This window comes from Salvia splendens, chromosome 6, assembly GCF_004379255.2.
Source record: "Salvia splendens isolate huo1 chromosome 6, SspV2, whole genome shotgun sequence".
Lineage (NCBI taxonomy): Eukaryota > Viridiplantae > Streptophyta > Magnoliopsida > Lamiales > Lamiaceae > Salvia > Salvia splendens.
Genome location: NC_056037.1, coordinates 30,219,340 through 30,291,428, shown reverse-complemented (window position 1 = coordinate 30,291,428; position 72,089 = coordinate 30,219,340). Strand labels below are relative to the sequence as shown.

The 72,089-nt window shown below is 38.5% G+C and overlaps 2 protein-coding genes across 2 annotated transcripts; one reads left to right on the top strand and one right to left on the bottom strand.

Annotated features, from left to right (window-relative positions):
• Window positions 1-13,300: 13,300 nt before the first annotated feature.
• LOC121809088 lies at window positions 13,301-14,637 on the bottom strand. Its single transcript, XM_042209636.1, has 5 exons — window positions 14,509-14,637; window positions 14,230-14,406; window positions 13,935-14,108; window positions 13,759-13,865; window positions 13,301-13,694 (listed from the first exon to the last, which is right to left on the bottom strand). The coding sequence occupies exons 1-5, from the start codon at window positions 14,635-14,637 to the stop codon at window positions 13,301-13,303; spliced, it is 981 nt and encodes a 326-aa protein (XP_042065570.1).
• A 24,022-nt stretch (window positions 14,638-38,659) lies between these two features.
• Window positions 38,660-39,124, top strand: LOC121809087 (dirigent protein 2-like). Its single transcript, XM_042209635.1, has one exon. The coding sequence runs from the start codon at window positions 38,660-38,662 to the stop codon at window positions 39,122-39,124; it is 465 nt and encodes a 154-aa protein (XP_042065569.1).
• Window positions 39,125-72,089: the final 32,965 nt, after the last annotated feature.

Below are 72,089 nucleotides of genomic sequence, written 5' to 3'. Positions count from 1 at the left end.
ATCTGCCATTTCTCCAAGCTTTAAAGCTTCCCATCTTCAGTACGTTTATCAAAGAGTTCATCGCCGGGAAGACCAAACCCAGCGGTAAAATTGTGATTGGGGAAACCGTATCGGCAGTGATTCAGAAGAGAAGAATGCCCTCAAATCATACTGATCCAGGTATGTTCACTCTCACCATTTCAATTGGAAACATTAAGGTCGAGCATGCTATGTGTGATCTAGGTGCGTCAATAAATGTTTTGCCGCTTTCGCTTTATAAGAAACTGGAATGAGTAAGAATAGTTGATGCGAAGGTGGTAATTCAACTAGCTAATAGGTCATGCATCAGTTCTAAGGGCGTGTTGGAAAATGTAATAGTCAAAGTGCATGATTTTCTGTACCCTGCTGATTTCCATGTTATTAAAATGAGTGAGTACCAGTCGGCTGAGTCAAGCGAAGTGCTTTTAGGAAGACCATTTTTGCGCACCGCTAAGACAATCATTGATGTGTTTGATGGAACCATTTGTTTAGATTATCATGGAGAGAAGTTTACTTTTAACATTGATGAGACTATGAAGAAACCACTGGATATAGAAAATATGCATGCTATAGATGTGATTAACCCCCTGGTCCAAGAATTTCTTGAGACAGAATTAATGCATGAACAAGTGAAGATTTCAGAATTGAGTCATTCCATCGACAAGGAAGTGGCCAAATGGTGTGAGGCAGTTAACACACTGGGAATGACAGATGAAGAGTTAACCAAAGCAATTTTGGAATTCTGTGAAGATCCTGAATTTGCCAGGTCTAAGGGACCAGCTTGTGTAGCTAAGGTGGATAATTTGCTTGAATCTGAGGGATTAATCGCCAAGGAAGGAAAAAAGAATCCATTGCCTTAAGAGACAAGCTCAGTTAAAAAGGAGTTGAAGACGCTGCCCCCAGGCCTCAGATATGCTTATTTGGAAGAGAACGAAACGTTCCCAGTTATCGTCAACAGCAGTCTGACCAGGGAGCAGGAAGATGAACTACTAGAAGTGCTCAGAAAGAATAAGACAGCCATAGGATGGACTCTATCCGACCTGGTGGGAATAAGCCTTGACCTCTGCATGCATCACATTCGCTTGGAGGAAGTAGCAAAACCCCACCGAGACCCTCAGAGGAAGTTGAACCCGAATATGAGGGAAGAAGTCCTGAAGGAAGTGCTCAAGCTGCTGTCGTTAGGAATCATATAATCCATTCCCGACAGTAAATGGGTAAGCCCAGTCCATATGGTACCAAAGAAGTCGGGAATCCAAGTGGTGACAAATGAGAAAAATGAGTTGGTACCCACAAGATTGGTAACCGTTTGGCGGATGTGCATAGATTACTGAAAATTGAATGAGGCCACGCGGAAGGACCATTTTCCGTTACCGTTCATAGATCAAATGTTGGAAAGATTGGCAGGCAAGAAGTTTTTCTGTTTTCTGGACGGATATAGTGGATACTTTCAGATTTACGTTAATCCAGAAGATCAGGAAAAAATGACTTTCACATGCCCGTTTGGGACATACGCATATAGAAAGGATGCCCTTTGGATTGTGCAATGCGCCAGACACTTTTCAGAGGTGCATGATGAGTATTTTCTCAGACCTGTTGGAGGAATGTATCGAAATCTTTATAGATGACTTCACGGTCTACGGGAATTCTTTTGAAGCCTGCCTCGCCAATTTGGATCTGGTGCTACAAAGATGCAGAGAGAGGAATCTGGTGCTGAATTTTGAAAAATGCCACTTTATGGTGCATGAGGGGATTGTTCTGGGACATGTTGTCTTGGAAAAGGGTATTCAGGTGGATAAGACAAAGGTGGACGTGATCTCAAGGCTTCCATACCCTACAAATAAGAAGGAGATTAGGGGATTTCTGGGCCATGCTGGATTCTACCGGAGGTTCATTAAAGACTTTGCAAAAATCACACAGCCACTTACCCGCCTCCTGCAGAATGACGTAGACTTCAACTTTGACGAGGCATGTCAAGGGGCCTTCCAACTTCTGAAAGAAAGGCTTGTATCAGCCCCTATTATCAGAGCTCCTGACTAGAATTATCCTTTTGAGGTAATGTGTGACGCCAGTGACTTTGTTGTTGGAGCAGTCCTAGGTCAAAGAATTGAAGGGAAGAACTACGTGATTTTCTACCATCAAAGACCCTGAATCAAGCCCAGAAAAATTATGACACCACGGAAAAAGAAATGCTAGCTGTCGTTTACTCCTTGGAGAAGTTCCGACCATACTTGCTGGGGTCGAGGGTAATTGTGTTCACCGACCATGCAGCGATAAAGTATTTACTGGCGAAAAAGGAGTCCAAACCACTACTGATCCGATGGGTGTTATTACTTCAAGTGTTCGACTGGGAAGTAAAAGACAAGAAGGGCACCGAGAACAGGGTAGCTGACCACCTCAGCAGAATTTTCCAAGGGGAAAATGAAGAAGCTATATCAGATGCGTTCCCAGAGGAACATCTATACTTTACAGGGGAACCTTCAAGCATCATCCGTTGGGATAAGGTGATGGCCGCAACTGGAGGCGGAGTTTCTGACAAAGGGAAGTACCCGCTGAATGTGGAACCATGGTTCGCTGACCTAGCAAATTACTTAGTCACGGGGGAATTGCCCAGTGCTCCAGAGATTTCCCGGGCCCAGAGGATGAAAATTAGAAGCGAGGCCAAGTACTATTTTTGGGATGATCCGTACCTATGGAGAAAAGAGATCCCGAGGCTAAGTCAGCCCAAGGCCAGGAAGGATACAGCAACACCAACACCCTAGAAGCCAGGTCCCCGCAGGGGCCAGGGACTGAAATGAATCAACACCCCCAGTAACCAAGTAAATTTTAATTTCTATTTTTAGCTTTTAGTTCTTTTTAGCTTTAGTTTTTTTTAGTATGCATGCTAGGATGTTCGTTTTTTTATATATGCTTCCTTCCACTTAGGCCATGGCTTGGCCTAAGTGTGAGAAGTTTATGTGCCTAGCATGTGTTGTTTTCTGCTTTCTTGTGTTTTTGTTCACACTTAGACCATGCCTTGGCCAAAGTGTGAGAAGTTGTTTTGTACATGCTTTGTTGTGTTTTTGTCTTCTTACACTTAGCCCAATGCTCGGTCTAAGTGTGAGAAGTTTGTGCTTTGTGCTTTTTGTGTCTTTTCTGTTTATGCCGCCACTACTCACCCTGCTTTCCACTTCATGAGGATTGCTTGGGGACAAGCATAAATGAAGTGGGATGGGGGAAGCAGTTAGTACAATTAGTGTCTTGTACATATTCTGTTAGGTCTAAGAGTCAGTAGAAGTTTTTTTTAGGTTCTATGTTTGCATAACTGGTATAATAAATAGCAAAAGCCCCTTAGGGAGAGTAATTGAAGAGAGGATACATGCTAATTTGTGAATCCCGTTTTCCTTAATCAATCTAAGTTAGTTGGAAGAAGTAAGAACGATAAAAACGCATGAATTTAAGCTTACTATGAAGCCCTCTTAAAGGTGAGTTATAAGCCTAGAGTATAACACTTTCTACTAAACACAATAAAAAGAATAGAGTGGCTGCCATTGATGCTAAGAGAAAAGTGACACAGATAGTAAGGACTAAAGGCAATAGGGATAACCATTTTGAGCTTAATTCTTTCGAATCTGCTGAACCTGCCTCATTGGAAAGGCACCCCCTAGTGAACTCTTTGGGCCGGGACTAAACTAAATCCCTTTTTTTTGAACCATTAGCCTTCATGCCATGTGAACAAGGGGGTAAGGATTGAGTAGCTCGATGGTAGGGGTATAAGAGAGATTGAGAAACAAAGGAAAAAAGAGAAAAAGTTAGAAATAATAAACGGGCAAGGAAAGTTGTAACTTGACCCGAGAAAAAAATTAGAAATGCAAAAAATAGGAGGAACAGTTGTTACCTGACCCAAGACAAAAATACGAAAAAAAACAAAAAAGAGAAAAGAGAAGGGCAAAAGAATTTTATGGCCCAGTGAAAAAAGTAGGAAAAATAAGGCTAATTAGCCAGGGGAACATCTCCAATATGCTGGGAAAGATAAAACCATACACGGGGAGGTTGTTACCAAGTTTGTCCCTAAGTTCACATGTCCGCATCATGTTTTCACTTATACTTTTTGAACTTAGACCCATTAGGATTCTCACCAATATACACTGTAATCCCCTAGCCCCATTACAACCCAATGAAAGACCTTAAGGAACTATTATGTGGCATCGATCTTAAGGCATCAATGGTATGGCAGATTAAAGAGCGAATGATCCTTACGTCCCTGGTGAGGAATGAGTGATCGTGTGAATCTAACAGAGGCAAAATTTTAGGCTATCTTGACGAACTGACAACTTGATTAGATAGACGAGGGGAGGAGGAAGAATCTGAGGCTGTAAATGCTTGGATTGACCTTAAACTAGTGGGGATGGCTGCTAGAAAAAAATACCAGTTTATGCGCTTATGTGTTTTCTTTTCTTTGTTTTGTGATTTCTCTGTGTTTGTGTCTAGGTCTAAGAGTTTTAATTTTTTAGGATGGTTCCAAGGGGAGGATGCATTGAAACTTGCCTTATCTCTTTTTTCTTGTCTTTCATACTTGAGTATGGTTTAAGTGTGAGCAGTTTGATAAGGCTCGTTCCATGCATCTATTTTATACATAAATTCTGTGTTTTCTACGGTGCTAACATGCATTTATAAGTCCAGGTGCGTGAATTATCTGCCAGGCTCAAGAACGAAGAACAGTTACCAGGGCAGAGGAAAGAAGAGAAAAAGTGAAGAAAAAGGAGCGAAATCCTCGAGGGCACAATCATCAAAACAAGAAGACCGTTGCCCTAGGGATCAGAGACACGCCTATAAATACCACGAAGATTGCGTAAAAAATTGAGGAGTTAGAAATTTTCCTTGGTTATTTCGGGTCGCTCTAGATTCACTCACTTAAGCTCACGCACTTGGTTCAATGGGAAATCTGGGTAGTTAGTTGGTGTTTGTTTTGATCTTTTGGAAGGTGTAATACCACTCCGAGAAGGAGTGAAGAAACAATTTATTTTCTGCACGTACTCTTATCTCGCCGATTTCCTTGCCAGAAATTGGGCGATTGTTTGTGACTCGTTTACAGTTTTTGGTTAATCCAGTTCCGTTTTCAGTTCTCGTTTGATTCTGTTGTTTGCTGCTCTTATTTACTGTGTTGGATGCTTTTCGCAATTGGTTTGTTGATCGGAGTTGAGATCGGAGTTGATCTATTGAATTGAGGTTGAAGCGGAGTTGGAATGATGTTGAAAGTTGTGGATCTGGTGTGTTTGGTGATGGTTCTGGTAGATTTAGCTTAGATTTATGTTAATTGTTCAAATCTAATGTACGTGTGTTAGGATCTGCATGGAAAACTCTATTGCTTCTTATTCACTTAGTCTAGTAGATTAGATCTGATAGCTGGTAGTTTAATTGAAGTGTTTATCGTTCAATCTGAAGTATGCTCTGTTTTCATGTTCTGTCCTGTTTATCTTCGTGCTTGTGTGTTGGAGAGGATGAAGTCGATCGGTAGTTACAGTCGAGACGCTTTAGTTTATTAATTGCAGCTTTCTGTTAGTAGCCAAATAGAGAAATCTGATCTTGTCGTTTACTTTGTGTGATGTGTGTCTAACTGTTTTTGGAAACTCTTTTACTTGACCTAGGAATTTTGTGAATACTCTTGAGTTGCTTTTGGATACGAAACATGCATGCATTTATGTTTTACGTACCTTCAGTTCTCCAGATTTGGTAGTTAGAATAGACTAGATTTCAATTCCCAGGCCTAGTAGTTAAAACCTAATCCTCGTGTTGCGTGGCAGCAGCAAACCGTCCAAAAGTTCTCTCAATGCATTCTAATGCTTCCATCCTCGTGGATTCGATCCCGACTTCCCTATACTAGCCAATAGTGTAGAGGGTTGAGGTTTTGAAGCGGGATTTGCTGTGACAACGACTGCATTCTGAAAGTTCACGATCTCCTAGACCCTGTGCTCTAGCGAACCCTCTGGACCTAAGAATTTGCATTAAAGAAAGAGCTCTTAAAACACACATCATATCATCAAATCCCCACGATTCACATAGATAATCTTGTTGTGTGATCTGCTCGTGTATCTGGCTTGGACTTACGTCTGTAGCCGAAAATTCATGGAGAATTTAGGCTTGAGAGTGAGACCTTGTGTTATCGTGACTACTTGAGGGTGTTCTTCATGAACTATTGGCCGATGTTGTTGAGTAGTGAGTCTAGTGACAGAGTTAGGTTTACTTTGTTGTTTTCCGGAGAAAGATTTGTAGTATCTCTATCTTAACCACATGCTATCTTCGATAAAAGTATGTACTAGCTCAGATATATGATTGTTCAAGATATATATGAGCATTAATATCTAATGCTATTTTTTCATATGTACTCTAATATTTTAGATCTTGTAATTTATTTCATAGATCTAATGATTGATTTTCTTGTTACATAGTAGTGTTGGTTTTCTGGATTACAAAAGATAAACAATAGCCGGACGTAATACAACCCAAAAGAAGGAATAAAGAAAAATAAACTGAAATGAAATTACAATGAAGAAAATAAAACAATGAACAGTAAAATAGTGGAAAAAAGCCGAGTTAAGGAGGTCTCTTTCCGCAAGACGAGATACGCCCTGGTAGCGCTCTCGGATTGGCGTGTCGTCCCCAAAGATAAAACGATTTACGTCTCTAATGAAGCAGCACCGCAATCAACAGAGCTTTGGTGAACTGGATGGAGAAGAGGGCAGAGCTTCGATAAAAGAACAATGCAAGAGAGAGAGAGAACTTATGATGCAAAATGCTTTGGATTTTGTGTGTACAGAATGCAAGTGTATGCATCACTATTTATAGCCAATGTGGAGGATATGGAGTCAAATCTGCCATTAAGGCTAACTTGTAACGGTCGGCGGTTACAAACGTTACAGACGTTATAAACGTCAATCATGGAGCATGAACCTGGACGGATGTACCTAGACACCTCTCACGTAGTTGTTCAATCCAGAAATGTATCTGGATGACCTGATCAATGTGCGCGCATTCTACAAAGCTTTCTCCGTGTGCTAATTTTTCACATTGTTTTGTCTACGTGTCCAAAATAGATAAATTAATTAATTAATTACATATCTCCATATATCGTGACATATCTCAATATATTATTTCTCACTCATCGGCAAATCGGTTTAGAGAAAGTGAATATATGACAATCATCTACTCGGAGCGTAGATCGATTATAAATTGTTTTATTATTTCAAAATTAAATAATCCGTCACTTGTACGACCCGGTCCAATTGCGTTGATCGGACTACGATTCCTACAATCCCCCACGTGAGTGGAAATAACAAATGCAATATGCATGCAAACACAAGTTCAACCCTCGGGAGGTATATAAACATAAGGATAGGTAGTTGTTGGCTTTGAACCATCCATAGCCAACACAATCGGATACACAAGCGGCTTAGTAGCGCGATGCTTTGAACTATTTCTCCACGTCGTGCACCGAGACAATGGTGTTAACACTTAAAATACGTCAACCTCATCCGTTCTCACGTTTTGTGTCCTTTGCGGCCTTGGACACCACTTTGGATTCATAAGTGTGTTATTTGAAGCGACCACACTTCACACTTACATAGGTGATTCCTAATCGAGTATCTTGCTCTACTCGGTCTCTTTGAGAACTCAATCTACTCGAGATCCTTAGGAGTCATTAAAAGTCATAGACTTAGCCTCACCACTAGGCAAGTTTTTCAACACTCTATTGCTCTCTAGGGAATAGATTTAGATGAGTGTTTCACACGAACTCTCATAGCTTAGTTTTCCCATTGAACCAAGTTCTTAGGATCTCCAGTCATCATGGTTGGGTTACCACTATGACAATTATTTAGTCAGTGGATTTCAAACCCATTCCCTCTAGCAACTTATTCATCTGATCACGGTTTAACCCTTTGGTTAGCGGATCATCTAGATTATCTATTGACTTCACATAGTCAATTGTAATCATCCTTGTTGTGATCAAATGTCGCACGGTATTATGTCATTGACGTATATGTCGAGACTTACCGTTATAGAAGCCATTGTTTACCCTTCCAATAGCAGTTTGGCTATCACAGTGGATCAACACTAGTGGAACTGGCTTTATATAGAGCTATGAATTCCGATTCTATGGTTGATCGGGCTATACATGTCTGTTTCGTGGTTTCCACGAGACAGCACAACCCCAATAGTAAAGACGTATCCACTTGTTGAAAGTGAGTCTTTGTTGTCGGATATCCAATTTGCATCACAGTACCTTTCAAGTACCGGGGGATATCTCGAGAAGTGTAGCCCATGATTTTGAGTATGTTTTAAGTATCTCAAAACCCTTACTAGAGCTCGTCAATGCTCTCTGCTTGGATTGCTCGTGTAACGACTTAACTTGTTCACGACACAAGCTATGTCAGGTCGAGTGCAATTAGTCAAGTACATGATACACCACCCGATGACCCGTGTATACTCTTTTTGTGTAACGGGCTCGCCTTTGTTCTTGCTCAAGTGAACGTCGAGTTCAATAGGAGTCTTAACCGGCGCGCCATCATAGGCATTGAATTTCTTCAATATTTTCTCAACATAATGTGATTGTGTTAAAATGATTCCGTCAAATGTTCTTAAAATCTTCATTCCAAGAATTACATCGGCTAGACCCATGTCTTTCATGTTAAAATTTCTTTTTAACATGAACTTTGTATCGTTAATCACTTAAGTGTTACTACCCAAGATTAACATATCATCAACATATAGACACACTATAACATGACCGTTATTAGTGCTCTTAATGTAGACACATTTGTCGCATTCGTTGATTTTAAACCCATTTGATAACATCACATTATCAAACTTCAAGTGTCATTGCAACGACGCTTGTTTCAATCCATATAGGGATTTTACGAGTTTGCATACCTTTTTCTCTTGTCCTGGTACTACAAACCCTTCGGGTTGTTCTATATAGATTTCATCTTCTAATTCACCATTTAGAAATGTAGTCTTTATATCTATTTGATGAACCTCAAGATTGTGCAGTGCAGCAATCGCGAGAAGTACTTGGATGGATGCGATCCTCGTTACAGGTGAATAGGTATCGAAGAAGTCGCGTCCTTCCTTTTGTTTAAAACCCTTTACTACCAATCGGGCCTTATATTTATTAACTGTTCCATCGGCCTTAAATTTCCTTTTAAGGACCCATTTACATCCTAAAGGTTTCGCACCTTCAGGTAGATCAACCAACACCCAAGTGTGGTTTAGCAAAATTGAATCAATTTCACTTTGAACAGCTTCTCTCCAATGTAAACCGTCTGGGCCATCAAAAGCTACATTTATTGATGTTGGTTCTTCATCCAACATAAAAGCAATGTAGTCAGGACCAAATATTTTTGGTGTTCTGACCATACTACCACGTCTTATTACTATATCATTTGGATCGGGCCTTGCACGCTTGGGCGATTCAGGTTCTTCACCCACTGATTTAGAACTAGTGGCTTTCTCTTCAATTCTCGTCTCAGAATTAGTTGCGACCTCTTCTTTGTCTTTGCAAGGAAATGTATTTTCAAGAAATACGGCATTCCTTGACTCGATTGTTGTTCCTACAGATATAGTCGGTATTTCAGACTTGTGAACAACATATCGATATGCACTACTGTTAAGTGCATATCCAATGAAGATACAATCAACTGTTTTGGGGCCAATTGTAACTTCTTTGGGCGGGGGAACCATCACCTTTGCCAAACACCCCCACACTTTGAGGTATTTGTAGGATGGTTTCCTTCATTTCCACAACTCATAAAGAGTGATGTCTTTTTCTTTGAGTAGGATTTTGTTTAGGATATAGTTGGCTGTCAAGATAGCCTCCCCCACATGTTATGGAGCAATCCTGAACTAAGTAGCAGCGCATTCATCATCTCTTTTAGAGTTTGATTTTTGAGTTCTGCAACACCATTAGATTGTGGTGAGTATGGAGCAGTTGTTTGATGAATTATACCACTTACATTGCATAACTCCTCAAACGTGGCTACATATTCGCCTCCTCTATCACTTCGAATCATTTTGATTTTACAACCAAGTTGATTCTCAACTTCCTTCTTATAATTTTTAAACGATTCAATTGCTTCATCTTTACTTCTGAAAAGATAAATGTAGCAATACCTTGTGCAATCATCTGTAAAAGTGATAAAGTACTTTTTACCACCTCTTGTTTGCACAAGCTTTAAGTCACATACATCCGTGTGAATTAATTTAAAGGGTTTTGTGCTCCGTTCAACCGAGTGAAACGGTAATTTAGTCATTTTAGCTTCAAGACATATTTCACATTTGTCTTGGGTATCTACTTCATTAGCCTTTAGTAAATCTAAATTTACTAATCTTCTAAAGGCTTTTGAATTTACATGTCCCAATCTACAATGCCACAAATTTGAACACTCAGTCAAGTAAGAGGAAGTAGATACTTTATTATTATTAGCCAACGGCTTTGGGACAAGGCGTGTAGCCACACTAAGCTTGAAAAGTCCATCGGTTACATAACCTTTTCCGAGTGAATTTCCAAACTTGTACAATGCAAACCTATTAGACTCAAATACAAGTTTAAACCCTGATTAACTAGTATTGATCCTGACACTAGGTTCTTGCGGATGTCCGGGACGTGCAGCACATCCTTCAAAGTGATTGAGACCCTGGATGTCATCATGAGAATCACATGTCCAATGACAAGGACTTCAGACGATGCTTGATTCCCCATGTTGATCTTCCTCCCTTCAACAGCAGTGTAGGAGGCAAACTTGATTTTGTCGGAGCAGACATGAGCAGTAGCGCCGATGTCAATGTACCAGCCACCCTTGTTATCAACAAGGTTCACTTCTTCGGTGACCACAACAAAGAGGTCACTTTCATCCCAGTCCTTGAATTCCTTCTCAACAACGTGGGCAGCCGGCTTTTTCTTCTTGTTGCGGCAGTCTTTGGCAAAGTGGTCAGGTTTGCCACAATTGTAGCAATCGTCTTCAAACTTCTTTGTAGGCTACTTTTGCTTCCCTTTTTCCTTTTTGAATTGGGCGAGGGCGTTTGTTGGAGGGACTGCTCCGCTCCAACAGGTTGGCTTTTGCTTCAAGTGGGCTAAAGCCCTTAGCCTTTTGATCGCTTTTGCGCACATCAGCTTTAATGCGCAGTTTCACGATCAAGTCTTCGAGAGTCATCCTTTTTCGCTTGTGTTTGAGGTAGCTCTTGTAGTCCTTCCAACTAGGAGGAAGCTTCTCAATGATTGTGCACCTTGTGAAGTTGTTGGGCAAAGTCATCCCTTCAGCCACAAGTGCGTGGATGAGCATTTGAAACTCTTGAACTTGTTCCATGACGGGTCGAGAGTCGACCATTTTGTAGTCCAAAAATTTGGCTACTACAAAATTCTTAGTACTTGCATTGTCGATACTATACTTCTTTTCTAGGCTTTCCCACATCTCTTTTAATGTGGTTACAACGGAGTATACATTGTACAAACTATCATATAAAACACTTAGAATGAAATTTTTTACAAAGATAATCTCATTTTCGCCAAGCTTCATAGTCTGTCATGACCTCGATCCTTGTCTCTTGATCACTTGGCCCAGGCGGCTTCTCTTCCATGAGGAAATTGACGACGCCCAATGTCGTTAAGTAGAACAACATCTTTTGGTGCCATCTTTTGAAGTCAGATCCTCCAAATTTTGGTGGCTTCTCTGCAGATGGCATCATTCTTGGTGCCAAAGGTGCCGCACTTGGTCCATGAAAGGAACCAATCCCGTTGCCCCCGAAGGAGCCAACAACTTGATTAGGCATAGAGCCCCTCCCATTCATGTTGGGCATAGAGCCCGCCATGGTCGTACCGGACCCTAAGGAACCAGCACCCGTGTTGAACCCGAAGGCCCCAACACTCGATCCAATAAAGGATCCGATGGAACCTCTAAAAGGAGAACGTAAACCCCAATGAGGATGTTGATGAAGAGGTAGTTAACCCGGGGTTGGGAATCATCGTCGAAATCGGCTACGTGTTGACCGGTGCAGTGGTCGACATGGTGGATGGAGTTGCGGAGCCGGTGGTGGTAGCGGTAGTGTTAAATTCAGTAGACATCTCCTAGCTAAGGTTTTTAGGTTTCGAAAGTTTTAGTTTTAGTTAAGTCCAAATTCCTTTAAAGGCAAGTTATATCTCGTCTTGCGATTGTTGGTTTTCTGGATTATAAGAGATAAACACTAGACGGGCGTAATACAACCCAAAAGAAGGAATAAAGAAAAATAAACTGAAATGAAATGATAACGAAGAAAATGAAACAATGAACTGTAAAATAGTGGAAAAAAGCCGAGTCGAGGAGACCTTTTTCCGCAAGACGAGATACGCCCTTGTAGTGCTCTCGGATTGGCGTATCGTCCCCAAAGATAAAACGGCTTACATCTTTGATGAAGCAGCACCGCAATCAACAGAGCTCCGGCGAATTGGATGGAGGAGAGGACAGAGCTTCGACAGAAGAACAATGCAAGAGAGGGAGAGAACTTATGATGCAAAATGCTTTGGATTTTGTGTGTAGAGAATGCAAGTGTATGCATCACTATTTATAGCCAATGTGGAGGATATGGAGTCAAATTTGCCATTAAGGCTAACTTGTAACGGTCGGCGGTTACAAACGTCAATCATGGAGCATGAACCTGGACGGATGTACCTAGACACCTCTCACGTAGTTGTTCATTCCAGAAATGTATCTGGACGACCTGATCAATGTGCACGCATTCTACGAAGCTTTCTCCGTGTGCTAATTTGCCACATTGTTTTGTCTACGTCCAAAATAGATAAATAAATAAATAAATTAATTAATTACATATCTCCATATATCGTGACATACTTCAATATATTATTTCTCACTCACCTGGAATCGGTTTAGAAAAAATGAATATACGACAATCATCTACTCGGAGCGTAGATCGATTATAAATTATTTAATTATTTCAAAATTAAATAATCTGTCACTTGTACGACCCGGTCCAATTGCGTTGACCGGACTACGATTCCAACAAGTAGTACTATTATTGTATATTCTTTGCGAGTACTCTTTCTATAAAATGTTGATCACCTTATTTGTAATATACATTAAGAGGTCTCGATTTAGTGAGTCTGATCTTTACAATATCGCATGTTAAAACTCAATAACAGTAGTAATAAAGATATGATAAAACAAAGAAAATTATTATCATAAAAGAGAGGGGAAGACTAGGCATGGCAGATGAATATACAGTTACATTCAGCCCTAGAAATCCCCAACGACCCTTTCGGTCAAAAAAAGTGGCTGGGGGTGGGATTGTAACCGGGAAGGAAGTAGGGAGGGTGTGAGTATATAGTAGTGAAGTGCTGTTGCTCCATTAGTAGAGGATCATCGCTTACGTTAGAGTAGTGCTGATGTGGAGCCATCATCCACTGCGCCTGTGGATTATTATAGTGAGGCAAGCCCTCATAGTTGGAGGATGCACCCCTAACACTTTGCTGATCATATTCATAGTTGTTTAAACCGAGAGAGAGCTGCGAAATGGCGAACATGGTTGGGTCGAAATAAGGGGACTCGTGGCTCGGGAATGGCTTCTCGCTCAGTGCACGAAGACGCGGATCGCATTGCAATAGCTTCTCGTAGTGTCTGTCCAACAGCCCGGGCGGGAAACTCACATAGTGCCTCCTATGTTTAACAATTTTTTGAGATTGAAAAACCATGAAATAACTTAAATGCAACTATATAATACCTCCAAACGGGGGCTTGGCCTCCGGTGAAATCAGAGGCCTGCTGCCAAAGGGTGTGCTTCCGTGGCTGGGGATTGACCTCGCGGTAGAACAATGGCGGTTGGTTCAGCTGCGAAGAAACAACCAATGCGTTGTAAAATCGAGAAACAAAAGAGAGTTAAAAAGAGAGAAAATAAACCTCGATTTCAAGAGTGGCGGGGAGGTTGTGGGGTGTGATGGCCCTCATAGCGGAGATATGAGACCACTGGATTTCGATCTTGCTCTTCAGAGCTCCATCCAGCACCTCCCACACCAGTTTTCGTTTCGCGTAATATATCTTGGCAGTGAGATCTCCTTCATGCCTAGTCATCCTCTGCATGCCCATTTCAGTCAGGTAGTTTGGTAAGATACATAACTCATCTATTTTGTCTTATATGACGAGAAGTGATCTGTTCTTATCATGTTTTGTTTATTTATCTTCATAACGTACGTACCTGCCATGATCCGATCCTGATGTAAAGTGCGGGGAAATTGGAAGCTTTTAGCTTCTCGGGAGATCCCAAATCATCCGATTTTCGGGCTTTGGACAAACTCGTCTCCAGCAGGTTCAGGAAAGATGGTGTTTTGCTTAGTGTCAATCCAAGAGGGCTTGACATCTCTTCATCTCCTTCCTACGCAAAATACATAACTAATTCATTCAAATCTTGCATATATGTATTATTACAAACACAAATTAAGTGTAAGGAGACATGGTGAGTGAAGAGAGAATTAACCTGGTAATCAGACTCCAGAGAGAGTCTTATCGTCTTAACACCGCTGGAATCTTCTTCGTAGATGCTTTGATTTGCAAGTTGAAATGCTTGACATGTGCAAGAGCCTTGTTCGTAAACATTCTCACCCATTGTTTCTTCTTCTTTGCTTGTGTTATGGACACAGATATTGGCTATATATAGGAAAAATAGGCTGACGCTGACGTGGAGGATTGAGAAACACCTAAAATTTTAGAGAGAATGAAATTACTAATGAAAGAGAGTCTTTTTTTGGCGGCAAGGAAAAATAAATTAGAGATTTTGCTGCCATCTTATTATTATTATTATTGACTATGTTTATTTCAAGATTGGCCTGTTGTCATAAACTTTTGAGTACTTTATTTCTTCTCAACTCACTTTAGATTTATGAGGATTCTCATGGATTTCATTACTAGATCTTAACAGAAATGTATAAAATATTTTAATTAATGGGATGCAAATCATGCAATGTTACTTTATTGAATTTCTACATCAGCTAATTAATTTGGATTAGCTTTTATAATAGAGGAATGCTGAGTAACTGCATAATAACTCCTTTTTTTCTTTCAGTTTAATCAGGCTCGGAGAATATCTGTAGTCGCTTTCATTCCATGTATTCAAGATAAGATGCAAGATTGTTTAATATATATTATTATTATTATATTTTTTGTTAGTGCTTTTGATTTAAGTCTGCTAAATGCTGCATGCCAACTACTACATCATATTGCTGGTATTTTAAAAATAAATAAAATAAATAAACGCTATGTCGTAGATTTAAAAAGAATTATTTGCAACTCTGTATGGATCTCACCCAAATTTAAAACAAAATTATTACTGCTATGTATCAATAAAAAGCAATAACAGAATTTAACGGTTGTGATCAAGTGATATGAGAATCGTTCATCCTTAACTAAATGGTCAAGAGATTAATTTCTATCTCACTCTTTGAGGTGCCTACAAATCAGTATGAGGATAGTCACCGGGTCCACGTCCGCCGGTGGACCCTTGGTAATAACCAAAAAGAAAGAAGCAATTGTTAGGTTCGGCGGTGCACACCCGAACTATTGTCCGCTTCGATTTAATCCCTCGCAATTTTTACTCTTGACGTACTCCCCAAAAGGCTTCATTCTAATGGAGTTCGACAACCCATATAATATGCTTGCAACTTTTACTCATTCTCCGATATGGGATATAGTTTGCACCCTATTAAAAGTGTTGAATAATTGGTGGACTCTCATTTGGGCTGGTCTTTTCTTTGGCCCATGTGATGTTGAATTGGGCTTGGACCAAAACTTATGCCTCCCACTCCAGATGCAGCCACGTGTACTCCCACCCGGATCAAGGCTCGTAGCCGTTGGATTGTGGTGTGTGCTTGTTATGTGAGAGGTGAGTCTTTTGGTTTCCTCATTCCTTCATACACACACTCTTTCTCTTTCTCTCGAAGCTCTCAGAAACTCTCTATTCTTCTCTCTTTCTACTTCCTTCTCCAACGGTTCGCCGGCGATTTCTTTGTGATTTCTCACGGTTGGAAGTGTAGTAGACCTTGCTACAGTAGCAGAGAAGGCAACTACTTCGGTTGCTGAAGTGTTGGTGAAACTAGGGTTTTGGTGTGTGAGTGTTTCTGTGTGAGTTCGTTCTCGAAGGGTTTAGATCTGGTGTTTTGTAGTCGGTTTGAGCTAGAATCTGGAGTGTGAGGTTAATCACTGGTTGATTCTACTGTGCTCCTTGTGGATCTGAGTTCTTGAGAATAGGCTTGTGCTATCGGCGAGTGTCTGAGCCGAAGCATCGACTTCTTCTGCATTCATTACTTGCATCTTGTGTTTACTCGTGTAACTGTGTTAGATCCGAGAGGATCTATTCCTTGTGGTACTGATTTGTTTGTCAAGTGTGCAGGTAGAAGAAGCTGGAGATAGAAAAGGATCTTAGTCTTGTGTAATAGATAGATCCATATTCTATATTCTGTATATATTCAAGTTCTTTGTAACCTTGAATTGTAATATCAGTCACGTGGTTGGAGTTTGACTGAGCTCCCTAACTAAGAACAAAGAGGTCTTGGTAAATAGTGAATCCGATCTACGTCTGATCCCTACAAAAAAGCATTCTCCGATTTTTATATTTTTTCATTCCATAGATCAATATTTTTTTCATAAATATAACTGGTTACATTTTAGGAAGCCGTTCGAATTGGTATGTCTACTTGATTGGTGGTGGGTATTTGTGATTGGTGTTGGTTCGTTTGTCTTCTTTTGGCATCGTATTTTGATGTGATGTCGTTCATTCTATCGATGTTGTAGATTATTTTAGGTGGTTTGTGTGCTAATTTGCTTAGTCTTTTCGTTTGATTGTATTTGTTGTTGTCTCTAAATTGAAGTTGTGGGAATGTTGTGTCCGAACATATTTTTTGTCAGAATTATTTTTATTCTGTTTTGTTTTGTTTTGTTTTATTTATCTTATAAGTTTTGTTCCACCAAATGGGGCAAGTGAATTGAATTAGAACACTTTTTTAACATGAAAAAAATGGTTACCTTATCATCATACCGTGCACTAATATTATATCATTAGAAATGAGAACAAAGATCCTCATTGATTAGGTGTGAAACATAAACACAAAAAGTAATTCTAATTGGATTGTGGACATAAATAAATAAATCATGCAGTATTATATAAAAATAAAGCACGTGGAGACTTTGATAGAAAGTGTTGGATGCCAAATCTTCAAACGGGTAAAGACTGCGCCTTGATGGCTTTTGTAATTGCATGCGCCAAAGTGATCACTCACACACACAACACGCACATGTATCTAATAATGGTGGTGTTGATTTATTGTAGTTTTATCCAATGAAAGAAACAAGGGAAACTGTCACACTATTTGACTAAGATTGATGCTTATAATTAATTTGGGAGAGTGACCAATCATTACTTTTATTATGATTGTGAGATATAGACGATATAGTTGGTCCTCATTTCTTGTATTGGTCATCACGTTTCAAATTGGAAATCAATGTCGACCCATGAATACTTTGTTATTTTATACTATGCCAATTACATTGTTATTATATTATACCATAAAAAATACTCAATGTCGTATATATATAGTCTATATAATTACCTTAGTTACCAAAGAAAATTTTTATATACGTACTAGATACAGTATGTTCTAAAATTTGAATCCGTGACTTTGAACTCAAATTCTTACATGGCTTCCCCAAACAAAATATTTTGATAAAATAAAATATAGAACAATATCAAGTAGTGTTAAAAGAAAGGAGTAAGCATTTTTGGTTCTCCAATCATAGTTATGCCCTTTTTATGGTTGGTGGAAGTGTAACAAGCGAATTGGACCCATATATTAAAGAGTACCTAGATCATCACAAAAATTCCTTTTCCATTGATGTTTTTTTTTTTAATTTCACTAAACCCTAATTGATCACAGACATGCTATAGGGAACATGTGGAATGACGCCAAGAGAGACCCTCCTAAATAACATGACATTTATGTTATTCTAAAACTAGATAATGCTATAGGGAAAATTCGACAAATTTCCTAGACATAGTTTGTTTTAGCTAGATTGAAGATGACTAAGAAAATAGAGACATTTACTTGAGGTAGCAAGTAGTGAGATCAAAGAGTTGTGGACACAGGGATGATCATTTGACGAAATTTGCAAGAATTTTTGTAAGTGTATTTATCTTGTATATTTAAAGATAAAGATAAATGTAGAGCACATGTACATGATGATCTTATATTTTAATTGAGTTGAATTAAATTACATATTAGTTATTAGTTACTATATGATTCTATAGCAATAAAAAAGAAATTATATGGAAATTTTATGACAATTTTTCACATGATTCTGAGCTAGTTTTGAAATAAATTTATAATATTTAATAAAAAATATTTTTTGAAGATATATTGTAGATATTTAATTTAGAATTTAAACATTTTATTAAATTGTTGCAAAATGATTAGTACACAATTTATATTATACATTAGTATTGTCTTCGTCCATAAAAAATAGTCTCATTTTACCTTTTTGGTATTCAAAGAAATAGTTTCATTTCAAACATGGAAACTTTCTTTCATATTTCACTCACATTTTGCATCTCTCTCTTACTTTACCGGCTCTTTCTCCCTCCTAGGTTACCTACTTTTTCTCCAATCTCTATTTGTACTTATCAATTTCTCATTAAAATATGTACTATCCACCAATGAAACTATTTTTCGTGACTGAGTGGAGTATTTATAAATTAATTTTCAAGGTAATATATATAAAAAAAATTTTATGGTTAGTTCTAATCTGTAGGAGATTAATTGGGTTGGTGCATGGTCTGTAAAAAGCTATTGGTCCGAAGTCCGAACTCATTGCCATATGTGAAATTCTAATGGCCATTACTACAACTAATGGTTATTTATGTTTAGATTTATTTGATGAATATACATATGTCAAATTGTAGCAGCATATTTAAGAAAATAAGATATCTTTAGTCTTAATCTCGCTCAAGTTCAGTCCATCTAATATTGTAATTGGAAATCTAGTCATCACTCTCTCCTAAAATCATATCAACTAACTTAATTATATCCCGTTAGCAATGTCGTATTATCTTCCTAATGATTCACATGTCATATTTTAAGTTAAACAAACTAAAACTTGTGCCGTCCATAAATGAGACTATTTTTTTTAACAGAGGGAGTACAAAACTATGGATATGATATCATGTCATATTCTAGATTATTGTAAGAAATGTGCACAAGTGTGTCGTATAACATGAATTCGGGATATTTCGATGCAATAACGGATAGTGTAAGAATGTTTGAGTATAATTTTTTTTATGTGTACAGTTAAATGCTTCTTTATATTATAGTAATAACTTTTTTTGGATTTTCAAAAGTAACCCTGGGGCCTGGTGTAGATCGATAGAGGACTAATCCCTCGTCCCGACATCCAACGCATCAAGCGAAGGGAACTAACTAAATAGTTTGCTTCATGCATAGAGATAGACATCAAATATGTTGATTATAGTCTTTTTAGATGTTATCAATTTAAGTGAGACGTTTCCTTTTTTTTTGCAATAATTAACTTACTCTATTCTCTTATCTCTCCTACTTTAATATTTCTCTTTCTATTTCTTACTTTATTCTATCTCTTACTTTATCATCTATGTGTCTTTATTACTTCATTCTCTTCCTTACTTTACTTTTAATAATTTAAACTAACTAAATATCACTACCTAAAAACCTAGTACCAAATTGAAAATATCTTACTTAAACCAGGCTGAATAAGTATTTTTGTCATGATAACCTAATACTATCACACAAGAAAGATCAGTTACTGATTGATTCCTAATTCCTAGATTATGGTTTGTGTTATATGATTCCTTTCACCATGATAACTTATTTATTTTAACCAACCAATATATGCATATTAAACTTGCGGTGGTTATAAAATATGAAATTACTAAGAAATAGGAAGATACTTGGAGTTCAACTATGTTGTCTTGACTAAGAAGGAAAAAGGCAATTTGAACTTGGAGAAAGTGAGGATTGATATGAACAACCCACTTAACCGCCCATATATATTTGGAAGGCCCACATTTACAGTTCAAATCTAAAAAAGCTGTACAATTATTGATATCATCATAAATTACAACGACTAACTGATGTGGTGTGACTGAAAGTGATCATTGTTGCGCAGAATTCAACACTACTATTTACACGCATTGGATCTGCCGCTATATCATTCCTCCCTCCATGATTTTAAATTGGTACACCACAAAATACAAATAATTACTCCCTTCTATCAACAATTACATTTTTTGCCGGTGTTAGTTGTAAAAATTTGTTTGATTTTAAAATTAAAAATACTATAAGAAATTAATGAAATTTAAAATCTATCTTTATATATTAATTTTAAAATAAAATATGAGTAGAATAAGTTAGTACAATTGAGATTCACTTGCCAAAAATAGTAAAAATAATTTTAAAAAAAATTCCAATGGAGACTGGATAAAAAAAATGAGACTTCTACTGGGACCAGGGGAGTACATACTCCCTCCTATCTCCAATAAATATCTCATATTTGACTGGTGCGTACTTTAAAAATTACTCCCCCCGTCCCCGAAAATTTGTCACATTTCATTTTCTGCACTTGGTTTGGAAAAATGATAATAAATAGCTAAAGAGGAGAGAAATTAAAGTAAGATAGAGAATAACGCAGATGAGAGTCTTCTCTACATTATTCTCTTTCTTACTTTATACTCTCTCCACTTTGACTATTTATTATCATTTTACCAAAGTGAGTGTAGAAAATGAAATGTGACAAATTTTCAGGGATGGAGAGAGTATTTGACTTTATGAAGGAAAGTGAGTGAAAACACTTCGTAGACCTTATTTTTATATATTAATTTTATAATCAGTAGAATGTGGGGTACACTTACCAAAAATTGTAAAAATGAAATAAGATATTTATTCAGGACCCTCCAAATAATTCGGACCAGAGGGAGTACTTCGTTGGAGTTAGAGTATCTCGAAAAGAAGTCGATACCGAAAGTTTACCTTGATAGAAAGTTGTTGCCCAAGATCTCTAAGGCATAAGGAGATACACTCGAGAGAAGACCTTCTATGTGCGAAATTCAGGCTACGCTTCAGAAGTGTGAGGCGTCAAAGGGTCCAAGGTGTGATGGGTTTAACTTCAAGTTTGTGAAAGAACATTGGAAGGATATTGGTCAGGAAGTGTGTGAGTCCATTATGTAATTCTTCGACACTGGTAGACTATCCAAAGAACTATACCAAACTTGGGTAACTTTGATCCGAAACTGGAAGATGCCTTCGAGGTGAAAAACTTCAGGCTGATAAGCATGATTCGAACCCTCTACAAGATCATCGCCAAGATCTCGGCTAAAAGACTTTCAATGGTGCTACCGGACCTAATCGGGGAGACACAAACGACTTTTATCAAGAGTAGACAGATCCTGGATAGAGCGCTGATAGCCAATGAAGTTGTTTGGTGGATCAAAGAGACAAAGTTGAGTGTTGCGGTCCTCAAACTTGATTTTCAAAAATCGTATGTCTCCGTTTGATGGGATTTCCTAAAGGAAACAATGGTGGGAATGAGATTTGGGCTGAGATGGACAACATGGATTATGGAGTGTGTGAGGACGGCCTCTATGTCCATCCTCGTGAATGGGTCAACCACATCGCCGTTCCCATTACAAAAAGGATTGAGGTAAGGAGACCCCTTTTCACCCTTTCTCTTTCTTCTGATTGCTGAGACATTCAATACAATCACAGAAGAATAAAATTTGGAGTGGTTAAGGGGATTCGTGGGGAAAAACCAGATACCAGTCACCCACCTTCAATTTGCAGATGATACCATCATCTTTTCGCCAGTAGTAGACAAGAATAACACGTACAACTAAAAGAAGTTCTTTCAATGCTTTCCTTTAATGTCTGACGTCAAGATCAACTACGAAAAATTGTCACTCATCCTTGTGAACTGTCATGATGACTGGGTAGAGGAAACCTCAAGTTTGTTGAATGGTGGTATTGATAAACTCGTAGTTTAGCAAGTATGTTGGATGTTTGAAAGTGCATATTTTAATGTTTTGTAGCACACTACTAGAGTTTTCATCCATTATCCCATACTTTAGTGTTTTGATGCGTTTGTCAAGTTTTTGTAGTCATAACAGATGGAAATGGATGAAAATGCCACCAAAAATCCCATACCGGGCATTTTACTGGAGCACCCCGGGCATTTTCATCATCAAACCAGGCATTTCCACCATTAAACCGGGCATACTCACTGGACCCAGGCGTTTTCCAATGGAAAATCGCATGCATCGGGCATTTGACACGTTTACAGGACCCCGCAGGCAAAACAACCGGGCCGGGCATTTTGCCACTTAGGTCGGGCGTTTTCACTGCAGGCCGGGTATTTTGCTTATGTGTTACAATTGTTGCATTTTTCACCCCGGGTATAAATAGGACCTAGGGTTCGACTTCATAGTGGATTCCACACGCCCCATAAGAGTTTTGAAGGTCTTGAGAGTAGATTGAAGAGATGGAGAGTCACAATCATCAACGAGATTGAAGACGAAGACGATTTGTCATTCAATCCACTCTTGGGAGCATTTTAATTAGTCTTCCTATATCCAATTCAATTTCTATAGATTATTCTTGTGAATTTGAGTTGAATATGAGTAGCTAAACATTTTGTAGAGTTTTGGTGAAGACTACAATGAATGCTTGTGATTAATTTAAGGACTTTCGATTACCTTTGCTCTTGTGATTCATTTGTTTCGTTCTTGCGCTTTATCAATTCAATTGCTTAGCTACCAATTGAGTTTGTTGACTTAGTTTGAGTAATTGAGAGATACCTAATTAGGAGTGATAAAAGAATGAACAACGCCTAGATAATTTGCATTCGAGAGAAGGAATTCTAGTGTGAGGGCTTGAGCCTTTTGTTTTAAGGAGTTAATTGTGAAGTATTAGAAGGAGACTTTAATATTAATGATTAATCAACGGGTTGAGTGCACTCGAGAGGGGGCTTAGCCTAGACTAGTGGATTTCCTAGTAATCCTAGAGACTTCAATTGGGTAATCAAAGTTGTTGAATTGTTTGCATAGCGTTTGTTGTAGTTGGATCCAAGACTCTACCTTGGTCTCTTATTTGAAACTTATCTTTTGTTGCTTACTTTTAGTTTGTTTATGTTTAGTAGCTTTAAAAATCAAATCAAATTCTTTGTATTGTCTAGATAGTAGTTAAAATCGGTTCATGGTACTTGAGTTTGCATAATTTGTCTCTGTGGGATACGATACTCTTACTTGTCTTATGCTACACTAGCCCCGTACACTTAAGGGTAATTCTCGTGTTTAAAATAATTCGAGTCAGGTATATCCAAATTAGTTATTACCTATCTTGGTATCCCGCTGGTAGCTAGTCTAAGGGAAACTCAAACCTGAAAGCTGATTATTGAGAAAGTCGAGAAGAGGCGTGCTCTTTGGAAGGCGAGGAATTTGATGAGAGCTGGTAGATTGGTACTCATCAAGGTTGTGCTCAATAACCTCCCGATGTATTTCTTGGGCCTTTTTTGTATGCCTAAGAAGGTGGCTAGTCGTATTTTATCCAACTAAGGCTTTTCTTTTGGGGAAAGAAAGAAGGGGAAAATGAGGTAATCCCATTTCTTGGGATATTATTCAAAAGCCTTTAGCATAATGAGAGGCTGGTTGTTGGTGATATTTCAATAAAGAATGCATATTTATGTTTCAAATGATGGTAGATATTGCGGATAATAAAAATATATCTTTGTAAGGATATCATAAAGTCTACCACACTGCCAACCACACTTCAAATCTTCATAAGACGACTGAATGGAGTCATGCGAGTTTTGGGGGTCAGATTGCAAATTTAGGAAGCTTTGGCGACAAAATTCAAGAAGTTACCAAGAATAGAATTCGAGCGAAAGTAGGTAGTCGAACACAAATGAGATACTGGGACAACTTCTGGACGAGTAGCGTAAACCTTAAAATGTTATTCCCCAAATTATTCAATAATCTTAGATTTTCTTCGGGAACTATTTTTATAGTCTCTAAAATATGTTTCATACAAATTTTAACAATTCAAATTTAATAATTATATAATATTAGATTATATAAATTAGACGAGTGTTACGACTTTTCCCCGCAATCGCCCTATCTTAGCTCGTAACACAAAATCCACCGCACTTCAGCGATAAAACGCAATCACAACCCAATGAATGATCAATGAAAACGATTGAATTAACGAATAACCATTGAATATTTTACAAACGGAAGAAATGAGCAAAGAGGAACTCTAGATCCACGATCTAAGTTCACCAACACACAACTCAACAATATCCACAGACAACACACGAATTGCATGATCTCTACTATTTATACTATGCATCTTAGCTCGCCTCCTCTTCCACGTCATCACTTATCCATGTAGCGCGCCCTTTCCACTTGATTGCCTCGTCATTAATGCCGCGTCACTGCCAGCTCGCTTTTATTTAATATGCTAGCTCCCCCACGGTTGCATGCATGCATATCCCACTCTTCCATAATCATGCATGCAACAATGCCCCCCTCTCAAGGTTCCTTGTCCCCAAGGAACCATGGAAATCTTGCCTTGATCACGTCGGCAAACTCGCACGAAGCATCAGCCGGCGACCTCCCCTCCCAATGAATGAGCCACTTTGTTGCTGCATGATTCTGCCGTTTCACCATTTTCCTGTCTAATATAGCTTGAGGAATAGCATCATTTATGTGGGATATGCCGGGTAAGTCAAGTATAGGACCAGTTGGTGGAGAAGCCGGTTTCAACAAGGACGCATGAAACACATTATGAATCGTTGCTGAAGAGGGCAGGTTCAACTTATAAGCAACTGCCCCAATCTTGTCCAAAATCTGATAGGGTCCAAAATATTTAGGCTCAAACTTATGATGTTTCCCTCTGATAGACTTCTGCCTATACTCCCGTAACTTCAGCCAAACCTACTCTCCTATCTCAAACTCCTTATCACTTCGATGCTGATCCGCTTGTTTTTTCATCCTATCAGCCGCTTTTTGTGCATTTCTCTTGAGTATAAAAATCATCTCTTCTCTATCCCGCAAAGCAATGTCAACTGCCTCCACATTAGAATCACCAGGAAAGTAAGGCACATGTAGAGGAGGTTCAAAACCATACAAGGCTTCAAAGGGAGTCATTTGAATGCTTGAGTGATAGGTGGTGTTGTACCAATATTCAGCCAATCCTAGCCAATGAGACCAAGTGTGTGGCTTTTCTCCCATTGCACATCTTAAGTAGCATTGTAAACTTTTGTTCACTATCTCAGTTTGGCCATCAGTTTCTGGATGGTAAGCTGTGGAATACAACAATTCAACTCCCAACAAGGTCATGAACTCCTTCCAGAAATTTCCTACAAAGATAGCCCCTCTATCACTCACAATCTTTATTGGCATTCCATGTAACTTAAAGTCTGAATCCAGAAATACCTCAGCTACTTTTTTAGCTGTAAAAGGGTGTGATAGTGCCACGAAATGAGCATACTTACTCAGCCTGTCCACCACCACGAATATAGTATCATAGCCTTGTGAGCTAGGCAAAGATTCAATGAAATCCATTGACAAATCTGTAAAAATTGCAGCAGGAATTGGGAGCGGCTGTAATAATCCAGCTGGAGAAGTGTTACTTGGTTTATACCTCTGACATGTAACACATACTCTCTAACCTCCTTCCTCAATTTCGGCCAGTACAACAGAGCAGCTATTCGTTTGTAAGTTTCCAAAACCCCAGAATGACCAGCTAAGGAAGATCCATGGAAGGTAGATAATATCTGAGCCTTTAATAACAGATCATTTCCCACAACTAGCCTCCCTTTTCTCCTCAACTCCCTTTTACTCCAACTGAACTTTGGGTGAGAATCTGCATTCTGCTGTTTCTCTTCCAGTAGCTTCTGTATCAGAGAATCTTGCTTCCATGATTCTTTAATTTTTGCAATTAACTCCAGAGGAATTACAAAGGAAGTTAGTGCATAAGTCATCACCTCAGGCACTCTGGATAAGGCATCAGCCACTGAGTTTTTAATGCCCTTCTTGTATCTGATTTCATAATCAAAGTGCATGAGCTTAGTCATCCATGCTTGTTGAGTAGGAGTAGTTAATTTCTGTTCCATCAAGTACTTTAAACTCTGATGATCAGTCAAGATGATAAACTTCTTGCTCTGTAAGTAATGATACCATTTCTTTACTGCCATCAAAATAGCCAGTAATTCCTTCTCATATACTGATAGAGTTTGATATCTAGAAGACAGAGATTTACTGATAAAAGCTAAGGGGTGCTTAAATAAAAGCGAGCTGGCAATGACGTGGCATTAATGACGAGGCAATCAAGTGGAAAGGGCGCGCTACGTGGATAAGTGATGACGTGGAAGAGGAGGCGAGTTAAGATGCATAGTATAAATAGTAGAGATCATGCAATTCGTGTGTTGTCTTTGGATATTGTTGAGTTGTGTGTTGGTGAACTTAGATCGTGGATCTAGAGTTCCTCTTTGCTCATGTCTTCCGTTTGTAAAACATTCAATCGTTATTCGTTAATTCAATCGTTTTCAATGATCATTCATTGCGTTGTGATTGCGTTTTATCGTTGAAAATATTTTTAAATTAAATTAAAGACAAGAATAGTTTTTTTGGGTAATAGCCTTTTAAATCAAAATTTTGGTCAATGGTCAAAATTAAAGACAAGAATATTAAGTCATAAAGTTTTGAATTTTCTCAATTATCCCATTCATGCACAAAATATCATCTTTTAACGATATTAAAAAAACATGTTTAATTAAAATAAGTATTTTTTTCCTTTCATATTCCTTTATGTCTCATTTCTCTTCTTTTTTATTGAATTATTGTCGTTTCATTTGAGAAAATTGAGAAAAATTGAAACTTCATGATTTAATATTTCGATTACAGAGTTTATGGGATAATTCAGAATTTGATCAAATTTTGTGATTTAAACGACTGTTATCCCTTTTTTTTATTAGAGTGAAAAATATCACAAAAGTGCCCGTGAAATATGAATAATATGATATGAGGCCCTTTTCTGTTTTTGGTTTATAATTGGGGGACCCACCAAATTCCCGAGCACACTAAGAGCATCTCCAATGGCGGCAAGCGAGCCGGCTAGCCGATTTCCGGCGCTCGCCGGTCCGCTCGCCGAACCATTGGAACCAGCGAGCGCCATTTCACGGAAAAAATCGGTTAGCGCTCGCCGGTCCGCTCGCCGCCATTGCAGGCTCAGGACCGGCGAGCCTCCAATGGAGAACAACAACGAAGGTACTCCAGTGACGAGCGAGTCTCAAACTCCCCCGGTACCCGTGGGAGGTGGATGGGATCCGATGCCCGGGTACTACAACATGTACCCGTGGCAGCAGATGATGCCCGGGATGGCACCCGGGGGGAGTATGTCGGGGGGTTTACCGGTTATGCCGGGGTGGACACCCGGGATGCAGATGAGGTCGGGGTGGGGTCCTGGGATGCAGATGATGCCGGGAGGGGTACCGGCGACGCAGGGGACGCCGCGGGGGGGGGGAAACGTCTATCGCCCCAGTTTTCATTTTTCGACTGATTCTCGCACACATCGACCCCAACGGAGGCGCAGTTCACGCAATATGAGACTTTCTCCTTAGAGGAGTTGGGGTTTGATCTTCTCGATGTTCCGGAAACTCCCGTTCAAACGAGGGGAGTAGGGCGGGGTCGGGGCCCCGCAAAGAAGAAGGGCAAGGGGAAGGACAAGAGGGTCGACCAGTCGTCGCAGCCGGTTGAGGAAGACCCCTCGGTGCGGAGGAAGTGGACGGACGCGGAGAGCGTCGCGCTTTCCAAGGCGTGGGTGAGTGTTTGTGATGATCCTGTGACTTCAACAATCAGAGGATCGTCAACATGTGGGCCAAAATTGCTGCAGCCTACATAAGATTTTTCCCGGAGAGGAGGCCGCGCACCGGGGAGGAGTGCCGGAAGGGGTGGAACCGAATCAGGGCTAGGGTCTCCCAATTTTCGGGCTTGTACGCCAACGCCCTCCGCATGCAGAGCAGTGGCCAAATGGAGGATGACTGCAGGAGGATAGCGGAGAAAGCCTTCCCCTAGCCCGGGTTGTATAAGGAGTTCACCTACTGGAACTGCTATGAGGTGCTGAACGACTCCGAGAAGTTCTGGGCAGGTGTCGACGCTGGCTGGCCGAAGAAGCAACGACTGAACTATACCGGTGATTACAGCGGTAGCAGCGGCGGTTCCCACGACCTCCCCGAGGATGCGGAGGAGCTCCCATCCCCGCCATCGTTCGCTCGCCGAACTCGCCCGGTTGGTCAAAGGCGGGCGCAACGGGAGGCGAGGGGTGAGGCGAGGGGTCCCAGGAGGTACAGTCGGCATCCCCCCTTGGCCAGTCGACAGAGGATCTCAAATTCTTCGCGCGTCAACAAACGCGCGCTCAGATGGCCAAGACGTTAGCCGAATGGCGGACGGCGACGGCCCCTGAGGAGAAGAGTTTTCTTCACGCAATGCTCGTGAGCATGCGTGACGATTTGAAGACCGGGGGGACACTGGGGGGTTCCGGCGGATACGGAGGCGGCGGCGACGGTGGCGAGGGTGGCGACGGAGACGAGGAGTGAGGCGGAGGTCGTGTTTTTTTTTTAATAATGTAATTTTTTTAAATTAATGTATTTTTTTAATGTAATTTTTTTTTAATTAATCTATTTTTTATTGTACTTTTTTAATTTAAATAATATTATTGAATTTTTCCGTATCTGTGTCGTACATTTAATTCTGTATTTTGTGTGATTGTCAATTATTTGTTTTATATAATTAGGGGTGATGTGGTTAGGCTATTGCTGGGCTATTTGCTTGTCCTGATGATGTGGCATGAGGATTTTTAGTGCTGATGATGTGACAGGAGGAGTTTGTGGCTGAGCTATTGCTGGGCGAAAGCCACTGGAGATGCCCTAAACACGCACTTACATAAGCTTTTGTCTTTTATTTTTTGATATATATTGCTATATTTTTTTTATAATTCGGACATAAAATGTGTAAACCATTTTTTCAGGGACCATAGTTATAATTTATTGTTTTCATTAAATAAATATACATATCCCATTTTATTTATTAGAATTGAATTTTAGAAAATAAAGTGGGACAAACTAAAGATGCCTTCTTATCCCAGTAGTATAAACATAAATTTGATTATGGTATAAATATTTAAGTAAATTTAATATTAATGGGCCGGTCTTGGGTTGTCTAGGTTGGTCCTAAATTATAAACATTGCCTAATCAGTGTTGTAACCAATGAGCCCATTTCAAAACCGTTTTTTTATGATGGATCCATCTTACGACGGGCCTTACCAGGCTTGGGTGTGTTTGCGTGGGTTTATTGGGCTCGGTCACACTATAAAATTGTTGTGGGTCACTAAATTTTGTATATTAAACCTTATTAATTTTAAGGATATTTGTCTCTAAAATCATAAACTTTGCCTAAAATTTGGTATTTCCATGAACTTTGAAGTTGGTCTGTAATATCACAAACTTTGAATTTTGTTTGGTATTTCCCAAACTCACTCAAATAAGATATATTCATTAAAATTTTGTTTCAAGTAAGCAACCGTGATATGTTTTATAATATTTTAAACCACTTTTTAAGTTCATAACATGTAGGATAAAAGGTTACGTTGAAAACCACGTTGATTTAATTGTGTCAACTATGATAAAAATGTCTCGTAAGTTAGTCAAATATAGTAATAGATATGCCGTGGGATATATCAAACAAAGTGCAAAGTTTGTGATATTATATACCAATTTCAAAGTTCGTGGGAAATACCAAATTTTAGGCAAAATTTATGATTTTATGGACCAATTACCCTTAATTTTATCAATTTTAAATTATATGTACCAGATTATATAGTCCTTCTCAAAATCCAATAACGCTCTAAATCATAAAACATCAACGTAATATCATAAAACATCAACGTAGTATTTTATTTCATACACCAAATATTATTCCATTCCATGTTGAAACGACTAGTGAAGTTCCAACTACATAGGCTAGCAAATCAAACAACATAAAAGTCATAGACGAAAGTAAAGGAAGTAGGGGAGGAGGAGACGAGGTTGCTAATGGTGTATCCTCGCGCCAAACGGAATCCACCGGTGCCCCCGACGATCGGAATTTCCTGATTCTTCCCCATTACCAACTTCCGGCCAGCAATGGTAAGCGAGCTCCCTGGGTATGGTCCGTCCGTGAAGATGAGTCAGCGCAATGGCCAACTCATCCAGGTCTGAAAAGGCAACAAAGCCTTGGCTTCTGTCCAATCTCATCGAGTTCGGGTCAGGAGTAGTAGTTACGAAGTCATCGCCAACAAGGAATTGGCCGAAGGTTGTTGGAGAAATGGACGTAATGTTGGCACGTGCCACCTCGTATAGAGTTGCATTCGGCCCGGCCCGCTCAGAATTTCTTGAAGATAAACTTATTCAGACTTGCGCCGTTGCATAACACCATTAACGAACAAATTACCAAAAGTATGGAGAGTTTAGCCATATTTTTTTATGAAGAGATGGTGGAGTTAAGTGAGAATTTATAGATGGATAAAATAATTATGAAGTGTAACTTGGTTTATTATGAAGTGTAACTTGGTTTATCAAATGAGAATTTGGATTAAGTGTTCATGTGGTAGAGAATTGCTTTTCGTATTTACGTATTTTGGAATGATGCTAAATGGCTATATTTTATTTATGGACACGTGATTTTTTCATAAAAAGTTAGGCCATTTTACATTATACTAGTAGTTACTCACTAAATAAATTGCAAGGCGTTTTATCACCTCTTCTAACTTACTGCCTACATTTTTTTGTTGTAATATGAAGAAAATCACATTATTATCGATACACATGATTTTGTTTTCGTAAATATAATATTATTTAATTATTTTATTGTAGTAATTATCAGTCGTTTAAAATATAAAATTTTAAATTTTATTTTATAAAATTTTAAATAGAAATATATAGCAACAATATAAATATTTGTGGCGTAGGAGTATAAACGTGTAAATTACAGCTAGCTATTGTTAATCGAAAATGATGTACTGTAATTGTCTCTCCTTCTCTGTCACTTCCTTTTCACTTATCAAATTATTTTTTAAACATGATAAAAATAATAATTTTTCACATCCCTCTCCATTAAAAATTTCATTTGCTTTTGCACATGTTTAATTTTCAATGAAGAGTCTTGTGTAAATTTAGCTTAATATTTTTTAAGTTTTTAAGTGCAAACAAAAATACACATTCCTCAATCAAAGATTTATGCATCGGTTTAACATATATAGAAGCGGACAAACAAATACTTCATCTGTCCCCAAAGAGTATGCATTATTTCATTTTTCATCCGTCCCCAAAGAGTATGCACATTCAATTTTGAAAACTATTTTCTCTCTAATGAGGTGGGGCACTCATTCTCCATTAACAATACTTAAAAAACTTTCTCTATCTATCTCTCTTACTTTACCAATAATGCATTAAAACTCATACCAAACCCAAAATGCATACTCTTTGGGAACGGAGGGAGTAGCAATTTTAGTAACGGTTAGGTTTTCGAAATTTTAAATATCATTTTTAAAAATCTAATATATTGTAAAAGACGTATACATAGTTATATACTTACAAAAGTTGAAGTCCATATCAGAAAAAAAAATAAAAAAAAAAGTTCGTGCCCTTTTGTAATTAATTTCACGTGGTAGGTCATATCATGCGCATGAATTATATCCACTAATAATTAGTGGACTAAGAATTCCACTAATAATATTCTCAATTCAATAAACTGTGTTTGGAGGATTTAAGGAAAAATAAGGAATTTTTGGATATGATTCTTAATTATAAAATTTCCATATTTAGTAATCTAAAAGTAATTTGATTCCCCAAAACTAGAACCGCAACATAAAATATAATGATTAATTATTTTAAATTGTATGAGCTCTATGTTTCTGCGTCAGTTTCTCTTGCGTCTCGTCTCTACTTTGGATGTTTGAGATTAAATCAGTTTCCCAGTCTCACGTTATGTAGGAGTGGAATTTTGAAAATAAAGTGAGGGCAATTTTGTCATCTGCACGGATTTCTCGTGTCAAGGGAAACCCATTTCGGTATCACCAAACATCAGCATTTGTATATGGCTAGGTGGGACCACCCACATTTATTTCTATCCGGTTTCATTTCACACAAAACCAATTGTGTGTAACCGAACAAGCCCTTAATAGTTATCTGGACTGTTTGATGTATAACACAAGTATATTTTTTTTTATCAAAAAATATACTCCACTACTGTGATAATTTAAAATATTTTGTATATGGAAATGTTTGATTTCATAACACTACAAATGATGCATTAGATTAAGTCTATCTAATCTTTATCCTCCCGTATATATCTGATATGACACGGGATTAAGATAAAATTAGTAAAGTAAGAGCTGGTAAGGTAAGAGAGATGAGGGAAAGGTAGTTAAAGTAGTATTAGTAGATAAAGAAATCTCCATTATTATTAGTGTTGTAATGTGGGTATAAATTGTAAATAACTATATATGGATAATAAATCGGGATAACTCTTCATAAATGAAAATGCCTAATTTTTATAGAATAGATGAAAATGGAAAATGCGCATATTTTTATAAAACCGGAAAAGTATATTTTAGTAATGAAGCATTAATTATATTTCTTGAAGCCCTAACACGTCTTCCGTATGGCCTAAAGAAAATAAGACGTTAGACTGCCAATCTCTTCCCTCGTACCTTCTATAATTTGAGCTACTTAGAACTTTATTTGTATTAAATGAGCTTCATTTACTATTTGTTCATGTACTCACTCCGTTCGCGAATAGAAGTCCTGTTTTCCATTTTAATCCGTCTGCGAATAGGAGTCTCGGTTCACTTTTACTATAAATGGAATTGGGTCCCACCTTCCACTAACTCATTCCACTCACATTTCATTTAAAATTAATATATACAAGTGAGACTCATATTCCACTAACTTTTTTTCACCCACTTTTTTTAACATTTTTTAAAACTCGTGTCGCCATGGAATGGAACTCCTAATGACGGACGGAGGGAGTATAATTTAATGGTCCGAATTCTGATGCTTTCAATAAAACAAGTTTAGTTTCATTTGTAAAATATTAATATTTAATTCAATAGTTACTACTACTAAGTAAAATATAATAATAACTGAGTGTGGTCTAATTTATACTACTAACCTTGCTTATTCCTTTGATGATGTTAGTATTATATATTTTCCAAGCAGCACGAGTATCTATCTTATCAATTTCTTATTCATAAAAATAGTGTTAAATGAATGATATAAGTTTTAATACAAAATTGTAAAAATAAAAGAAAGAGATAAAAAAATATGATTGAAATATTATCAATGAAAAATAACGCCTAGATCATTCGTGAGAAAAATTCAACATAAGTTGATAAACACTAATTTCTTAAAAGTTGCCGCCGACCCCACGTTGCGCCGGAGCAGGAAAAAGAGCAGTCACGATTCTTGGTGGTCATATGCGTGTGAGATAAGAAATTTATAGACGGAGAGGAGTTGTTGAATAATTGGGAAGAAGAATTTAAAATTGAGTTGCAAAGTGAAAATGGAGTTACAGGTGAGAAGAGGGAAGAAGATGAAAAGAAAAATACTCATTGTGAGACCAACTTTTGGTTTGTTATTATCTCTTTTGTTAAATACGTACTGCAGTATTCAAAATTAACAAAATGGTTTAATATCTCAAACAATCCACTCAAATTAACTTTTTGTAAGTAATTAAGTAAATGTGATTGGCCACTAGTATCAAATTAATACCTATTAGTTTAAGTACTAGTACTATTTTTTCATACATGGATTCATAATTATATAATTATTTATGTACATATCTATCTTATTTGTTAAAAGGAATAAAAATACATGATTTCATAATATTAAAAGGTTGGGTTTCATAAAATTTTAATGGGCTTCTTGGTATGATGGAATGGAATGGAGATGAGAATGGAATGGAGGTGGGAATGGAGGAATGGAGAAAGAGAGAGAGAGTTCGACCGACAGTGAGAAGAAGGGAGTTGGGGAAAAACCTTGTTGGACTCCTCTTGGTCTTTTTTTTAAATGAACTAGTATTAACACCCGTGCTATGCACGGGACATAAAAGTTTAAAATTATAAATACAAAATAAATGAATATTTAAAACCATAAACCATGTATGACTATATCTTTCACCCATGTATTACATTAGTACGCACAAAAATAAAATGCATATACAAAATGCACAAATACACACAAAGTGACAAATGACAAAAAAAACACTACACAAACATCTAAATTTAAATAGACGTTTTGTTTTGTAAGGGATATATAACAAAAACACATTCAATAAAAACACGTGTAAGATGGGGAGAATCCTCTGTTATGTTATACTATAACATAGCGGGGGTTGCTATGGTTAAACGTAACCACTATCATATGAAAAGCAGTAGTACTACTCTAAAATTTTATGTATGAATATGAGATCCAAATCGTGTTTCTTTTAATTGTTAAAAGATTTAAAAGAATTATATGCATTTAATATTACTGATTGTAATGAATTTTGAATATGGGATAGTTTGAAAATCATATATAAATTTAAATAGATTCATTTCATTGGGTTTTGAAAATAAATTTAAGTAAATATTTTAATTTTTACATAAATCAATGAATTTTATTATTATTATTATTATTATTATTATTATTATTGTTAATATTGTTGTTGTTGGGCGTAATAAAAAGAGAAAAGAGAAATCCTAATTAAATATTTTTTATTATTTTTATTATTATTATTATTATTATTATTATTATTATTATTATTGTTAATATTGTTGATTGGCCACTAGTATCAAATTAATACCTATAACTTTAAGTACTAGTACTATTTTTTCATACCTGGATTCATAATTATATAATTATTTATGTATATATCTATCTTATTTGTTAAAAGGAATAAAAATACATGATTTCATAATATTAAAAGGTAGCGTTTCATAAAATTTTAATGGGCTTCTTGGTATGATGGAATGAAATGGAATGAAGGTGGGAATGGAGGAATGGAGAGAGAGAGAGAGAGTTCGACCGACAGTGAGAAGAAGGGAGTTGGGGAAAAACCTTGTTGGACTCCTCTTGGTCTTTTTTTTAAATGAATTTAGGCCACCTATTACATTTGGGGTTGGGCTCATCAAGTAAAATTGGAGAAATAAGGTGTACAAAAAAAAAAGAGAAGAGTAATAATTAATCTTGGGCCAACAAGTTAAATTTAAAAAGTTATTTAATTTATTTCCGAAACTTTTCAAGGAACGAGGAATTTTATTATAAGTCCGAAATAAATACATTTTCGAAGGAAAGTAATCGCGATAATTATTTTACGCGCTCAAAAAAATTAGGATTTTAAATTCTAATTATGGGCGTAAGCGGCCGACCGGCGTCGCACCCGACGCCTTGGGCGGCTGCTGAATAATCGAAATTGCACGACAATCGGGAAACGAGATAAAAGACTATAATTAGGATGCATGCATTCTAATTAGAAATTTTCTCACACTAATTATTGTGTTACTACTGTGTTATTTAAAGGGGGTTGTTCCGTGAGACTCTAATCGAGAAAGAGGAAATACTCCAGTGCGATATCGTTAAGTGAACGAGGTGGGCTTTTCTTTCAAAATGTGATTTTATGTGAAAACGTGAATATTTTTGAATGAGTTGTCATGTCATGTTTTATATATGATTACCTATTTGTTGGCTATGCCAAGCAAGTTAAATCGAATCCGGGTCCCAGTAGGGCCGCAAACCCTACTCGGACTAGTGTACACATATGAGACTGTGTGCTAGCGCTAGAGTTGGCCGGTCCAGTGACCGCCGTGGAATGTGGCCACATTCTCGGTTCACACAAGATTAGATATGGTATGTCATGAGATGTTATATGACTGCGCAGTCAAACTTATGAAAAGATAAAAGTTTTAGTGACCGGGAATTATTTTAAGAAAAACCCCGCACTCACTCAAGTATGGCTGACAACTAAAAGAGAAATGTTTTTGGCACTAAGTCCACTGGGTATATCAAATACTCAGCCCTGCATGTTGTTTTTATTAACATGCAAGTTGATCGTGATCGGAGCAGAGGAGGTGTTGGGAGAGAATTTTAAATAAGTAGCTAGGTAGCTGATTTAATATTTCTTCATACATATTACTTCGTCTTGGAACCTTCCACTGCATGTTTAAGAATTATCCTAGCAAGACAACACATTTGGTTAAGTACTCTAATTTCGATGTGGTTGTACCCTTTTCACTGAAAGACATTGTCCCTTAAATTAAGTACTTCTTTATGACGAGCTTGTGACCCATGAGTTTAATTTAGTTGCGAAATAGCTACACTCACTATTACTAGAGTGTCGTGGTTGTGACAGTTAAACACAAGGAATACAAAAGGAATGGAATTGTTATTCCTTGATTGATTCCATTCCTATGTTTGGTAACTACAAATAATATAGGAATGAAATGAAATGAAATGAAATATGAATAATTAATATATTTAGATTCTACCAAAAAAATATTAACTTAAAAATATTTTTGCCAAATATTTTTCTTGTATGTGTGTGCATATGTGGTGTTGTGTGTGTGCATATGTGGTGGTAGTGTGTGTGTGCATATGTGGTGGTAGTGTGTGTACGTGTGGTGGTAATTTGTGTGTGTGATAGGGTTTAGCTTCCCTATCGATTGGTAGAGCACAAATAGAGATGATTAGCGTGAATTGAGAGAGATTGGGAGAAGAATCGGTTTTTTTCAGATTGGAGAAACCGTGAATGAGAGAATGATAAATATTAATTTAATTCATTATGCTTGATGATAAATATAATAAAAGACTCCACACATATTTATAATATGTGTAGTACAAAAAGATCTCATATAAACTAGGAAAGCAAATCAAATCCTAACCAATAGGGAAAGTAAATAAAATCATAACAACTAAATAATACTAAATATAAATAAGCTAAATAAATATACGGAGATAATATCAGCCCTCTCCCGGAATAAAATAGAATATGAGATCCCTATCAGTGTGTGGTGTTGTGTGTGTAGTGTGTGGATAGTGTGTGGAATTTTTTTTAATAATTAAAAATTCTAAAATTTTACTTTTATTATAAAATTTAAAAATTATAAAATTGAGTAATATTGAATTTAAATATAAAATAATATATTTTATAATTTTGTTAAAATCTAATATAAAAAGAAAAAAAGAATGAAATGGCCATTCCTTAGCAAAATGGAAGGAATGACTATTCTCATGTGGAATGGAATGATGATTCCATATAGAACGTTGATTCCAAAGAGAAAAAATACCAAACAAATAAATGGAATTAGTTATGAGAGGCTTCTTATTATTTTTGTCTAATTAAACAATTGTCAAATGTCAATTTTTAATGTTGATATATTTGTTCATCTTATTACTCTTTCTTCATAAGACTTCTAATTGAGTTTATGATTCTACATTAACAATGAAGTAAAAATAGGATACAATGTTATTTAAGGTGAGTTGTGATTTCTATGCAATGTATTTCGAAGAAGTATTAAACATGAAAAGAATAGTTTAGATGTTGATAATATTTGCATATCTGATTAATTTAGTAGTAGGATTTAAGAAGTAGCAGAGCAGGAAGCAACGAAAAGTACTCCATCAGAGTCGAGAGATAATAAATATATTCTTTACTATATTTGACCCCACGAATTTGATTTTCTTGATCCGCCATTGGTAATACCTCTACATGGGAGAAGATTCACATGGGTAAGACTTAAGAGTTTGCTCAAGAAATAGACTTGACAGATGCTTCGTCGATCAAGATTGGGTTTCAAATTTCCCAATGCAGTTTTCACATCTCTCCCGAACTTAGTGTTAGATCACGCTCCAATTCCGCTAATATTGGACAACCAAAGTTTGGAGCGTCGCTCATCCAGAAGCATGGATGCATGGTTTACGCCAATTCGGTTTGCAAGATTGTATATCATGATTAAATAATCCTTATATTTTACGTTACGGTTCTAGTTTGGGGGAATCAAATTATTTTTAGATTTTCTTATAATCAAACTAAATATGGAAATTATTATAATCAAATTCCTTATTTTTCCTTAAATCCTCCAAACACAGTTTATTGAATTGAGAATATTAATTTCTCATGCACTATCATATCAAATAATAATGAAACAATAAAGGCATAAGGACATTACTAACCTAAGAATTTGAGCCTTTTGAAAAAACTAACAATAGTGTAAAATTGGCCTAACTTTTTATGAAAATATCACGTGTGTATAAACAAAATATAGTCATTTAGCATCATTCTAAAATAAGTGAATACGAGAAGCAGTTCTCTACCACATGAACACATGAAAATACAAATTCTCATTTAATGAACCAATAATTTATTTTGACAAAATAAACCAAGTTACACTTCAGCATTATTTTATCCATCTATAAATTCCCACTTCTCCACCATCTCTTCATAAAAAAAATGGCCAAACTCTCCATAATTTTGATAATTTGTTCATTAATGGTGCTATGCAACGGCTCAAGTCTGAATAAGAAAGCAACATTTCGTGTCTATCTTCAAGAAATTCTGAGTGGACCGAATGCAACTCTATACGAGGTGGCAAGGGCCAACATTACGTCCGTTTCTCCCACAAACTTCGGCCAATTTCTAGTTGGCGATGACTTCGTAACTACTACTCCCGACCCGAACTCAATGAGATTGGGCCGAACCCAAGGCTTTGTTGCCTTTTCCGACCTGGATGAGCTGGCCATTGCGTTGACGTTCACCTTCATCTTCACGGACGGACCATACCGAGGGAGCTCGCTTACCATCGCGGGCCGGAAGTTGGTATTGGGGAAGAATCAGGAAATTCCGATCATCGGGGGCACTGGTGGATTCCGTTTGGCTCAAGGATACACCATTAGCAACCTGGTCGCCTCCACTCCTATATCCGTTACTTTCATGTATGACTTTTTTGTTGTTTGACTTGCTAGCCTATGTAGTTGAAACTTCACTAGTCGTTTCAACATGAAATGAAATAATATTTGGTGTATGAAATATAAAAAGTATGTGGATATATTATGATTTATAGTGTAATTGGATTTTGAGAAGCACTATATAATCTGGTACATCTAATTTTTAAAAGATTAATAAAATTAATGTTGTGTAATAAAAAAAAATTTAGTGACCCACTACAATTTTTAGTTTGATCGTGCCCAATCAGCCAACGCAAACACACCCAACATAAATAGACTTGTTAAGTGACCCGATCTGACCCAAGCCTGGTAAGGCCCGACGTAAGATCAATCCACCATATACAAAACGGCTTTGAAATGGGCTCATCGGTTACAACACTTCTTCGACATTGTTTATAATTTAGGACCAACCTAGGCAATCCACACCGGCCCTTTAATATTATATGTCTCATTTTTCCTTTTTTTTATCTGTCCGCCAATAGATGTCTCATTTCAGTTTTACTATATTTGGTAAGTGGACTTTACATTCTAGTAACTCATTCCACTCACATTTTATTACTATAAAACCAATATGTAAAAGGGATATTGGTCTCTAAAATCATGAACTTTGCTCAAATTTTGATATTTCCCATGAATTTAAAAGTGGCCAAAAAATCATAAATTTTACATTTTGTTTGTTATTCTATTTTTAGTAGTTAGTTATATGTGTTTACGTTTCTATTATAGCATAAACCAAGTATGAATTCTCTTTTTTCAGTCACTGTCGAGACTAGAAGAAAAAGATCATCAGAGGTTTATGCTCTTTAAGTTGCTTTGGCCTTTTTTCAGATGATGAAAAAATAGATTCAAAATTGAAATTAGTTTATGTCTTATGATTCATATGCGTAGGAAGCTGTGACATTAATCTTAAATAAAGGAAAATTAAAGTTTTAGAATTTTAACATAGTTTCCAGATGCAAGAATCCTACTTTTTTTAGGAATTACTATAGCTTTGAAATCATATTTCCAAAGTTTATAAATTAAAAAAAATCAAAATCCTAATATAATTACTACTATTTCCAAAAATTATTTTTCCTAATAACTTTCCTTTTCCCTTAAACAAAGAAGGCTTAATATATAATATCCACCAATTATGAGATTAGGCGCTAGTTGGAGGGTAAACTTTTTGGATCCATTCCCTAATTTTTGTCCCAATAATAATAATTCGATAACAATTGTCATTACCCATTTAAAGATAACACGAGTTCAAGAATTGGTGCTGTGTAATTTTTTTTAGTCAAAAGATTCAACAAGAAGGTAAGCAGGAAGGGTACAACATATATAAGAAACACACAGTGAACCGAATTTTATACCTCATATCCCAAATAGATCACACAACAACGTAGAACATACAAAACCACATACTTCATGTGCAATTTATTTTCAAGAACTATCACAAATATGCAAATAAAGAGAAATGATATGCTACATACTTATGTGAGCTCTTTATGTGAGCATCACTCTCATTTAACACATTTTTAACGTTGTTTGTTTCGATTTACATTTGATTCTAATGCATTAAAAAATGTTATTGGAATTTTTTATTTCACAAAATTCATATAAATCAAAGCTCAATTTATTAGTTTATTAATTTATTTGAATTTATAGAGAAAACTAGCAAATCAAGCTTCGATTTATATGAATTTTATGAAATTAAAAATTCCAATAACATTTTTTAATATATTAGAATCAAACTAAATATATAAATTGAAACAAACAACATTAAAAATGTGTTAAACGAGAATGGTGCTCACATAAAGTATGTAGCATATCATTTGTCTGCAAATAAAATATAATGTCAAACTTACATTTTGAGTTAAAAATAATACGGACGCCAGCGTTTGATTTTTGTACAATTAATAGTTATCTGGACGGTTTGATGTATAACACATGTATATTTTTTTTATCAAAAAATATACTCCACTACTGTGATAATTTAAAATATTTTGTATATGGAAATGTTTGATTTCATAACACTACAAATGATGCATTAGATTAAGTCTATCTAATCTTTATCCTCCCGTATATATCTACAATTCTCCGTCCTATAAATATATGAGCATATGATATAACACGGGATTAAGATAAAATTGGTAAAGTAAGAGTGATAAGGCCAATTTCATGCATCGGTTTAAGGGTAAAATGTATGCTACTTGATCAGTTTATCGCGCAAAGCGAGTGTTAATTGTGCAGGAATGCTGCTTGACCAAGGGCGACAAGGCCAAACTGATCAAGATGGCACAGAAGGCGAAAATGGCCAAAAACTGGGTGGGTTGATCAAGAAGGTATACCAGAGCCCCAGCCACCTGTGGTACCACCAGTATCTAAGCCTGGACCGAGCCAAGAAGAAGAATGAGGGTCCAGTCCCCCTGATCAAGCTAAAGAAAGGGACAAAGGGAAAGCGAAAATGGGCGGCGAGACCTCAGGAGAAAGTCAAGGAGAAGAAGCTGAGAAGGTCAAGCCATACCCATACCTCGGAATGGTCACCAGGAAGAGAGACGCCACGATCGATGTGGCCAGTATGTTCAAAGATGTGGAAGTTAAGGTGCCACTCTTGACGGCATTAAAGATGCCCCCAATCAGCAAGTTTATAAAGGACTACATGGCGGGAAAGGTAAATGAAGAAGGGAGAATGGTTACAGAAGAAAATGTCTCTGCAGTGATCCAGCGGAGAGACCTCCCATCAAAGAAGACCGATCCAGGAATGTTCACACTCCGAATTTCTATTGGAGATATCCAAGTGGAGCACGCAATGTGCGATCTCGGGGCATCCATCAATTTTCTGCCGCATGCTATCTACAAAAAGCTAGGAGAGGCTAAGCTGGTCGACACCGACATCATGATACAGCTAGCCGACAGATCTTGCATTTACCCGGAGGGAATTCTGGAAGATGTAATCGTGAAGGTGAACAATTTTCTGTACCCAGCCGACTTCTTCGTCATCAAGATGATAGAGCCAGTAGCGAAGGAGTCCAGTGGAGTTCTGTAGGGAAGACCATTCCTGTCGACGGCCAGCACTATAATCGACGTCCGTAATGGGACGATCAGTCTGGATTTCAACGGAGAGCAATTCACGTTCAACATTGACGAAGCAATGAAGAGGCCGGCAGACAGTGAGAAAGTGTACTCGGTGGACGTGGCCAAACCGCTGGTACAGGAGTATCTGGAGGAGGAGTTCCTACAAAGGTTGTTCACTGACTCCGCTGCGGATGAAGAGGTTGAGAGAGAAGTCGCCGAATGGTATGAAGCCATGAATGTCGGTGAAATGGATGATGAAGCCATCGCGAAAGCGGTGATGGATTTTTGCGAGCGACCGCGACCAGCTGGGTCAAGCGGAATCGCTCAAGTGTGTAGCCTCGAGAAGCTGCCTGATCAAGGCATGCCACTGAGAAGATAAACGGAAGAAAATCCTCTTCCTACAGAAGTGCCGAAACCCGTGAAGGAATTGAAGCCGCTTCCAGCACATTTGAAGTACGCCTATCTGGGGGAGGACGAAACAAAGCCCGTTATCATCAACAGTCAGTTGACCCAGGGGCAGGAGGATAAATTGCTGGAAGTGCTGAGGCAAAACCAAAAGGCAATCGGGTGGAAGCTGACAGATCTGGTGGGCATCAGCCTACCAGATTTATGCATGCACCATATCAGGCTGGAAGGAGGAGCTAAGCCACACCATGACCAGCAACGCAAACTCAACCCAAACATGAGGGAAGTGGTGCTCAAGGAGATAGTTAAGCTGGTCTCCATAGGAATTATCTACTTCATTCCTGATAGCAACTGGGTCAGTCCAGTTCATATGGTGCCGAAGAAGGGCGGAATCCAGGTTGTGAAGAACGAGAAGAATGAGCTGAATCCGACACGACCAGTCACTGGGTGGAGGATGTGTATTGATTACAGGAAGCTGAACGCGGCCACAAAGAAAGATCACTTCCCGTTGTCGTTCATTGACCAGATGCTTGAAAAATTAGCCGGGAAGCAATACTTCAATTTCCTCGATGGGTACAGTGGCTACTTCTAGATCGCAGTGAATCCAGAGGATCAAGAAAAGACCACCTTCACATGCCCTTTTGGAACCTACGCCTACAGAAGAATGCCATTTGACCTCTGCAATGCCCCAGGCACCTTCCAAAGATGCATGATGAGCATCTACTCTGATTTGTTGGAAGATTGCATAGAGATCTTCATGGACGATTTTACCGTCTATGGAGACACATTTGATCAAGGGCTACATAGCCTAAACAGAGTGCTGGAGAGGTGCCGACATAAGGACTTGGTGTTAAACTTTGAGAAATGACATTTCATGGTTACAGAATGCATTGTCCTGGGCCACGTCGTGTCGAGCAGAGGGATCGAAGTGGATCAAGCCAAGGTGGGTGTCATAGCAAAGCTCCCGTACCCGACAAATCAAAAGGAGATCCGGGCCTTCTTGGGTCATGCGGGCTTTTACAGACGATTTATCAAAGATTTTGCGAAGATAGCCCAGCCCTTGATGAGGCTACTCCAGAATGATGTGGAGTTCGAGTTTTCTGATGCCTGCAAGACCGCTTTCCAGCTACTAAAGGACAGACTGATCAGTTCTCCGATCATCCGCTCCCCCGACTAGAGTCACCCCGAGGTGATGTGCGATGCAAGAGATTATGCAGTAAGGGTGGTCCTGGGTCAAAAGATCGATGGGAAGAGCTATGTTATCTTCTACGCTTCAAAGACTCTCAATCAAGTGCAAAAGAATTACGATACCACCGAGAAGGAGATGTTGTCAGTAGTCTATGCCTTCGAGAAGTTCAGGCCCTACCTGCTGGGCTCGAAGGTGATTGTCTATACCGATCACGTTGCGATCAAATACCTCCTGGCTAAGAAAGAGTGAAAACCGCGTCTGATCAGATGGGTACTCCTTCTACAAGAGTTTGACTGGGAAGCGGTTGACAAGAAGGGGTCGGAGAATAGAGTGGCTGATCACTTGAGCTGAATCATGCAGGAAGACAATGGAGAAGCCATCTCTGCCGCTTTCCCTGAAGAGCACTTGTACCTGATCAAGTCAACGTCCAGTCTGCAGTCTATTGACCAAGTTGAAAGGATAAATCAAGCTGAGCAAGGGAAGGAGATCCAACACAGGCAGAATGAGCCATGGTTTGCGGACATGGCCAACTATCTGGTGACGGGCGAGCTGCCCGGAAAGGATGTAGCCACGAGAGCGCAGAAGCAGGAACTCAAAAGCGACTCCCAATACTTCTATTGGGATGATCCTTATTTGTGGAAGATGGGGGTTGATCAAGTCATCCGACGCTGCATACCCGAGTGGGAACAAGAGGACGTATTGGTCCACTGCCACACACTAGCTTGTGGCGGTCATTTCGGTTCGAAGAAGACAGCGAGGAAGGTGCTCAACAGTGGGTTTTACTGGCCCTCCATCCATAAAGATGCCTACGAGTTTTGCAAGAGATGCCCCCGATGCCTGACTGGAGGGATTTCTGCTAGAGATGAGATGCCACTGATCCCCGTAATAGTGTGTGAAATCTTCGATGTGTGGGGGATGGATTTCATGGGACCCTTCCCATCTTCTGAAGGGAATCTTTATATTCTGGTGGCACTGGACTACGTGTCCAAATGGATAGAGGCTAAAGCAACAAGGACGTGTGAGTCCAATGAGGTGGCAAAGTTTTTAAAATCAAATATCTTTACCCGGTACGGGGTACCAAGAGCCATTATCTCTGATCAAGGAACTCACTTCGTCAACCGGACCATTGAAGCTTTAATGAGAAGATACGACATCCACCACCGACTGTCCATACCTTACCACCCCCAATCAAATGGCCGAGCTGAGGTGTCTAACCGGGAGATCAAGGCGATCTTGGAAAAGACGGTAAACACCACAAGGAAAGATTGGAGTCGTCGACTGGAGGACGCGCTCTGGGCATACAGGACCGCCTTTAAGACGCTGATCGGAATGTCCCCTTACCGTCTGGTTTTCGGGAAAATGTGTCATTTACCTGTGGGAATCGAGCATCAGGCCTTTTGGGCGATAAAAGAGATGAATCTGAATGCCGAGTCCTATTCTAAAGAAAAGAGATTGCAGCTGCAAGAGCTTGAGGAGCTCCGCCTTGACGCTTACGACTCTGCCATGTAATATAAAGAAAGGACAAAAATGTGGCATGACAAGAACCTCCGAAAGAAGGAGCTCAAGGTGGGACAGAAGGTGTTGCTTTTCCAATCAAGACTCAAGTTGATGCCTGAAAAATTAAGGTCAAGGTGGATAGGCCCCTATACCATCATTGCCATACGAGCAAAGGAGCAATCAAACTCCAAGGAAGCTACCCTGATTCGTCTTCCTTTTTGGTGAATGGGCATAGAGTGAAGCCTTATAGAGATGGAACTGAGGTTTGCGTGGTGGACGACATTCCACTGCTCATGCCTAGCTCTCTTCAGTGAACGCATGTATAAGGAGTGACTGAGTATTCTTGGGTAGTCTGCTTGATCAAGCAACTTATTTCTAAACCCACAAACTGATCAAGTGACGTCCTAAGAGCACTCAGTCAATTCCTTGGTAGTTTAGTGTAAATATTTTACGTAGTATTAACTTTAAACACTTAGGAAATTAACAAAAAAAGAAAAAAAAGAAAAAGCTGATCAAGTGGTTATTAATTGAGTATTCATCTGGAATTACTTGTCCACTTGATCAGTTGGAGTCTGGATTTAATTGGTGGGTTATAGTGGTTTGATTGATCAAGGCAGGGTGATGAAAGGACATGCTCACTCATTGAAAAAGCGTTGAAAGATGGAACGTCGGAGGAAGCCAACTGTTGCATTGAAAAGTCGTACTAGAGAAGAAGCGTATCAGGGAAGCCAAGCCAGCTGTCGTTCTGAAAAAGCACGCCAGTACTCGAAGAGTCGCACGGACACCAACAGTCTACATTGGCTATAACAGGGAGTTTTCTGAATTGTACTTCACTTTTTCTCTCAACCGCCTACAGTACACTTGTTTGCTCTCATCCATTTCTCTCAAAGTTTCAGAACCCTAGCCTAGAGCACCACTACTTCCACAGAAAGAAAAAAAAAACCCACAGAAGATCACTGAAATCACCACATCATCCAGCGAGGATGTTCCCCGCGCCAGCAGTAGCGGCCGTGGACCTTCCACACCAGCCACGGTGGTCCCACCGTCACAACCCAGTGCCGCTGTTCCACCCCCTACAGTGGACCCGGCGTTCATGAGGCAGTTAGAGAACTTTCTTGGCAGCGTACCCGCCGGCACGGACGCTGCGGTAGTCTACGCCGCCCTCAAAGAACAACTAGGAATCCAAAAATCCAAGAATCCCGCTCCGACTCCCACATCCCAAAATCCCCCACCTTCTCCTCCCAAACAATATCCCCTCCCAAAACGCAATCTCCGCCTTACTCTCCTAAACTTCCCCCCATCATCCCACTGGTACAGTACAGTGGGGACGACACAAACGATGAGGAAAGGGGGGAGGTTTTTTAGCAGCCCATCGCCGGTCACACCCAGGACGTATCTGTTAATTATGGAGCCTAATTTATCTCCTACCATGTTTAGGATTTGTTTCCTTGAAGTATTTTTTCCTTGTGATATATGTTTCCTAGTTTGACTAGAATTAGGGCTCTCTAGTTGCTTATAAATAGATGTGCTCCCTCATTGTTAAATTATGCTTATTCTGAAATTATATAGTGAAATCCCTGGCTTGGCATCGCCCCCAGACGTAGATACACATTGTATCGAACTGGGTAAACAATTTTTGTTGTTCATTCTCTTTCATATTCGTGATTGCCTGTGTTTATTTCCCAACAACTGGTATCAAGAGCCTAGGGTTTAAGAGGCAGAAATCACGATGGGGATCGACGAGAAAATTGCTGTAGAGAAGTTTGACGGATCTGATTTCGGATTTTGGAAGATGCAGATTGAGGATTACCTGTACGGTAAAGATCTCTGGAAGCCTTTAAAAACCAAACCCGAAAAGATGGAACAGGAGGAGTGGGAGCTCCTAGACAGAAAAGCGAGGAGCGCGATTAGGCTATCGTTGTCCAAGGATGTGGCTTATCACACGACTGCAGCAAAGTCGACAAAGGAGATGATGAAGATCTTGGAGGACATGTATCAGAAACCATCAACGGCAAACAAGGTACATCTGATTAGACGATTGTTTAATTTTAGAATGCAAGAGGGAAAGCTGGTGCAACAACATCTCAACGAGTTCAACATGATTACTTCGCAACTGAACTCGGTTGATATAAAATTCGATGATGAAATTCGTGCCCTGATTTTGCTATCATCTCTGCCTGAGAGTTGGGCTGGCACAGTGACAACAGTTACTGCTGCAGAGACAAACCTAACAGTTGACAGAGTAAGAGATCTGATGATTGGTGAGGAAGTTCGCCGGAGAGAATCAGAATCTTCTAGTTTGGGATCAGCACTGAATACAGAACATAGAGGCAGATCGAAGGGAAAGCAAAATCGTGGAAGATCAAATTCCAGAGGGAGGAGCCAATCTAAGAAGGATTTGGATAAAGTTAAATGCTGAAATTGTGATGAGTTTGGGCATTTTAGAAATCAGTGTGAGACACCGAAGAAGTATAAGAATAAGGATCAGAAGAACAAGAAAACAGCAAACGCTACCATGTCTGATGACGATGGCGAGGCGTTGGTCTTGAGTGTCAGTAGTCTGATGGAATCGTGGGTATTGGATTCTGGAGTGTCGTTCCACTCCTGCAGCAATGTGGAGATAATGGAAGACTACGTTTCTGGCGATTTTGGGAAGGTACATCTGGCTGATGACGAGCCCTTAGATATCGTGGGAAAGGGAAACGTGAAGGTAGTGACATGGATCCGTGATAAAACTGAATGGAGTCAGACACATTCCTAGATTGCAGAGAAGTTTGATTTCGATTGGGCAGCTTGATGCAGAAGGGTACACCGTGACGTTTGGCTGCAACAATTGGAAGATTACCAAGGGAGCTATGATAGTAGCTCGAGGTAAGAAGGAGGGTACGTTGTATACCTAACTAACTCCAAAGATTGCATTGATATTGCAAGTGAGGCAAATAATGCAGATTTGAGGCACTGTCGTCTTGGCCACATGAGCGAGAAAGTGATGAAGATAATGTGCTCAAGAGGTTACTGCTTGGCCTGAAAACTGTTGAAGTTGGCCTGTGCGAGGATTGCGTGTTTGGGAAACAGAAAAGGGTGAGTTTCTCAAGAGGAGGCAGAAAATTGAAGACACAGAAGTTGGAGATGGTCCACACGGATCTATGGGGACCAGCACCTGTGAAGTCCCTAGGAGGCTCTGAATATTATATGACTTTCATCGACGACTCTACTCGAAAGCTATGGGTTTATTTTCTGAAGAGTAAATCCGATGCGTTTGACGCTTTTAGGAAGTGGAAAGCCCTTGTTGAAACTGAAACCGGGCTGAAGGTGAAGTGTCTAAGATCCGATAATGGAGGAGAATATGAACTTGCAAAGTTCAAGGAGTTCTGCGCCGAGAATGGAATCCGCATGGAGAAAACTGTGAAAGGAACTCCACAGCAGAATGGAATCGCAGAGCGCATGAACAGAACGTTGAACGAGCGAGCAAGATGCATGAGATTGAAAAGTGGATTGCCAAAGAGTTTTTGGGCAGATGCAGTCAACACAGCTGCATTCCTAATTAATAGAGGTCCATCAGTTCCCTTGGAGTTTCGGATACCCGAGGAGGTTTGGACAGGAAAAGAGGTAAATCTATCTTTCCTACGCATCTTTGGTTGTGTTGCTTATGCTCATGTTAGTTCCGTTGAGAGAAGTAAGTTGGATGCTAAATCTATTAAGTGTACGTTCATTGGTTATGGAGGCGATGAGTTCGGTTATAGACTCTGGGATGAGCAGAACCGTAAGGTTATTCGCAGTAGAGATGTCATTTTCAATGAATAAGTATTGTACAAGGATAGATTGGAGGCGTCGAGTCCCAGCAGTTCTGAGCCACAAGTGGTCGAGCTAGACATCTCAAACTCGAGTGGGAGCAAGGAGAGTCAGAATGCTAAAGAGGTGCTTGAAGAAGAACCAAGCACTCCACCACCGACTATTCCGCTGCCTAAATCGACTAGAGAGCGACGTGCACCTGATAGGTACTCGCCCTCTAATTTCTATTTGTTACTTACTGATGGTGGTGAGCCCGAGTGTTATGCAGAGGCAGGAGAAGGCCCTGATAAACGAAGGTGGAAAATTGCCATGGATGATGAGTTTGCCTCTCTTCTCCTGAATGGCACATGGGAGCTTGTGGAACTTCCTAAAGGGAAAAAGGCATTGCATTGCAAGTGTGTCTATCGAATCAAATGTGAAGCTGATGGTAGCAAGCGCTACAAGGCTAGGCTGGTTGTCAAGGGATTTGAGCAACGATACGGTATTGATTATACAGATGTGTTCACTCCTGTTGTGAAACTAACTACTATTCGTTTAGTGTTGAGTATGGTAGTTGCAGAAAATCTATTGTTACATCAGATGGATGTAAAGACGGCATTCCTTCATGGTGATTTGGAGGATGAGTTGTACATGACACAGCCTGAAGGATTCGTAGTAAAAGGAATGGAAAATCTTGTGTGCAAGTTGAAGAAGAGCTTGTATGGTTTAAAGTAAGCTCCAAAGCAGTGGTACAAGAAGTTTGATGGATTCATGATGGAGATTGGCTATAAAAGATGCTACGCTGACCATTGTTGTTACTACAAGAGGTTTGACAAGAGCTATCATATCATGTTATTATATGTTGGTGATATGTTGATCGCAGGAGGTGATCAAAAGGAGATGGATAAGTTGAAAAGGCAATTGTCTGAACGATTCTCCATGAAAGATCTTGGAGAGGCTAATCAAATTTTGGGCATGAGAATCGAGCGTGACAAGGCGGCAGGAAAATTGTATCTTTCGCAAGCTGCTTACATTGGTAAGGTTTTGGAAAGATTCAACATGGATAATTCGAAGCCAGTAAGTGTGCCTTTAGGCAGTCACTTTAAGCTGTCAAAGAGGGAGTCGTCGAGTACAAAAGAAGAACGTGCTGAAATGAAGAAAATTCCTTATGCTTCAGCAATTGGCAGTATTATGTATGCAATGGTGTGTACGGGCCTGATATTGCACAAGCAGTGGGAGTAGTGAGCCGGTTCATGGGTGATCCGGGCAAGCAACATTGGAAAGCAGTTAAATGGATCATTCGATACTTGAGAGGTACTACAGAAAGTGTCTTATGTTTCAATGGCAAGAATGTCGAGCTGGCAGGTTATGTGGATGCAGACTTGGCATCCAATGATCTTGATGGGAGAAGAAGCACAACCGGGTATGTATTTACTTATGGTGGTACTGCTATTTCATGGACTTCTAAGTTGCAGAAGACCGTTGCTTTGTCTACTACGGAGGCTGAATATGTAGCTGCGACAGAAGCAAGCAAGGAGATGGTGTGGTTGCAGAGTTTCTTAGATGAACTTGGGAAGGAGAACAAGAGTAGCATACTCTACAGTGATAGTCAGAGTGCTATTTTCTTGGCGAAGAATCCAGCGTTTCATTCTAGGACAAAGCATGTGGAGTTGAAGTATCATTACATCCGACACCTAGTGGAGATGAAAATCCTGCAACTTGTGAAGATACTTGGAAGTGAAAATCCTGCAGACATGTTTACTAAGGTGGTGACCTTAGAGAAATTGAAGCTATGCATAGCTTCAATTGGCCTTGGAACTTGAAGAGAAGGTTAGGCGATGCTAAGCGGATGAAGGGATGAGATCACGAGGAAATGGTTGTTTAGGAGTTGTTAGTCTCCAAGTGGGAGATTGTTAATTATGGAGCTTAATTTATCTCCTACCATGTTCAGGATTTGTTTCCTTGAAGTATTTTTTCCTTGTGATATATGTTTCCTAGTTTGACTAGAATTAGGGCTCTCTAGTTGCTTATAAATAGAGGTGCTCCCTCATTGTTAAATTATGTTTATTCTGAAATTATATAGTGAAATCCCTGGCTTGGCATCGCCCCTAAACGTAGATACACATTGTATCGAACAGGGTTAACAATTTCTGGTGTTCATTCTCTTTCATATTCGTGATTGCCTGTGTTTATTTCCCAACAGTATCTACCCCACAGCGGGGGGAAGCGGAGTTAGAACCGCTCATCGGATATCCTCCTAGGGCTAGCCCTAGGCCAGAAGAGGGCACTCCTGCCCTAAACGCCCCGTCACCAGTGAGTGGCAGGGGTTCTAACTCTCCTCTTTTCAAGGGCCACCACAGATAGAAGTGGTGGAGATTGATGACGATGACCTGGCGGGGGTTCTAACTCCCCCCTTTTCAAGGCCGACTGGAATTTTCTACCAAATGTCGAGAATGAACCAGCACCAGAAAGGGAGGAGTCGCTACGTCGCCGGACGCGCCGCATGAGGCGGCTTATAGATGAAGCAGAGGCCATGGCGACCACTTAGCAGAGGAGGAAGAAGGAACCAACGGACCAGAGGCCCCGCGTCGTGCGGCGCCTAGTGGACGAAGAAGAGGCTGCCGATGGCAGCCATGCACAGAGAGAAAGAAAGAGAAAGGGGAATGAGCTTGCTCACCCTCCTCTTAAGAAAATACGCCCTGCCAGCCGGGGAATAGTGATCAGGTACGCCGCCCAGCCAGCCTCCCCACTGCCGCGAGAAGAGGAAGAAGACAGTGGGACTGAGGGGCGTGAGCTGCGCTGGACCCGGACGTCCAGGAGGCAACAAGGAAAGCCTGCAACAACCCCTGTCGCCGACTACTCTAAACAAACTGTGGCCTTGACCGCAGACCTCCTCCAACAGATGCTCGAGTTTGACAATCCCAAATGGCAGGAGGAGGTCAACCAGCGGGTGACCATGCAGAAGCGGCTGAAGGCAGGGAAGAAGCTCCACCAACCGTCCCTGGAGAAAATACAAGTCGAAGAGAGGTTCGCCAAGTACATAACCGACATTGGGTTTGAGTGGCTCCTGGAGGTGGATGAAACCCCTGTGCCTGAGGTCTTGGCCAAAGAATTCTTTACTTCTTTCCGATTTACTGGCGACACAGACCTGGAGGCCAGGAGCGTCACTTTCAGGGTATTTGGCCGTGGCCAAAAGATGAGTTTAAATAAGTTCTCCATCTGCATGGGACTCTATACAGAAGCCCAAGTGGCCAATGGGGAGTGGTTTGGGCGAGATATCGGGCCCCCGCACAGGAAGCCCGACTTCGACCAGCAAGCTATCTGGAAGGCCCTTAGCCAGGAGAGAGCTCCAGCTTTCAAAGCCTCTGAGTCCAGGGGAAATCACTTCGCTGACCCAGCCCTTCGCCTCGTCCAGGTCTACCTTGGCTGCAATCTTCTGGGTCAAGCTAACACCATGGCTATCATCACCCTAGCTGAGCTATACTTCATGTGGGGCATGAGAGAACAGAGGAAAGTCCACCTGGGCTTTTTGGCTGGCCTATTCTATAAATCAGATTGCTACCCGACCTGCCCGCCACTTGAACATCTGCCATCTCCTGGGAGCGTACTTGAGGAGAAACTGGATCCTGGAGATCCATGAGAGTGTGGAGCGCCCCCGCCGATGCCCTAGACCCGAACTATTTGACTTGGATTTCTTTTTTAGAATACAGGTACTAGAGAAGGTGCGAGACGGGAAGCTTCGCTTCTACACTACCGGCAAGAGGGAGCAATCAAAGGGCCAGAAAGATGAGAGGCAGAGGCCGGCTGAACGCCCAGCCAGCCCTAGCAAACAGCAGAGGCCCAGGCTGGCATTTGTGCCTACCCAGAGGACAGAGCAAGAGGAGGCTGCTCAAGGCGACACTAAATGAAAGCTCCAAATAGAGCAAATGATGACGCGGCTCGTGGAGAACTCCCACGCTAACCTGGTCCTGATGACTAGGATTGGGACGGTGATGGAGAGGATGCTGGAAGCAGTCCGCGATCCAGCTAGCCCCTTGGCGCAACAGCCTAGCGCAAGGTGCCCACCACCTCCCTCTGCAAGCTCTACCCAAGGAAGGTGTACCTCCACTCCGACCAGGCCATCCTCTGCTCCTCCTGCTCAGCCACCACGGAAGCAGTATACTCCCCTTACCCAGCTTGTTCCAACTTAAGCAATTTATGTTTTTATTTTGAATTTGGTCTGTATATACATATATTTTATCCGTTTTCACACTTAGTCCAGTGCCTGGGCTAAGTGTGAGAAGTTTATGGATTCTCTGCTCTTTTAACTGCCTACGTGTTTTGTTCTTTGTTTTTCTATTTTTTTCGGTATGCTTTGATTTTTGGCATTATCTCCCACTTAGCCCAGTGTCTGGTCTAAGTGTGAGAAGTTTTCCCTGATTTGTTATCTTTGTGCCGTTGCCTAACCCTTTTTCCACTGCATCAAGCCACTCGAGGGCGAGTTAATATGCAGTGGGAGGGGGGAGGGTTAACCTAATTGAAATCATACATGTCAAATTATAAAAATGCAAAACTATTAGATATAATTAATTAGGACAGTATGCATGGAATTGGATAAATGAAAGATATGAATGCCTGGAGAAGAGTAAGAAAAAGGACACAGTATGTTTACATGTGAAACTTGATTGCTCAACTTGATCAGTTTGAATGACGTAAGTATGATGGAAATGCTCAATTCTAAAACCTTCTGTGAAGCCTCTCTAAAATACGAGTTATAAGCCAAAGTAGAACACTTTCTACTATTTTTACAAAGGAAAAAATACGAGAGGCTACTTTTGATATTTAGATGAAAATTGCACAAGTAGTAAGGACTAAAGGCATTAGGACTTAACCAATTGAGTCATTTCTTCCTTCGTTTCACAAACCAGCCTCATCAAACAAGGCACCCCCTAGAAAGCCACGTTGAGCCATATACACTTTCACCCATCTTTTGAAGCCTTAAAACCAAAATTTTATATTTTGTAACACATGAGAAAAAGGGGTCGAGAGATGAATTGTTTCAAAAGAAAAAAGGGATGACAATAGAAAAGCCGAAATAAAAGGGTAGCCGGGTTGAGCAAGTTTAGTCAGTCAGGTTGGTCGGTTAAGTTGATCAGTTCGAAAAAAAAGAAAATATATATATATATATATATATATATATATATATTGAGAAAAGTTGAAAAAGAGAGGGCAGGAAAAAGTTTGTAACCTGACCCAGGAAGTCGAGAGTTAGGAAATGAGCCAAAAGTTAAAGGACTAAGGGTCGCAACTTGACCTAGTGAAACATCAAGTGGCAAAATAATAACCCAGCTTGATCCAAAAGAGTGGTTCAGATCTTGGTCCCTTGACTCATGTTTTTCTTTCTTTTTCCAGTTTATATTTTTGAATTTTTAACTTAGAACCCCTAGGACCCTACCCCAACACGTCACTCCCCTAAGCCACATTACGACCGAAACAAAGACCTTAAGGAACTATCGTGTGCAGTCCGATTCAAGGTATTAAATGTGTAGCAATTACTGACTGACTGAGTGAATCCAACAGTTGGTTTAAATTGAGCTATCTTGACAAACTGACATCTTGATCAAGTGAACGCGAAAGGGAGGAAACATAAGCTGTTGGCAAATGGATTGACCTCTACTTCGGGTATGATTGTTGGAAGTTTATTCGGTTTTATGCACCTATGTGAATATGTGTCTCTGTTTTGAGTCTTGTTTTTCTTTTCGACTTCTTTCACTTTCTTGAACTGAGTAAACCATGCCTGAAATTTGCCTTATCTTTTTCTTTTCTTTTTCTTTTTCTTTATACTTGAGGACAAGTATGTTTTAAGTGTGAGCAGTTTGATAAGGCCTATTTCATGCATCGGTTTAGGAGTAAAATGTATGCTACTTGATCAGTTTATCGCGCAAAGCGAGTGTTAATTGTGCAGGAATGCTGCTTGACCAAGGGCGACAAGGCTAAACTGATCAAGCTGGCACAGAAGGCGAAAAAGGCCAAAAACTGGGTGGGTTGATCAAGGAGGTGATCAAGCAGTTAGCCGGGGAACCACAGCATTCTAGAAGGAAGACACGTGAGGCTGATGCGCTGGAAGGTGAATCCTCGTTCTGTTATTGAAGAACCACGACATTCTAGAAGAAGGACACGTATCAATTGATGAGGCCCGTGATCCCAGAAAGGACGAATATTCGCTACCAAAGTTGTTATCATAGCTGGAGGTTGTGTGAGGAACTTATAAATAGAGGATGCATCGCCATAATAAGGATCTTCTTCTTCGGCATCTTCTTCTTTTTCCTCGCCTTTAGTTTAGTTTTTTCCGCCTGCTCTTGGTTCCAAGTTCTTCCCCAGTTCCAAAATAGCCTAGTTAAATAGTAGAAATTGTCAGTTAGAAGGAGAGCAACTGAAGGGAGCGCGACAGAGAAATCAATATCTGTTCGGCGCCATCTCAAGTTTCCAACCGAGGACCTCTCGGATTATTTCGCTTTCTTACTTTCTTGTTTTCTGAACTTGTTAGCTTAGTTAAATTTCGTCTTGTTGTGTAAAGAATCAACCTTGTTTTGCATATTCGCAGTACTGTTTGAGTTCTAAGTATAAAAATCAAAGTCGTTTGTTTTCGAAATTCTATGTCCACTGTTCCAGTTTAGTTTTGCTTTAAAGTCTCCGATCCAGTTTTTGAATCTTCATTATGTTGAAAGACAAAGAGATTTGTAGTTTCGTAGCATGTTTAGGTAGTTAAATCTTTGTTTCAATTTGTCGTTTACTTGGTCCGTTACTTGTTTTCCAGCATGACGAGTCTCTTGATCAAGTAGTTAGTTTAGATTATATCTAGTGTAACCCAGTAGTTTTAAACTCCCAACTTAAAGCGTGGCAGCAGCTGTCCCCTGTTCACTACTCAGACACTCAACGCACCAGTTTCTCTGTGGAATCGACCTCGTACTTGCCGCTTAACTATTAAAGTAGTGCATGTTTAGGAGTTATAAATGTTTTTCATGAACAAGAGAGAACGTCTTGATCAAGTGGCAACGACATTTGCTAACTGATCCACCCGGTCGATTATCTTCCATATAACTTGATCCATCTGCGCGTATTCTCTCTCCCTTCACCAAAGAGCTGGTAAAGTAAGAGAGATGAGAGAATGGTAGTTAAAGTAGTATTAGTAGATAGAGAAATCTCCATTATTATTAGTGTTGTAATGGTAGTATAAATTGTAAATAACTTGATATATATGGATAATAAATCGGGATAACTCTTCATAAATGAAAATGCCTAATTTTTTAGAATAGATGAAAATGGAAAGTGCACATATTTTTATAAAACCGAAAAAGTATATTTTAGTAATGAAGCATTAATCATATTTCTTGAAGCCCTAACACTTCTTCCATATGGCCTAAAGAAAATAAGACGTTAGACTGCCAATCTCTTCACTCGTACCTTCTAAAATTTGAGCTACTTAGAACTTTATTTGTATTAAATGAGCTTCATTTACTATTTGTTTATGTACTATTTGTTTATGTACTCACTCCGTCCGCGAATAGAATTCCCATTTTTTCATTTTAGTCCGTCCGCGAATAGGAGTTTCGGTTCACTTTTACCATAAATGATATTGGGTCTCACCTTCTACTAACTCATTCCACTCACATTTCATTTAAAACTAATATATACATGTGAGACTCATATTCCACTAACTTTTTTCCAACCACTTTTCTTAACATTTTTTAAAACTCGTGCCGCCATGGAGTGAGACTCCTAATGGTGGATGAAGGGCGTATAATTTAATGGTCCGGATTCTGATGCTTTCAATAAAACAAGTTTATTTTCATTTGTAAAATATAATATTTAATTCAATAGTTACTACTACTAAGTAAAATATAATAATAACTGAGTGTGGTCTAATTTATACTACTAACCTTGTTTATTCCTTTGATGATGTTAGTATTATATATTTTCCAAGCAGCACGAGTATCTATCTCATCAATTTCTTATTCATAAAAATAGTGTTAATGAATGATATAAGTTTTAATATAGAATTGTAAAAATAAAAGAATAGAGATAAAAAAAATACGATTGAAATATTATTAATGAAAAATGAGGCCTAGATCATTCGTGAGAAAAAATCAACATAAGTTGATAAAGACTAATTTTTTAAAAGTTGCCGCCGACCCCACGGTGCGCCGGAGCAGGAAAAAGAGCAGTTACGATTCTTGGTGGTCATATGCGTGTGAGATAAGAAATTCATAGACGGAGAGGAGTTGTTGAATAATTGAGAAGAAGAATTTAAAATTTTGAGTTGCAGAGTGAAAATAGAGTAACAGGTGAGAAGAGGGAAGAAGATGAAAAAGAAAAATACTCATTGTGAGACCAACTTTTGGTTTGTTATTATCTCTTTTCTTAAATACGTACTACAGTATTCAAAATTAACAAAATTGTTTTAATATCTCACACAATCCACTCAAATTAACTTTTTGTAAGTAATTAAGTAACAGTGATTGGCCACTAGTATCAAATTAATACCTATAAGTTTAAGTACTAGTACTATTTTTTCGTACATGGATACATAATTATTTATGTACATATCTATCTTATTTGTTAAAAGAAATAAAAATACATGATTTCATAATATTAAAAGGTTGTGTTTCATAATATTTTGCCAAATATTTTTCTTGTATGTGTGTGCACATGTGGTGTTGTGTGTGTGCATATATGGTGGTAGTGTGTGTGTGCATGTGTTGGTGTGCGTATGTCTGCATGTGTGTGTGTCGTGTTTGTATATGTGGTGTTGTGTGTGTGCATATGTGGCGGTAGTGTGTGTACGTGTGGTGGTAATTTGTGTGTGTGATAGGGTTTAGCTTCCCTATGGATTGGTAGAACACAAATAGAGATGATTAGCGTGAATTGAGAGAGATTGGTAGAAGAATCAGTTTCTCCAGATGGGAGAAACCGTGATTGAGAGAATGATAAATATTAATTTAATTTATTATGCTTGATGATAAATATAATAAAAGACTCCACACATATTTATAATATGTGTAGTACAAAAAGATCTCATATAAACTAGGAAAGTAAATAAAGTTATAACAACTAAATAATACTAAATATAAATAAGCTAAATAAATATACGGAGATAATATCAGCTCCCTCCCGGAATAAAATAGAATATGAGGTCCCTATCAATGTGTGGTGTTGTGTGTGTGGTGGGGGGGGGTCAGTGGTAGTGGTGGTGGTGTGTGCATAGTGGGTGGAATTTTTTTAATAATTAAAAATTCTAAAATTGAGTAATATTGAATTTAAATATAAAATAATATATTTTATAATTTTGTTAAAATCTAATATAAAAGAAAAGAGAATGAAATGGTCATTCCTTAGCAAAATGGAAGGAATGACTATTCTCATGTGGAATGGAATGATGATTCCAAATAAAACGTTGATTCCAAAGAGAAAAAATACCAAACAAATAAATGGAATTAGTTATGAGAGGCTTCTTATTATTTTTGTCTAATTAAACAATTGTCAAATGTCAATTTTTAATGTTAATATATTTGTTCATCTTATTACTCTTTCTTCAAAAGACTTCTAATTGAGTTTATGATTCTACATTAACAATGAAGTAAAAATAGGATACAATGTTATTTAAGGTGAGTTGCGATTTCTATGCAATGTATTTCGAAGAAGTATTAAACATGAAAAGAATAGTTTAGATGTTGATAATATTTGCATATCTGATTAATTTAGTAGTAGGATTTAAGAAGTAGCAGAGCAGGAAGCAACGAAAAGTACTCCATCAGAGTCGAGAGATAATAAATATATTCTTTACTATATTCGACCCCACGAATTTCATTTTCTTGATCCACCATTGGTAATACCTCTGCATGGGAGAAGATTCACATGGGTAAGACTTAAGAGTTTGCTCAAGAAATAGACTTGACAGATGCTTCGTCGATCAAGATTGGGTTTCAAATTTCCCAATGCAGTTTTCACATCTCTCCCGAACTTAGTGTTAGATCACGCTCCAATTCCGCTAATATTGGACAACCAAAGTTTGGAGCGTCGCTCATCCAGAATGCATGGTTTACACCAATTCGGTTTGCAAGATTGTATATCATGATTAAATAATCCTTATATTTTACGTTACGGTTCTAGTTTGGGGGAATCAAATTATTTTTAGATTTTCTTATAATCAAACTAAATATGGAAATTATTATAATCAAATTCCTTATTTTTCCTTAAATCCTCCAAACACAGTTTATTGAATTGAGAATATTAATTTCTCATGCACTATCATATCAAATAATAATGAAACAATAGGCATAAGGACATTACTAATCTAAGAATTTGAGCCTTTTGAAAAAACTAACAATAGTGTAAAATTGGCCTAACTTTTTATGAAAATATCACGTGTGTATAAACAAAATATAGTCGTTTAGCATCATTCTAAAATAAGTGAATACGAAAGGCAGTTCTCTACCACATGAACACAAGAAAATACAAATTCTCATTTAATGAACCAATAATTTATTTTGACAAAATAAACCAAGTTACACTTCAGCATTATTTTATCCATCTATAAATTCCCACTTCTCCACCATCTCTTCATAAAAAAATGGCTAAACTCTCCATAATTTTGGTAATTTGTTCATTAATGGTGCTATGCAACGGCTCAAGTCTGAATAAGAAAGCAACATTTCGTGTCTATCTTCAAGAAATTCTGAGTAGACCGAATGCAACTCTATACGAGGTGGCACGGGCCAACATTACGTCCGTTTCTCCCACAAACTTCGGCCAATTTCTAGTTGGCGATGACTTCGTAACTACTACTCCCGACCCGAACTCGATGAGATTGGGCCGAAGCCAAGGCTTTGTTGCCTTTTCCGACCTGGATGAGCTGGCCATTGCGTTGACGTTCACCTTCATCTTCACGGACGGACCATACCGAGGGAGCTCGCTTACCATCGCGGGCCGGAAGTTGGTACTGGGGAAGAATCAGGAAATTCCGGTCGTCGGGGGCACCGGTAGATTCCGTTTGGCGCGAGGATACACCATTAGCAACCTCGTCTCCTCCACCCCTACCTCCTTTACTTTCGTGTATGACTTTTATGTTGTTTGACTTGTATAGTTGGAACTTCACTAGTCGTTTCAACATGGAATTGAATAATATTTGGTGTATGAAATAAAATATTATGTTGATGTATTTTGATTTAGAGGGTAATTGGATTTTGAGAAGGACTATATAATATAGTTAGATAGTACATAGTATAATTTAAAATTGATAAAATTAATAATGTTTAATATAAAAAATTTAGTGACCCACAACAATTTTATAGTGTGACCGAGCCCAATAAACCAACGCAAACACACCCAAGCCTGATAAGGCCCGGTAAGATCGATCCAAAACGGTTTCCAAATGAGCTCATCCGTTACAACACTTATTCGGCATTGTTTATAATTTAGGACCAACCTAGGCAATCCCAAGACCGGCCCATTAATATAATATATTTAATTAAATATTTATAACATAAATAAATTTATGTTTATACTACTGGGATAAGAAAGCATCTTTAGTTTGTCCCAATTTATTTTCTAAAATTTAATTATAATAAATAAACTGGGGTATGTATGTTTATTTAATGAAAATAAATAAATTATAAATATGGTCCTTGAAAAATTGGTTTACGTATTTTCTGTCTGAATTAGAAAAAATATAGCAATTCATATCTAAAAATAAAAGGCAAAAGCTTATGTAAGCACGCGTTTATAGTGTGTGTGCGGGATTTGGTGGGTCCCACAATTATAAATCAAAAACAGAAAAAGACCTAATATCATATTTTTCATTTTCACCGGCCTTTTGTGATATTTTTCCTAATTCAAGAACTTTAAAGCTATAAATCTCATTTTTTTGAAATTAAAATAACTCACTCTAATTAAAAGAAAAGGATAATGGTCATTTAAATCATGAAGTTTGATCAAATTATGAGATGTCTCATAAACTCTGAAATAATATTAAATCATGAAGTTTTAATTTTTCTCAATTTTTTCATCCATGCAAAAATCGACATCTTTTTGGGAGGTTATAAACTACAATAATTCAATAAAATAAGAAGAGAAATGAGAAATAAAGGAATATGAAAGAAAAAATACTTATTTTAAGTAAACATGTTTTTTTAATATCATTTAAAGATGATATTTTGTGCATGAATGGGATAATTGAGAAAATTTTAAACTTTATAACTTACTATTCTAATTGCAAAGTTCATGGGACATACCTTTGACCAAAATTTATAATTTAAAAGGCTATTAACACCAAAAATATTATTATTGTCTTTAATTTAATTTAAAAATATTTTCAATACCGTCTAATTTATAACATCTAATATTATATAATTATTAAATTTGAACTGTATAAAATTTATATAAAACATATTTTGGAGATTATAAAAATAGTTCCTAAAGAAAATCTAAGATTATGATTATTTTGAAATATATGTTGACATAAAGAAATAAGATGATAAGAAAACAATGAGAAATAAGTGAGAACAGAAATATTCAAATTTGCCATTGAGGCTAAAAATGGAAAAGATATAGTCACAAAAGATTAAAAATACCCCGAATAAATTAATAAGGTAGCTGAGTCATATTCTATTTTAGGTTATCCTAGATAGTTGAGTTATTTTCTTTTATAGCAAAACTTTATCCCGTCTCTTTTTTAACCTTTAACACAACAATTTTTTAAAGGTATAATTGCCTTAAAAGTCATCAACTTTGCCCGAATTCCGGTTTTTCCCACGAGCTTTAAAATTGGCGTATAAAGTCACAAACTTTGCATTTAGTCTTCGATTTCCCATGATGGTTTTTCCGGCGAAAGAGTGAGCTGACGTGTCGTATTTAATTGATGTGGCGCCTAGTGGCCTCTTACATGGACAACATTTAGTGACAGTGAAATTAAAAAAAAATTAAATTAAAAAACAAAATAAAAAAAAATGAAAAAACATCCCCCAACTCCCCAATTCGGCCACGTCCCCCAATTCTATCTCCCCTCAATTCCGGTTGTCTTCCCCTCAATTCCGGTCGTCTTCCCCTCAATTCCGGTCGTCTCCTCCGACACAATCGACGCTCTACTACTTTCCGCCGCCAACTACACTCCGTCAACAGGGGAGCCGCTCAATTCCTACCGTCCTCGACCTACACCACCGCTCGCTCCTCATCCACCGATTCTCTCTCATTTCCGTCGACGGTTGTTAGGAAATTTCTCAATATAGTCGAATTCGGCACTCCCCTACTGTTATGTTAGTATATGCATCCTCATATAATCCAGAATTTCTGCATAACTAATTTTCTTTTGTACATACTTTAGTAGCCTGGCCATAGACCAGATTTTCCAATCTGATTATGATGCACCGGTATCTGCAGGATTAATGGTGGCGGCGGAAGAGCACGTGGCGGAGATGGAGCGAAGGAGGTTTGAGGAGAGGGGGTTGTTGTTGTTGGCGGCGATGGTGGAGAGGTCAGAGAGGCGGTGGTGTAAAGATGTGAGCTTGGTGGGTTTAGGTTGTGCTGCTGTATCTCGGAGACGGCAGGATTAATGGTGTCTTCTTAAGAGCACGTGGCGGAGATGGAGCGGAGGAGGTTTGAAGAGAGGTGGTTGTTGTTGTTGGCGGCGGTGGTGGAGAGGTAAGAGAGGCGGTGGTGTAAAGATAGGAGCTTGGTGGATTTAGGCCGTGCTGTTGTATCTCCGACGGCAGGATTAATGGTGTCTTCTTCATCTTCCTTCATGGCGTCGCCACGGCGGTGCGATATGCCGGAAAATGGTGCAGAGAGAATGCGTGGAATTTTCCGATGTCGCAGAGAGAATGCCGAAAAACGACGTCGTTTTATGATTTTCCGATGCCGGACACGTCAATATTCAGGCATGCCACATAGGATTTTGAGTTGTCGGAAAACACAGGGTCGGGTCGGGTTGGGAAATACCAGACTAAATGCAAAGTCCGTGACTTTATACGCCAATTTTAAAGCTCGTGGGAAAAACCGGAATTCGGGCAAAGTTGATGACTTTTAAGGCAGTTATCCCTTTTTTAAATCTCATGCCCAAAAAAAATGTCCTAACTATTTTGAAATAGAGACAGTACTTCCAGATACTTCATGTGCAATTTATTATCACAAATATGCAAATACCAAATATAATGTCAAACTTACATTTTGAGTTAAAAATAATACTCACGCTAGAGTTTTGATTTTTGTACAATTAATAGTTGTCTGAACTGTATAATACATGTATATTTTTATCAAAAATTATACTTCACTACTGTGATAATTTAAAATATTTTATGTATATAGAAATGTTTGATTTCATGAAACTGTCACGACCGCATTTTATAAGGATAGAAAACACGATTGATCGCCACTAGAGGAGGGTTAAAGAAGCGAGAAAGAAATGAGAAAACATCAAAACTCGACCAAAGCTCGATATAATAGAAATAGCTCGAATAAAAATCAGAGTATCATCTCAACAATTGACAACTCAAAGGAATAATATCTCAACAATACACGAACTCAAAAGAAATAACATTCAGCGGAAGCATTCGAGGGAAGAATAATATTATTTGCTATCTTTTCACTTTCATGTTCAATACCCACCGCGCTCATCACACCTCAACCTGCACATAGGAAAAACACATGCAGGGCTGAGTACTTGATGTACTCAATGAACATATGCCAAAACAATTTTTAATAAAAATTGTTATGTCATGTCCCATTGAGTGAATCTCGGGTTTTACATTGAAAAAGCCCGAGACACTAAAAATATTTTATAAGCACAAACTTTCGACTTATCTCCAAGTCCTTTTCCACATCATTTCAAAAACACAATCATTTGTCCTTGAGTTATTTAAGAAACTGTCATATCTGTTCTTTAGGGTGCCGTGTAAGGTGACCACTTTCCAAGAGCACGAAACCGGCCAACCCGTTCGATGACTCACTGTCCTCGTCATGTACACTAGTCCAAGTAGGGACGCTCCCTTTCTAGAACCCGAATTCGATTACCATCGTCTGGCATAGTAGGGTCACTCTCCTCCCTAGCCCATCAACAACATCATCAACATCATCAACAACAACATCTCGTGAAACGAGAACATGGCCTCAAACTCGATCACTAGACCGGCGGACCCAAAAGACGGCTCACGATCCTCATCGGTGTACACTAGCCTAAGTAGGGACTCACTCCCTAGTCAGACCCGAATTCGACTATAATAGGTCTAATAGATGACACTTCCCTTGCTAAACAAACAGATATGCATTTTCTCAAAACAAAAACATGGCATGACATAATCTTTGCAAACTCTATTTTTTGGCTCATAAAACGTATTTGAAACACAAATCATATTTCGATCAAGGTCGAGCATCAAATCACATCACATCAACAAAGTTGAGCAATTCACCACAACTCAAAAAGCTATACATCGCAGCAACACATGACAATCACTTTCATTTAAACACATATATCACATCATCTTAGAATAAAACTAATAATTTCAATCACACTTAAAAGGAATTTCGTCACATAAAATGATGCTCAAAACGATATATTAAATCGAAAGCTCTTGAAAATACTTTAATTCGAAAAGCCCATCTCGTTCGTTTAATTTTCTGAACTTGAAATCCTTACTTCGACTTCAATTTTGTTTGCGGAGAAATCCCATCCTTAAGTCCATGCTTCCCTTTTCTTCCATTTATTTTCGAGGTCGCCCGAGGCGTTGCTAGCTATGCAAGCCAGCCATTCGCCTTGGATTTGATCCTCTCTTCCTTCCTTCCAAAAAAAATTTGGAGCAGCAACTCCATTCTCCCTCTCTTCTCATCTCACGCTCGTATCTCTCTCATCCCCCCTCTTCTTCTCCATGATGCAGCCCCAATTTCCTCTCCCTCGATCTCACGCCGAGCCACCGCTGTTATCCTCTTCTTCATCAAACTCAGCGCCGCCGTCAATCGTTGCTCCAGCCGGCGCCTCGCCCACTCCAGCGATTTGAGCCTTATAGAGTACTGTTTGTGAGAGACGGGAAAAAAAGTTGTGAAGGAGATTGTAATGATGTATGAACTATAGGTTGTTGATGATTGGTTAACTGATATTGATAGTGAGTTTAACTGTGAGAATATTATGCAGGTAATGGAGGTTGGTTACAAAAAATAATTTGCTGATTTGGGCTTCCCAAAGTTGGCTCAATCAAAAAGAAATTAATTTGGTGAAATAGGCTTCTCAACAAAATTGGGCTCAAACAAAAATAAATAAATAAATAAATATTAAAATTTCTCCAAATCGATAGCGAAAGTCCAAAACTCTTTCAAGCCACGAAATGTACAAAGAGTAGACGAAAAACAGTTTGAAAATCAATGTCCTTTCGAGAAACAAAAGGATAGAAAAAGTGACGGTGTTAATTGACTCAACTTTATTTTACTCAATTAATACCCACAAGTGTGCGAGGTTATTGTAGCATTTAGCAAGCAAGAGTATATCGTATCCCACAGAGACAATTAAGTGTAAAACTAAGTATCACAAACAAATTTCAACTACTATCCAGACAATCAGAAAATTTTGAGTTTGAAACTAACAACTACTAAAAGCATATAAATTCAGAGATTAAATTAAAACACTTAAACAAGAAAGCAAGTTGTATAAGATGATGGAGAAATATGCAGAATTCCGGGATCCGATGCGCAACTCATAGTCTAACCCAATTGAAATAGATTTACCATTTAAAGTCTCCAGACTTGTTGAATCAATCACGATTGTAGATTAAACCCCCTCCCGAGGTGAGAAATCCGTAGATTAGGTGTAATAATTGAAGTCCCCTTCTAATTCTTAGACCTAACTCCTAATAGTTTGATTAGATTAATGATCCCACTCAAAATCTCAACTCTCCCGAGTTCTATTAATTAAGGTGTGAATTATTCCTCTTTCAAGATTAAATATTTCATCTCCCGATTACTCTAAGAAACCCTAACACTCTCAATTGGTGATCAAGCAATTGATAGGAAAAATCACAAGAATAATTCAAAAGAGCAAGATAAACCGAAGTCAATTGGATTAAAACTATGAATCAATGCATATTCACCAAGAATTCTAATGAAAGGTGTTTAGCTACTCAAGTTCATGATAGAAAACAAACCAAAACTAAGAAAAACAATGGAATTCATGATACGAATTACAATTGGCGGAGGAATTAAAGCTTGAATCTTCAATCGTCTTCCAAGAGTTCTTCGGAGAGAGGGAGAATGTGTGTTTGGCGGTAAGTGTAGAATAGATTGAACCCTAGGCGTTTTCTCCTTTTAATCCCCATCAAAAATCGCGTTTTTGGCATAAAAATACGCCAAAACAACGTACCCGGCCGGGTGGAATTATAAAGGATAAAAATCACCCTGACGGGTGATGATTTTCGACCAGTTTCTGACCTTCTAGCGCTCAATTTACGACACCCGGCCGGGTGGAATTATAGGGTAACAATTCACCCGACCGCGTGAGATTTTCTGGACAGCGCAGTGCTTGTAAAACGGCCATAACTTCTTCTACAGAGCTCCGATTGAGGTGTTTAAGATACCCACGCAAAGCTCTTTCGAAGAGGAAGAGAATGATATGCATTGGGGGTTGATTGGAATTCAAAATCTCCAGTAAAATTGTCTCAAACCAAGGAAGCTGCACATCCACCTATTTTGCACCTTTTTTCTACACATTCTTAACAAAATGGTCAACATACCAACATAATAGAGAAATAGATATAAACACGCCTAATAATAGATGATATATGATCAAATTCATACAAAACCACCCTCTAAAACCATGTAAAATCCAAGTATGTCATTAATAACACTACAAATGATGCATGAGATTAAGTCTATCTGAGATTAAGTCTATCTAATCTTTATCCTCCGGCATATATGTACATATTCTTCGTCCATAAAAATATGAGCATATGATATGGTACGGGAATTATAATAAAATTGGTAAGTAATAGAGATGAGGGAAAAGTAGTTAACGTAGTGTTAGTGGATAGAGGGATCTCCATTATTATTAGTGTTTTAACGGTGGTATAAATTATAAATAACTTGATATATATGTAGGGGTGGGTAGGTGCGGTATACCTTACCGAAACCATCATACTGTATACCTTACCGTAAATTCGGTATACGAAAAAATCATACATTTACCTTACCAAAGTTTTCGGTATAGGTTATTTTCAGTATGACGAGTTTCCATACCGATATCGTACCTCATTTTCGGTATACCGTACCAAAGTTCGGTATACCGTACTTTTGCGGTATACTTGACTTTCAACATCAATTAAAATAGAAATTTTAAGTTTTTAGAATATTATTCATATTTTATAATTTTAAAAATATATGAAATATATTTTATTCATAATTATATTTATATTTCACAAATAGATTTTATAATTTAAAAATACATTAAATATATTTTATATATAATTATATTTATATTTTAAGGTATATATCTTAATTTACGGTATATACCGAATTTCGGTATGCAGCGGTATTTGAAAAATCATACTGTTACCTTACCGTAATCTTTAGGTAAGGTATCATACCGTACCGAAAACCACGGTATACCAAAAATTTGGTATTTTCGGTATTTTTTCGGTACAATAAGACCGGTATTTCGATATTTCGGTATTTTCTCCAGCCCTATATATATAGATAATAAATTGGGATAACTTTTCATAAATGAAAATATCTATTTTTAATGGAATAAATGAAAATGAAAATGAAAAGTGTACTATTTTAGTAATGAAGCATTAATCATATTTCTTGAAGCCCTGACACGTCTTCCATATGGCCTAAAGAAAATAATACGATTAGAATGCCAATTTCTTCACTCGTAGCCTTTAGTATACCTTTATTTACCTTCTATAATTTGAGCTACTGATTAGAAATTTATTTTTATTAAATGAAATTCATTTACTTTCTATAATTATTTTTCACCAGGATAAGATTTCACCTTCCGTTATAAAAAATGAAAAAGGAGTGGCATAGCAAAGCAAGAACGTATAAAATTATTTGTTTAATTCAATAGTTACTACTAAGTGAAATACGGAGTATAATAATAACTGAGTGTGGTCTAATTTATATTACTAACTTCGCGTATTCCTTTATATTCTCTCCGTTAATTTAAGCGAGACGTTTCATTTTTGGATATGTTTCGGAAGAATAATAATAATATAGAAGAGAGTCTCTTCTACATTATTTTATCTCTTTCTTATATTTATCTTCACTTTAACTATTTATTATCAAATTTTTAAAATACATGCGAAAATGAAACGTCTCGCTTAGGCTGTGACGGAAGGGGTACATATTTAGTTTGATGTTGTTAGTACTTATTTTCCAAGTACTACTGAGTATCTATCCTATCAATTTCTTATTCATAAAAATAGTTTTAGTTGTGAATGATGTACTACCTCAGCCCCACAATAAAAATAACATTTTGTCTTTTTAGTTCGTCCTACGATAAGAATCATATTTCACTTTTACCATAAATGATAAGTGACCTTTACTCTATAATCAAACTAAATTTGGAAATTTAATAATTGAGAATCATATCAAATTCCGTATTTTTCCTTAAATCCTCCAAACACAGTTTATTGAATTGAAAATATTAATTTCTCATGCACTATGATATCAAATAATAATGAATCAATCAAGGCATAAGGGCATTACTAACCTAAGAATTGCAGCCTTTTGAAAAAACTAACTACTATAATGTAAAATGGCCTAACTTTTTATGAAAAAATCACGTGTCCATAAATAAAATATAGCCATTTAGTATCATTCCAAAATAAGTAAATACGAAAAGTAGTTCTCTACCACATGAACATTTAAAAATCCAAATTCTCATTTAATAAACCAATAATTCATTTTGACAAAATAAATCATGTCACACTTCATCATTATTTTATCCATCTATAAATTCCCACTTCTCTCCACCATCTCTTCATTAAAAAAGGGATAACTGCATTAAAAGTCATGAACTTTGCCCGAATTCCGGTTTTTCCCACGAGCTATTTTTTTGGGGTATAAAGTCACGAACTTTACTTTTTGTCTGGTATTTCCCAACCCGACCCGACCCTGTGATTTCCGGCAATTTAAAATCCTATGTGGCATGCCTGAATTGCGACGTGTCAGGCATCGGAAAAATTCAAAACGACGTCGTTTCTGATGGATAAAACGACGTCGTTTTATACATCATCATTCAAAATTAGGTTATATCGCCCAAATCAAACGCTATTCACTCCTCCTCTCTCGCTCGATTCATCCACCCCAACCATTTTCCATTCTTGGATTCAAGTCGCGATTCATCCACCCCCATTGGAAGCGAAAATCCCGTAACAAGGTAAGACCATTGCTTCATTTTAGGGTTCAATTCGCGATTCATCCTACCGATTTTTCGTTAAAGATGCGATTGATTTCGTTGGGTTTAGGGGTCGATTTAGGTTTCCAATTTAGGTTTGCGATTTAGGGTTTAATTTCGAGTATGAGATTTTGTGGTGCCCGAATTGTGCAGTTGGCAACCTGCAATTTAGCGATTTCCCGTGTGCAATTGGCAATGGGTATTTAGGGTTCATGACTGTTAATATGAGTTTTGATTGTTCAAATGCAGGATGTCGAGTTCTTCCCAGCATTCGAGCAGAACGTGGCCGAGGTTTGAGGCAGTGGTCTGTGATCACGGTCTTGAAGCTGATATGGTGACATCCAATACGGATGCCAATCCCGGACGACGCTTCTATCGTTGCCAATTCTGGAAGGAGGACGACTGTAAATTCTTTCGTTGGATTGATCCATCATTGTCACCGAATCAAGAGTATTTTTTCAAAAAACTGAAGCTTGATAGGGACAACATGCAAAGAGCATTGAGAGATAGGGTTGCTAAGCAGGATGCACTCGACGAGAGCGTCCGTTCGAAAACCGTTGAAGTTGAAGCACTCCAAGGTGTTGTCGCACAGTTGCAGCGTCAAAACCGGAACTTGAAGGTTGTCATTTGCATGTTATGTATCGTCTTGTGGATCTTGTTGTAGCTTAGCTAACATTACTTCGGATCTTGTTGTAGCTTAGCTAACATAACTTCTATGTAATGATCTATGCATGTTGAACTCCAATGTAATACACTCCTATGTAGTGAATTTTCCTCTATGAATGCATTGAGTTTTGAGTTCAAAAGCAGCATAGTGTGAGTTATAGTACTCTGCCTCATAGTATGTTTTTGGTGCAACACCACACATGGTTCAGACATATAGGTTTGGTTGCACACAACACACGGTTTAACACATACAATAGCATCCAATTCCAAAGTCTCATGCTCCCATACAAATTGATACAGTCATTGTTTGGTGTTCACAAAACACATTGCAAAATCACAGTTAAACAAATTTGTCTTCCAAATACAGTCACTTGACACTTTCAAATACACAAAACATTGTCTTCAAACATTGTTGTTATTGCTTTGCTGCGTTGGGATTGAGCCACGTCCTCCAGTGCGCCCTCCACCACGGCCTCCTCCACGGCCTCCCCTTCTTCCACCTCTCCCCGTAATTGCGGTGGTGCCACTTCCTTCAAGGGATGGTGTCTTGCGAGGCCTCCCCATCTTCGCCTATAAGTATAGCAGTTGCAATGTTAGTAGATAGTAGTAACATATGTTAGCAAAAATGTTGAAGTATAACTGGAGTTGATTAACCTTTGGCTTCGGTTGCACTACAACTGGCTCATTCTTGCAAGTTCTAGAGTTGTGGCCTTCTTGTAAACACTTCTGGCATGTCATCACACAGATCTTCTTCATTCTGTTGGGTCTGGCAGGATCCTTCTCGAACAGATCTCTCCTTCTAACCTTCTTCGGTCTGCCGGGCATCTTCTTCACAGGAGGAGGCACAACCGGGTACCCCTCAGCCTGAGGCCAGAGCTCCATTCAATGCTGGTAACCCATATCCATATGCCTTCATGTACTTCCTCAAGGAGTAGTATTCATGCACATAATCATCAACATTTTGCTTGAGAAAATGAATAGCAGCGCATGCATGAATACATGGGATGCCAGTCAAATCCCATTTCCTACACCCACACATCTTTAAGGAAGGAGTCACTACAAACCTATCTTCAAAATGTCCAACTTCAAATTTCCCCCCAACCGCAGGAATTGTAGTACAGTTTCTACTTTCATATACCATAGCTTATATTTTCTTCCTGACCTTTTTGCACACAGTTGAATCACTTCCCATAGTCTCCACTTCTATCCCCGTTCTATAAAGCCTCTCCATTAGTTTGGTTCTCATATCATCTAGCATATCTAACACATGCTTACTCCTTGCTTCGAGTATATAGGAATTGAAACATTCACAAACATTGTTTAGAATGGCATCGGAGCAGTTTCCAGGGGTTAGAAATGCCTTACAGAATCTGCTTGGATTATTATCCATCAAATCTGCATATGCTTGGCCATCTTCCTTCTCAAGCTCTCTGCAAGCAATCTCATACTCCTCCAGATAAGTACTCCTAACTATCTTCCAGAAATGCTGCTTCAACAGAGGACCTTTGTGTGTTTTCTTCCAGTTTGCATAGATGTGCCTTGCACAGTTTCTATGCTCAGCTAATGGAAGTAGACTTTGTACTGCATTCTCCAGTCCCTATCCAACAACAATGTTAGTGTCAGTAGACAACATATAACAAGGTAGATCACAGTATGAAAAAAGAGAATAAACCTTCTGTTGATCACTGATAATGGTAACTCCTACCCCTTCACCCAATTCCAACTCTTCAGCAACAATTTTGATGAACCAAGTCCAGCAAACTTCATTTTCAGCCTCAACCACTGCCCATGCAATGGGGTACATTTGGTTGTTTCCATTAGTCCCAACCGCGGTTAGCAATATACCACCAAGATAAGTCTTAAGGAAAGCCCCATCTAAACCAATCACAGGTATGCACCCCTCATTGAAACCCTTTCTTAGACCACTGAACCCAATGTACAATGCCTTGAAAACAGAACCTACATCTACATGTAGTTCAA

What these genes read in the sequence shown, in the direction of transcription:
- LOC121809087 (XM_042209635.1), top strand. Translation starts at nt 38,660, where the DNA reads ATGGTGCTATGCAACGGCTCAAGTCTGAATAAGAAAGCAACATTTCGT.
- LOC121809088 (XM_042209636.1), bottom strand. Translation starts at nt 14,637, where the DNA reads ATGGGTGAGAATGTTTACGAACAAGGCTCTTGCACATGTCAAGCATTT. An exon ending in CTCTGGAGTCTGATTACCAG is followed by an intron (nt 14,407 to 14,508) that starts GTTAATTCTCTC and finishes TATTTTGCGTAG; the next exon opens with GAAGGAGATGAAGAGATGTC. An exon ending in CCGCCACTCTTGAAATCGAG is followed by an intron (nt 13,866 to 13,934) that starts GTTTATTTTCTC and finishes GTTTCTTCGCAG; the next exon opens with CTGAACCAACCGCCATTGTT.